The sequence below is a fragment of the Triticum aestivum genome, chromosome 1A (genome assembly GCF_018294505.1).
Source record: "Triticum aestivum cultivar Chinese Spring chromosome 1A, IWGSC CS RefSeq v2.1, whole genome shotgun sequence".
In the NCBI taxonomy this organism is placed as follows: Eukaryota; Viridiplantae; Streptophyta; class Magnoliopsida; order Poales; family Poaceae; genus Triticum; species Triticum aestivum.
Genome location: NC_057794.1, coordinates 171,694,588 through 171,766,676, shown reverse-complemented (window position 1 = coordinate 171,766,676; position 72,089 = coordinate 171,694,588). Strand labels below are relative to the sequence as shown.

General features: G+C 45.5%; 1 protein-coding gene across 1 annotated transcript; it reads left to right on the top strand.

Moving 5' to 3' along the window:
- The first annotated feature begins 42,402 nt into the window (after positions 1–42,402).
- Positions 42,403–71,632, top strand: LOC123175214 (expansin-A31-like). The gene is made up of 3 exons (XM_044590275.1): positions 42,403–42,994; positions 57,512–57,992; positions 71,482–71,632. The coding sequence occupies exons 1-3, from the start codon at positions 42,403–42,405 to the stop codon at positions 71,630–71,632; spliced, it is 1,224 nt and encodes a 407-aa protein (XP_044446210.1).
- The last annotated feature ends 457 nt before the right edge of the window (positions 71,633–72,089 follow it).

Sequence of the window (72,089 nt, the reverse complement as noted above, 5' to 3'; positions counted from 1 at the left end):
TCCCCCCTTTACCCACCCTTTCCATCCACAAAATCCTCCGGATTTGACCTTTTTTGCCATCTCCACCTCGAACCCTAGTTGTTCATCCGTGCCCGAATTTTGCCCAGGCACCGGACGTCCGACCCGGCACGGACGTCCGACCGACCCTGACGAAACTGAATTTTTTTTATTATAGTCACCACCACCGCCCCACATTTCCGCATACGCACTCCTACCACCATTACACCATCACCACTTCCGCATACCACCACCATTTGGACCGTTTCGCACTCGGACACGTGTTTCCACTTCGAGCTTTGAGAATTTGAGTTGCGGTACCGTGTCCTATTTGTGTTTCGGCTATCTAGGTACGGTTCGACATCAACATCACCGCCTCTCATCTTCGCCACAGGCGCGTCATCAACAACAACCACCTCGACTACATATTGGTATTCGGTACACCATTTTGACAACATACCGTACGCAAGAACAATAACCTCGTCTTGGTATTGGACATATCACTGTTGCCATTACATTGATAGCCATCATAGCCTTACTCCTTTGCGTTGCTTACCCGTCGAGACTAGCCATTGAGTATTGCCGGCAATGAGACTTGTGCACATTAGTGATCATACTTCCCATAGCATACATACATTATTGTTGCATATATTGGTATCATCTCTTGTGTCACAAAGTTGTCATCGCATACACAATTGCTATCTTGGTTCGTCAAGCATCGCATAAGAAAAGAGCTCCAACATCAAAGAGCCAAACAAGCTTTTAAGCAAAGAGGAAAGATAAGCAAAGAGCTTTTAAGCAAGGACCATAGCATCATACAACATTAAGATTGTCATACTCGATCATCTTGGATCATATCATAGAAACACCTTGCATAAAGCATACTTGGGATAGAAGTCGTTGCATTTTTGCTAAGTAGGTTGTGCACAAGTTCTTGTATCCTCCTATTGTGCAATCGTGCTAGCGTCTCTCTAGTGTTGTGCAACAAGAGCATTTTTGTGGATTCCACATTTTGGCTCATCCTTGGTTGCCCAACCCCACTTATCTTTTTGCGTGTGCGTTTCCGTGTACCTTATATGCTTGGTCTACTTGTTACATTGCATCTTGCGAATCTTTTCCAACATTATTGAAGCTCACTTACAATTGCATGAAATTTTGTGCCACCATCCTAACCAAGCTCCACCAAAAGCTTTTACTTGTGTAGGTGTGAGAAACCGACAAGAGCTAGTACCAATTGTGCTATTTCCTTGTCCTACATTGGAGTGATCATCGATCCACTTTCAACTTCGGTCAAGGTACATTTGGGTTTCATTCTTCTCTTTCTACCACTCACATTGTTTATCTTGGAATGATGGATAGGCCAAGTACTTCTACCAACCCACTCTTCATTGAGCATGACGACATGAACTCCTATGTCACCAAGAGTCACCTCTTTGGTGCACAATGTGCTTTGCATCAAGAGCAACAAGCCATGAGTGAACGCATCGACAACCTCGCCACCGACTTGCGACTATCCGAGCAATGTACAAGGGACTACTTCGACCACAAGCTCGACGATCACAAGCAAGAGAATGACGCAAGGATGGACGAAATTCGTGCTTTGTTGCTCAACCGCTCTTCTTCCACTTCATCTTCATCAAGAAGGACTCGCTCAAGTTGACACTCCGACTTCACCCTCTCCGATTCATGTACACCGACATCGAACACTCTACGCCATGCCGCGCGCAATGATCATCAAGCAAGCCTCAATCCCCTATGCGACCCTAACTCTCAAGAGCGTCGACAACGTCAAACTCAAGAGTCTTTTGCACTAGCACACGAACGGCAACGACAATGCCAACATGAAGAGGAAGAGCGAGCGCGTTTACACCAAGTAGCACAAGATGCCGAAGCACAACGCCAAGAACAACAACTCCGTGAAGCTCAAGCACTTGAGGCACAACAAGCCCTCCAAGATTGAAGTCGAGCCATAGCCAACCGAGGACGACAAGCACGTGAACAAGAGGAAGCACTTCGAGAAGAACTTCACGAACAACGACATCAAGCTCACGTGCACCGTCACGTCCCTCAAGTTCCTCCTTGAGCTCGACAAGCCCCTCCACAAGTTCGCCAAGAACATCAAGTTCATCAAGAGCATGAAGAGAATGGACATCCTCCACGACAAGTCCAACATGAGGTTGACAACCCTCCTCACCAAGAGTGACATGAGCTTGACAATCATCTACAACACGGGCATCATCATCCCCGACCCCAACACAATGAAGAGCAACGCTACGGAAAGCTCAAGTTCACCATGCCCAAGTTCAATGGAAGCAACGATCCCGAAGAGTACCTTTCATGGGCATTGAAGGTCGACAAAATCTTCCGTTTGCACAACTATGACGAAGAGAAGAAGATCGCAATGGCATCCCTTGAGTTCCAAGACTATGTCCTCATTTGGTGGGAACAAGTCATAGAGCGCCGAGAGGCAAGAGGTGAACCACCCATCACTACTTGGGCGCAAATGGAGGATGTCATGAGAGCACGCTTCGTGCCCACCTACTACAACCGCAACCTCTTCAAGAAACTCCAACTACTCAAGCAAGGAACCAAGAGCGTTGAAGAGTACTACAAGGAGATGGAGATTGCCATGATAAGAGCCAATGTCACAGAAGATGATGAGCAAACAATGGCATGTTTCTTGAATGGACTCAACCATCCTATCAAGAAGATCGCCGACTTCCAACCATACTCGAACCTCATCGAGCTAGTGCATCAAGCTACCAAAGCGGAACGCCAAGTACAAGATGATTTCAAGTATGCCAAGTTCTCATCCAAGTCATACAGCTTCTCCAACAACCAAGCTTCAATGACTCCAACACCGACTACCAAGCCTTCTACTAGCACCATCGACAAGTCGAGTTCCAAGAAAGCTTCGTGTAACGCCCCGAGACCGATGTGCCATGTGTCTTCCCGTTATTCGCTGCTGTTGCCTTGTCATTGCTTGCGTGTCATGCATTGCATATCATGTCATCATGTGCATTTTATTTGCATACGTGTTTGTCTCATGCATCCGAGCTTTTTCCCCGTTGTCCGTTTTGCATTCCGGCGCTCCATTCTCCTCCGGTGGTCATTTCTACCTTCTTCTCGTGTGCGGGGATTAAACATTTCTGGATTGGACCGAGACTTGCCAAGCGGCCTTGGTTTACTACCGTTAGACCGCCTATCAAGTTTCGTACCATTTGAACTTCGTTTGATGCTCCAACGGTTAACCGAGGGACCGAGAAGGCCTCGTGTGTGTTGCAGCCCAACACCCCTCCAATTTGGCCCAAATCCCACCTAAACCCCTTCCATCCTCTCGGTCGTTCGATCACGATCGCATGGCCGAAAACCGAACCTCATTTGGACTCTCCTAGCTCCCTCTACATATATATATGTGCTCCCCTCCCGAAAATCGCGGATAAAACCCTAGCCTTCCTCTACCTCGCGCCCGGACAAACCCTACCCCCCCCCCCCCGCCGCCGCGTGCCCGAGGGTCCCTGCCGCCCTGCTCGCCGACCGCTGTCCTTGCTCCGCCGCCTCGTCGCCGGCGCCACCTCACCGGTGCACCGCTGCCGCACAGGCGCGCCCGACCCCGCCCGGCCTCCTTCCTCCTCGCGGGATCTACGCGCGCCGCCGCCGCGCCCTTTGCCGGCCATCGCCGGAGCTTCGCCGGCGCACGCCCGCCACCATCGCCGGCGCAGCTCGCCGTGCCGCCTCCTACACGGCTCGCCGCCGCCCCGCCTTGCTTGCTGACCCGCCGGCCCGCGCCACCCTTCGCCGGCGCGTCCCGCTCCTCCCGCCGGCCTCCTCGCCTTCTGGTGTTCGCCGGAGTCCACCCAGTCGCTGGATCCGGAGAAGATGGACGAGATCCATCCATCCTCGATCCAAATGGCCGCATCGCACCGCTCTGTCCCGATCCGCGAGATCCACTTTTCCCGGGGTAAGATATTTCACCAAGTCCCCGAGATTTCCATGTTTCATGTGCCCATTTTCATCATGTCGTAACTCCGCATCCCTAACTCCGACTTGGGCATATAGCATATCAAAATGTTCGCCTCAGAGAGCACATCATTTCATCTCATTGCATCATGTTCATTTGAGTTCATCTTGATGCCCGAAATGTTGTTAGAAGAGAGCTATTTGAGTTAATTGTCAGATCTGCTGCACCAAGTAGCTATTTGTCATTTTTGCCATGATTATTGTGTGCATGATATGCCCCTGAGCTCTTCATGAGTTTTGTTATATGCTTTGCCATCTTTCCAGAGGGGTAACCCGTGTATTTTTGTGATGTATGTGGTGACTAGCACAAGCTTGCAAAGTGGGGCATTCGTTAATGCTGATTTCAGGGACTTAGCATTTCTACTAAGTCCTTGATCTGTTTATCTCAATATGCCATATGTTCATGGTGTTTCCTAGTGATCCGTGCCTCTTTTGAGGATGATCATTAAGGATGTTTTGTTAATCTTGTAGTGCTCTATCCATCCATGCCTTTGTTTGCAATTATGGAGCACCCTAGCTTGAGTCAATCGAGCTCTACTTTTGCTATTTCGTGAATCTGGGCAGATTGTCTACTTGTTAGCGATTTTGCTGAGGATGTTGTAGTTGATCCGTGCATGCTATGTTTTTGTTCTTGCCATGTGTAGCTTGTATAATGTGTCTTCTTGATGGGTGTATGCTTAGATTGTCATGAATTTGTAGCGACCAGACCTCAAACAGTCTGATCTCTGTGCTCCGGTGTCATCCCTGGATCAGTAATGCTGACACCACACAGTACTCGGAGGATTTATAACAGAGTAGCAATCACAGACTTATTACATCCAGTGTCTCAAAAGAGAACTTATTACAATAAATATGGCTTAAGGCCATCTAATTACGATAACAGCGGAAGGCTTGGAAGATAAGTCAGTCCATCAACTCCAACGGCATCACTATGTATAGAACCACGACCTAAAAACTCCTTAATCATCGTCTGAAAAGTCTGCAACATTAACGTTGCAGCCCGAAAATGGGTCAGCACATGGAATATGCTGGCAAGGTAACACATAGAGAGTAATGGAATGCAACAGCTATACTATATGCATATTTGGCTGGTGGAAAGCTTTATGGTTACAGTTTTGCATAAAGCCAATTTCCCCTACTTCAAAGGAATAAATTTAATTACTATCATGGTGGTTGTTAAACATTGAGTATGGTTGACAGCATTCTCAATCCCAATTAAGCATCATCATTAACCCAACAACATTAATTTTAGAGTAACATGTTGAGATTCACATGATAATCCAGATACTAGATACTCAAGATGTCCATAACCGGGGACACGGCTAATCATGATTAGTTTGTTACACTCTGCAGAGGTTTGCACACTTTTCCCCACAAGACTCGATCGCCTCCGTTGGATTTCTCGCACTACATGGTGTTTGAGAAACGGATGACCGAGACACAGTCTTTCAGAAGCGCTAGCACCTTACGATGGATAGACCGGTACACCTACTTTCCCCTACATTTGCTAGTCTACCCTGTAAGAGTTCGCATGACTTAATCAACTATGCCAGAGCCCATAATGGCTTGTGGCTGCGCACGGAAGTTTCTAGTTTGAAAAATCTCATGATCCCTTTGAGCCTGGGTGGCGGTCCAAAAGAAAACAGGCAGGTCCTGGAATACCCAGGTGCCTCAATCCACCCAGATGTGTGTTTAAGTTGCCACCTTAGCTAAACCATTAATTATCAATCTCACATCTGTCATGGATTTCACTCACCCAATCCACGTCTACTAGCATAGCATGGCATAATAAGCAAACATAGAAGTAACTCCGAAAGGTTTGATAATAAACAGGTAAAAGGTACTACCTCATCTACTTCCCATCCCACAGTTTAATTAGATCCTAATCATGCAATGTGTGAAGATTGATCTAATGCAAAAAAACTGGGTTGTAGAAAAGGTATGATCAAAGTGTTACTTGCCTTGCTGATGATCCGCAAAACCTAACGATTCGAAGTAACAGGCGGCGCACTCCGGGTACTCTATCGCAGGCAAACAAACAAGCATACAATAAGTACTCATCTAATGCATAGGTAAAACTCAAATAAGAGATCTAACCAGAAGGTTCAACTTAAGAACTCCAGTTGGCAAAAGGAATCAAATCGAACGAAGCAAAGAAAGTCAAACGGCGAAAGAAAACAACTTCGTTCTAGTAATCTGAACCTAAGTCAGATTTTACAGTAGCAAAAACTTGTTTAAGTTGATTATTCGGATAGAGGGTTTCGAGACGAAACTCCAGGCGCTTGAATCGCCTGATTCCGATAAATGAGCGAAAAGTTAAACTAAAACGAAAATCGGATCAGAAATCGCGATCAGAAAATAACCGCAGAAAAATCCGACGAAAAAGAAAAACGATGAACGGAATTTTTTTTAAACGGCATGGATTTCGAGGTGCGGCGAACCTCGGGCGACGCGCGGCTCCGGCATATCGGCGGCGGGGCGGCGGCGGTGGCGGCGGCTGGCGGCGGCAGCTAGGGTTAGGGCGCGGCTAGGGTTTCGGGGCGGCTGGGCCTTCGGGCTGGCTTGCCCCGGCTTATAAAGGCCCCAGCCAGGCGGAGTCCTGGCCGAGTACGGCCCATAGTCGGTTCCATTTTTTTATAATTACGCTCAGAAGAGAAAAAAATAAAAAGAAATACTAAACGGACTCCAAAAATCCCGAAATAAATTTTCCCGGGCTTCTAAAATCAAGCGCGACAAAGTGAACATTTATTTGGGCCCTAAATGCAATTTTGAAAAACACGCATTTTTCCTAATTCAAATAAAAACAACAAAAAAACTCCGAAATAAAACTATTTGATTTTTTTTATTAAATCCTCAATATTTCTATATTTTGGGAAAGTCATTTTATTCCCCCTCTCATATTTTTGTAATAGAAATAATTGATGATAAAATAAATAAAATCAAATGATCCTATTCTCCAAATTTGAGAAAAACTCAAATATGAAAATAACGAAATCCCCAACTCTCTCTCTCTGTGGGTCCTTGAGTTGCTTAGAATTTTCTAGGATCAAAACCCAAAGCAAATAAAATATGATATGCATGATGATCTAATGTATAACATTCCAAATTGAAAATTTGGGATGTTACAGAATTGCTCTGTAGTGAGTGCATCGAGCTCGTAAACATGCCTACTTGATATCTGATTTGCATGCTCCAGTTTTTCACTAAGTCTGTAACCTGATTATGTTTTTGCCATGTTCACATGCTTGCAAATGTATTTTCTGATCCCTTTTGGCTCAAGGTCACTAAGGGACTTTTGTTAAGCTCTTTGAGTAGCTTCATTCCATGCTTTACTTTTCATGTTCAGGCCCTGTAGCATATAGTTTTCATGCTCCAAAGTGTGCTACCTGATCTGAAATTCCAGGCTTGTGTTAATTTCACTAAGTCTGAAATCTGTTTACCAATTGCACTTTTGCCATGCTTGTTTGAACCTGTTATTGGATGAATTAGTCGTAGCTCAACGTTCATCTTGTGTTAAGCATCATGAATGGATCCCTGCCATGTATTTTGTTGCCATGTTTGTGTGCTGTAGCATGTTCATCTTCATGCATTTAGATGGCTACTTGCTGTATATCGCAGACCGGTGCCATATTTGAATTGCTTGCCATTTCCAAACCGTAACTCCGATTCCGGTGATCTTTATATCGTTTTCAAGCGATTTCATCTCATATTTCAGTGGCACACTTGGATTTCCAAGTTGAGGCTAGGTTCATTCTTTCCTTGTCAAATCTTGCATATGCATCGCATACCGCATCCCGCATATCATACCATGTTCATGTGTTGGTTGTTTACTATGTTGTGTGCTTCTTTCCGGTGTTTGCTTCTTCGGGTTGGTTCCGGTAACATTGCGTTTTTGAGGACCCGTTCGTCTATGTCCGTTTGTCTTCTTCATGGACTCGTTCTTCTTCCTTGCGGGATCTCAGGCAAGATGACCATACCCTCGAAATCACTTCTATCTTTGCTTGCTAGTTGCTCCCTCTTTTGCTATGCCTATGCTGCGATACCTACCACTTGCTTATCATGCCTCCCATATTGTTGAACCAAGCCTCTAACCCACCTTGTCCTAGCAAACCGTTGTTTGTCTATGTTACCGCTTTGCTCAGCCCCTCTTATAGCGTTGTTAGTTGCAGGTGAAGATTGAAGTTTGTTCCCTGTTGGAACATGGAGAAGTTGTTCCTTGTTGGAACATGTTTACTTGTTGGGATATCACTATATATCTTATTTAATTAATGCATCTATATACTTGGTAAAGGGTGGAAGGCTCGGCTTATGCCTGGTGTTTTGTTCCACTCTTGCCTCCCTAGTTTCCGTCATATCGGTGTTATGTTCCCGAATTTTGCGTTCCTTACGCGGTTGGGTAATAATGGGAACCCCTTGACAGTTCGCCTTGAATAAAACTCTTCCAGCAATGCCCAACATTGGTTTTACCATTCGTCACCTAGCCTTTTCTTTCCCTTGGGGGTCGCGCGCCCAAGGGTCATCATTATTTTAAACCCCCGGGCCAGTGCTCCCCTGAGTGTTGGTCCAACTTGTCAGCCACCGATGGCCACTAGGGGCAACTCTGGGCTGGCCTACCGGAAGTTAAGACAATCCGGTGTGCCCTGAGAAAGAGATATGTGCAGCTCCTATCGGGATTTGTCGGCACATTTGAGCGGTGTTGTTGGTTTAGTTTTACCTTGTCGAAATGTCTTGTAACCGGGATTCCGAGTCTGATCGGGTCTTCCCGCTAGAAGGAATATCCTTCGTTGACCGTGAGAGCTTGTGATGGGCTAAGTTCGGACTCCCCTTCAGGGATTTGAACTTTCGAAAGCCGTGCCTGCGGTTATGGGCAGATGGGAATTTGTTAACGTCCGGTTGTAGAAAACCTGAAGTTCACCTTAATTAAAATACATCAACCGCATGTGTAACCGTGATGGTCTCTTTCCGGCGGAGTCTGGGAAGTTAACATGGTGTTGGAGTTATGATTGACGTAGGTTGTTCTAGGATCACTTCCTGATCATAGTTTCACGATCGTGCTTTGCCTTCTCTTCTCGCTCTCATTTGTGTATGTTAGCCACCATATATTCTAGTCGCTTGCTACAGCTTCACCTCATACCTCTACCTTACCCATAAGCTTAAATAGTCTTGATCACGAGGGTGCAAGATTGCTGAGTCCCTGTAGCTCACAGATACTTCCAAAACCAGCTTGCAGGTGCCGATGAGTCCGTGCAGATGACGCAACCAAGCTCAGGAGGAGCTCGATGAAGATCTTGTCCTTTGTGTTGTTTCGTTATAGTTGATCAGTAGTGGAGCCCAGTTGGGGTCGATCGGGGACCTTTGTCGCACTTGGGGTTCTTCTTTTATTTTGGTTCCGTAGTCGGACCATGACCGTATTTGGATGATGTAATTCTTTATTCATGTATTTGTGTGAAGTGGCGATTGTAAGCCAACTATGTATCTTTTCCCTTATGTATTACATGGGTTGAGTGAAGATTACCTCACTTGCGACATTGCTTTCAATGCGGTTATGCCTCTAAGTCATGCTTCGACACGTGGGAGATATAGCCGCATCGAGGGCGTTATAAGTTGGTATCAGAGCCTTCCCCGACCTTAGGAGCCACCATTGCTTGATCTTTTTAGCGGCCGAGTTGAGTCTAGAAAAATGTTTTGAGTCATTTAGGAATTATATATCGGAGAGTTTAGGAATTCTTTTTACTCCCCAGTCCCTTCATCGCTCTGGTAAGGCATCATGACGTAGAGTTTTGACTCTTCTCTTCTCAAATTTCACTAAAAAAATTTAGGATCACGCGGGTATCTTGGAATCGTTCCGATGGTTTTGTGACGAGCACATTGTTCTTGGTGCCTCCTGTCTTTAGGGGTTGTGGCAGTGTCCCGAGGAGTTGAGCTCCGAGGTGTTTTCGTCACAATTTTATCGTTGCAGTTCTGGAATACCTGAGTTTAGTACGCCGACATCGAAAATCTCTTTTATGCAGTTGTTGGTGAGATAACCTCGACGCCACCCAGTACTAGGGCGGGAGTTCGGGAGTATTGCCATAACTCGTATAACGGATGCCTTTCGAAGGTTGAGGTATATGATTTCCAAAGGTTTCTTCGTTATGTGTTGAAGGATGGATACAGCTGGATGTAGGATTTGCTAGTTTTGGGTGAGATATTATGCTTCCCCTGTATCCCCAACACTTGATTTCATAACCGGAAAGGTTCGGGAGTTTCATAGGTGGGAATTCAAGTAGCTCTTAGGATATCTTTCCGATAGATGTATGATATGAAATTGGGGTTCGACGTCTAGTGGTCCGCCTATTCACGGTCGTTTTTACAGTGGTCTCGTTGTGTCTTAAAGAGTCCTTGGCTATGCCGACTCGGGGACGCTTCGTATGTCATGTGCACTGCCTTGTACATGATGGTGTTGTACGATCGAGCCCGTGTAGGCCCCACCACGAAAACTTCGAACGAAATCTCTATCATATGTTTGTTCTGGCTTATTCTGCAAGCCAATCCTTGTTTTGTTTTGAGTTGTGGTATTCGAGTTGCTTCGAAGTCAAATGTTGATTCCATACCTTTCCCAAGTGGTGTTCTCATACTCCGATGTGGATACCAATCCTTCTTGATCATCAAGATTGTTTTCGTCAATCCTTTTTAACCGGCTTGCTTCTCTTCAAGTGGATCCGATCATTGCAACATCCGCTAGTTTCAATCTCAGCTTTCTCTACGGTGTTCGTTTCATCCATTCCAAATTGTCTTTGTTTTTCCCACCCTCCCTCTCTTTGTTTTTCTCCAAGGATTCAGATCTCTTAATCGAGTATCCATCTTATTGATGTGAAGCCTCTCCATTCTTTTCCTTCAATGTTCTTATCCGGTGATTCTCATGAAGATACTAATGGAGCTTCTAGTTCATCATTCTTCGTTTCTTTTATCTTCCCCGGTGGTTTCAAGTCAAGCTTTGTTGATCTTACCCTTTTCCTCATTTCAATGCATTCTCATACCGGTGCACCTCATAATAATTCACTTCTCGCTATTCATCTGTTCTGGCATGCTCAAGTTTTCTCAAAAGGCTCGTCTTGTCATTTAAGATCCTTTCAATCTCTTTCGAGATTGTTATCTCATTCATGTCATTTAATCAACCGGTGCAATCTCTCTTTTAACTCTTTTCAACGGTGTTCTTTTGAGTGGGCCCTAACCCACAGGTCTTTTCCCAGGATCTTACCTGACTCTTCTTATTCTCTCGGAGTTAGTCTCAAATTCATTTCACAGTTTGACGTAAGAATGATTTGTCATTAGTCAAATGTCCTTCTCCAAGATCTTTCAAATTCTTTTCATCGTTGACTCAATCTCTTCGCTTTTGATTCTTCCGGAGTGCCTAAACGATTCTTGATGGTGTTTCTCATCGTCATTCTCATATTTTGAAGACCGAAGAAGAGTTTTACCTCCATATTTTATCCGTTCTCTCAAAGATTCGTGATTCTAGCTTGTTGCCATCCTCTCATAATTATTTTCGATTGTGGGAATTCTTTTCACCCATCTAGTTCAATTCAGGAGTCTTTTCAGTTTGATTTTTCCGGAGGCCATCTTTTCAAATATTATTCATTGCAGCTCTTAGTTCTTTTTCTCCAATCTTACCGGTGCATTGTTCAAGTGATCTATAATCAGCTCATGATCTCTTCGTTCTCTTGTATCTAAATTCTCTCAAGCATCTTCGTTCATTTGCTAATTCTTCCCGGTGTTTCTTTATCTTTCTTCGTCCATTTCCAATTCTTACGGCGGTTCATTCAAGATTTCTCTTCCTTTGTTATCGTATCAATTCATTCGTGTTTTCAAATTGTACCGGGGTTTCGTTGAAGGTGTTCTCAAGTTATGCTATATCTATCTTAATCTTTTTTACGGGAATAAGTAGTGTGCCAAATCCATTGTTTATCATCAATTTAATTGATGAAGGATACGCATAACATAATTCTTATTCTTGTTTCATTCTAGTGATCTAATTTCCTGCTTTCCGGCGTGGTTAATCATATCACATTCTCGGTTTGAGATGCTTTATCTTTCTTTTCCGGAGTTCGAAGCTCTCGCAATTATGTTATCACGGAGATCTCTATCTAAATAATTGCGAGGCTTCAATCTTATTCCTTCCATCAGTCAATTATTTTGGATCATTCTTTTATTACCGGAGTTCTTCATGAAGGTTCTACATGATGGGTTCATCAAGGATTCAATTTTTTCTCGAAGTGCTCACTGAGATTCTTTTCAGAGAAGCTCAAGTTTTATTCATCTTTCTATCCGGAGTGCTATTCTTTCTTCCGTATCTTTGGAGGTGGTTTTACATCGTTCTTGATAATTTGAGTTAATGCCTCATGATTCACACATTGTTAAGAATGAGGTATTTTAAATCCATCAACCTATTCGTTAGAATTGTTTTGGGTTATATTTCACCTAAAGCCTTCCCTGAGGATTGTTGCTATCCATGGGCTGATAAAGGACCCAAGATCTTCTTATCCTCCCGGTGAAATAAGTTTCTCGTCTCCTTGTTCATATCAATCCAATTCTTTTCCCGTGAGTGGCAGGTGGTCACCTCATGATTTGAGATGTATTCCAAAAGACCATATCAAGCTTATTCTTTTCGTTGTTGGTGTTCCAACAACTCCGTTCGACCCTTCTCCTAAAGATGCCTTTTCAAACTCATTGTGAGAGAAGTTGGCATTTTCTTCTCTATTCTTTATTTTAATCATCTATCTTCTATTACTCTCTCCCGGAGGAATTGTGTTGCTACTCTCTTCAAACCATCTTCTTGTCCTTATCATGCTTATCCTCTTAACCGGAGTGTTGTGCCCCTTTGCTCAAGCTCTTTCATTTTATCAAGTCTTTCATCTCTTTTCATCCGAAGTGCTGTCCGAATTTGTAATTCCTTATTCCGCTTCCATACCGGAGTGCTTTCAACTTCATTTATCTCCGTTGTATTCTTTTCTCGAATTTTTTCAACCTCGCAAGGTTCGTTGGTTTCACTCATTTGTCAAAGGAGCAACTTAGTTTTACCTCTCCTCTTTTCTCTTCCGTTTGTTCCTCCGGTGCCATTCTAGATCTCGGGACGAGATCCTTTTGTAGTGGTGGAGTGTTGTAACGCCCCGACACCGATGTGCCACGTGTCTTCCCGTTATTCGCTGCTGTTGCCTTGTCATTGCTTGTGTGTCATGCATTGCATATCATGTCATCATGTGCATTTCATTTGCATATGTGTTCATCTCATGCATCCGAGATTTTTCCCCGTTGTCCGTTTTGCATTCCGGCGCTCCATTCTCCTCCGATGGTCATTTCTACCTTCTTCTCGTGTGCGGGGATTAAACATTTCCGGATTGGACCGAGACTTGCCAAGCAGCCTTGGTTTACTACCGTTAGACCGCCTGTCAAGTTTCGTACCATTTGGACTTCGTTTGATGCTCCAACGGTTAATCGAGGGACCGAGAAGGCCTCGTGTGTGTTGCAGCCCAACACCCCTCCAATTTGGCCCAAATCCCACCTAAACCCCTTCCATCCTCTCGGTCGTTCGATCACGATCGCGTGGCCGAAAACCGCACCTCATTTCGACTCACCTAGCTCCCTCTACCTATATATATGTGCTCCCCTCCTGAAAATCACGGATGAAACCCTAGCCTTCCTCTACCTCGCGCCCGGACCCCCCCCCCCCTCCAACCCCCGCGCGCCGCCGGACATGTCCGCGCCGCCGCGCCGGACCAATCCGGTCTCGCCACGTCAGCGCCGCCACTTTCTCTCTCCTCCGTGCCCGCCGCGGCCCGCCCCGGGCCAGATCAGGGCCGCCGCCGCGCGCCCGAGGGTCCCTACCGCCCTACTCGCCGGCCGCCGTCCTCGCTCCGCCGCCTCGTCGCCGGCGCCACCTCACCGGTGCACCGCCGCCGCACAGGCGCGCCCGACCCCGCCCGGCCTCCTTCCTCCTCGCAGGATCTGCGCGCGCCGCCGCCGCGCCCTTTGCCGGCCATCGCCGGAGCTTCGCCGGCGCACGCCCGCCACCATCGTCGGCGCAGCTCGCCGCGCCGCCTCCTACACGGCTCGTCGCCGCCCCGCCTTGCTCGCTGACCCGCCGGCCCGCGCCACCCTTCGCCGGCGCGTCCCTCTCCTCCCGCCGGCCTCCTCGCCTTCCGGTGTTCGCCGGAGTCCACCCAGTCGCCGGATCCGGAGAAGATGGACGAGATCCATCCATCCCCGATCCAAACGGCCGCATCGCACCGCTCCGTCCCGATCCGCGGGATCCACTTTTCCCGGGGTGAGATATTTCACTAAGTCCCCAAGATTTCCATGTTTCATGTGCCCATTTTCATCATGTCGTAACTCCGCATCCGTAACTCCAACTTGGGCATATAGCATATCAAAATGTTCGCCTCAGAGATCACATCATTTCATCTCATTGCATCATGTTCATTTGAGTTCATCTTGATGCCCGAAATGCTGTTAGAAGAGAGGTATTTGAGTTAATTGTCAGATCTGCTCCACCAAGTAGCTATTTGTCATTTTTGCCATGATTATTGTGTGCATGATATGCCCCTGAGCTCTTCATGAGTTTTGTTATATGCTTTGCCATCTTTCCAGAGGTGCAACCCATGTATTTTTGTGATGTGTGCGGTGACTAGCACAAGCTTGCAAAGTGGGGCATTCGTTAATGCTGATTTCAGGGACTTGGCATTTCCACTAAGTCCTTGATCTGTTTATCTCAATATGCCATATGTTCATGTTGTTTCCTAGTGATCCGTGCCTCTTTTGAGGATGATCAGTAAGGATGTTTTGTTAACCTTGTAGTGCTCTATCCATCCATGTCTTTGTTTTCAATTATGGAGCACCCTAGCTTGAGTCAATCGAGCTCTACTTTTGCTATTTCGTGAATCTGGGCAGATTGTCTACTTGTTAGCGATTTTGTCGAGGATGTTGTAGTTGACCGTGCATGCTATGTTTTTGTTCTTGTCATGTCTAGCTTGTATAATGTGTCTTCTTGATGGGTGTATGCTTAGATTGTCATGACTTGCTCTGTAGTGAGTGCATCGAGCTCGTAAAGATGCCTACTTGATATCTGATTTGCATGCTCCAGTTTTGTCTATAACCTGATTATGTTTTTGCCATGTTCACATGCTTGCAAATGTATTTTCTGATCCCTTTTGGCTCAAGATCACTAAGGGACTTTTGTTAAGCTCTTTGATTAGCTTCATGTCATGCTTTACTTTTCCATGTTGAGGCCCTGTAGCATATAGTTTTCATGCTCCAAAGTGTGCTACCTGATCTAAAATTCCAGGCTTGTGTTAATTTCACTAAGTCTGAAATCTGTTTACCAATTGCACTTTTGCCATGCTTGTTTGAACCTGTTATTGGATGAATTAGCTGTAGCTCAGTGTTCATCTTGTGTTAAGCATCATGAATGGATCCCTGCCATGTATTTTGTTGCCATGTTTGTGTGCTGTAGCATGTTCATCTTCATGCATTTAGATGGCTACTTGTTGTATATCGCAGACCGGTGCCATATTTGAATTGCTTGCCATTTCCAAACCGTAACTCCGATTCTGGTGATCTTTATATCGTTTTCAAGCGATTTCATCTCATATTTCCAGTGGCACACTTGGATTTCCAAGTTGAGGCCAGGTTCATTCTTTCCTTGTCAAATCTTGCATATCCATTGCATACCGCATCCCGCATATCATACCATGTTCATGTGTTGGTTATTTACTATGTTGTGTGCTTCTTTCCGGTGTTTGCTTCTTCGGGTTGGTTCCGGTAACATCACGTTTGTGAGGACCCGTTCGTCTACGTCCGTTTGTCTTCTTCATGGACTCGTTCTTCTTCCTTGCGGGATCTCAGGCAAGATGACCATACCCTCGAAATCACTTCTATCTTTGTTTGCTAGTTGCTCGCTCTTTTGCTATGCCTATGCTGCGATACCTACCACTTGCTTATCATGCCTCCCATATTGTTGAACCAAGCCTCTAACCCACCTTGTCCTAGCAAACCGTTGTTTGGCTATGTTACCGCTTTGCTCAGCTCCTCTTATAGCGTTGTTAGTTGCAGGTGAAGATTGAAGTTTGTTCCTTGTTGGAACATTGAGAAGTTGTTCCTTGTTGGAACATGTTTACTTGTTCGGATATCACTATATATCTTATTTAATTAGTGCATCTATATACTTGGTAAAGGGTGGAAGGCTCGGCCTTATGCCTGGTGTTTTGTTCCACTCTTGCCGCCCTAGTTTCCGTCATATCGGTGTTATGTTCCCGGATTTTGCGTTCCTTACGCGGTTGGGTAATAATGGGAACCCCATGACAGTTCACCTTGAATAAAACTCTTCCAGCAATGCCCAACATTGGTTTTACCATTCGTCACCTAGCCTTTTCTTTCCCTTGGGGGTCGCGCGCCCAAGGGTCATCATTATTTTAAACCCCCGGGCCAGTGCTCCCCTGAGTGTTGGTCCAACTTGTCAGCCACCGATGGCCACTAGGGGCAACTCTGGGCTGGCCTACCGGAAGTTAAGACAATCCGGTGTGCCCTGAGAAAGAGATATGTGCAGCTCCTATCGGGATTTGTCGGCACATTCGGGCGGTGTTGCTGGTTTAGTTTTACCTTGTCGAAATGTCTTGTAACCGGGATTCCGAGTCTGATCGGGTCTTCCCGCTAGAAGGAATATCCTTCGTTGACCGTGAGAGCTTGTGATGGGCTAAGTTGGGACTCCCCTGCAGGGATTTGAACTTTCAAAAGCCGTGCCCGCGGTTATGGGCAGATGGGAATTTGTTAACGTCTGGTTGTAGAAAACCTGAAGTTGACCTTAATTAAAATACATCAACCATGTGTGTAACCGTGATGGTCTCTTTCCGGCGGAGTCCGGGAAGTTAACACGGTGTTGGAGTTATGATTAACGTAGGTTGTTCTAGGATCACTTCCTGGTCATAGTTTCACGATCGTGCTTTGCCTTCTCTTCTCGCTCTCATTTGCGTATGTTAGCCACCATATATGCTAGTCGCTTGCTGCAGCTTCACCTCATACCTTCACCTTACCCATAAGCTTAAATAGTCTTGATCGCGAGGGTGCGAGATTGCTGAGTCCCTGTGGCTCACAGATACTTCCAAAACCAGCTTGCAGGTGCCGATGAGTCCGTGCAGATGACGCAACCAAGCTCAGGAGGAGCTCGATGAAGATCTTGTCCTTTGTGTTGTTTCATTCTAGTTGATCAGTAGTGGAGCCCAGTTGGGGTCGATCGGGGACCTTTATCGCACTTGGGGTTCTTCTTTTATTTTGGTTCCGTAGTCGGACCTTGACCGTATTTGGATGATGTAATTCTTTATTCATGTATTTGTGTGAAGTGGCGATTGTAAGCCAACTATGTATCTTTTCCCTTATGTATTACATGGGTTGTGTGAATATTACCTCACTTGCGACATTGCTTTCAATGCGGTTATGCCTCTAAGTCGTGCTTCGACACGTGGGAGATATAGCCGCATCGAGGGCGTTATACTTCATCTACTCCAAGTCATCCTCCTACTACGAGCAACTTCAAGCCGAGAGTTTCATCATCATCCACTCCAAACGATGAGACCGTCAAGCCGAGAGCTTCATCATCATCCACTCCAAACGTCCGACTGAAGACCACCCGAGCGGAATCTATGGACGTCCGACAGGCACCGGACATCCGGACCCTCGCGAGCCTCCAGACGACCAGTAACTCCCGGACGTCTGACGCCTGTGCACCGTTTCGTGTTGGGCCGAAGCCCATGTACCCCTTCACCCCCTCTTTTGCACTAAGACTATATATACTCCACCTCGTCCAACTTTCTAGGGTTAGCGTTGGTTTAGCTCATTTTGAGAGATAGAGCTACGCTCATCCACATCGGATCTACTCCTCGTGAGAGACCGCGGCCTCTTCGGAGAAGATCCCTTTGGATTCAAGACCCCTCTTTAGGGAAGAACATCAAGACCTCCTCACGGAGAAGATCGTTACCCTTGTATCGACCTTGGTTGATTGTGTACCGTGTGAACCCTATGTATTCGAGGATCTAGCGCATGTGTGACTTAATCTTGTTGGTTTAGTGTTTCTCTTGTGTTTTCTCCCGTGATTTCCCTCGTTTCCCTCCTCGTGTTCTTCGTGTTCATCACGGGATCCGCTCCTTTCGTGAAAGATCGGCCGATTAGGGTTCTACCCTACATCAGAAAGTCTTTTGTCATTTGAGAGGTGAATTGAACATCATTGATGCTTCAAACTTGGAGTAGGAACTCCATTTGGATACATGCAAGGCATGAATCTATGACTAATCCTTGATATTTCTCTTCTGATGATATTCATATGTCTTGGATATATTTGCACCCTTGCATGTTATCTAACCCTTGTAGGTACTTGGATGAATCTAAATCCATGAGATTGCAACTCACTCACATCTTGAGCAATCTCTACATCACCAAGTCTCTACTCCATGGTGGTTAAAGACAAGGAAGCATGAAATATCCTTTGACAAATTCTATATATCAAATTTCATTTGGTATCAAATTTCATGATTGTCATTTTGGATACACAAGTACTCTTCCTTGCAAAACTAACCCATGTAGGTAGATGAACTCAACTCCAAGTGGTGCTCCCAACCATTCTTGTGCTACATCAACCTTGAGCACCCCATGCAAGTTCAACTACATGATCAAGATCAACACCACCACCCAAGCTATGTCATTCCATCTTAGAGAAGCTTTACCTCAAGTCATAGGTCAAAGCAACTCAACATGATGTGAATACATCAAATGCTTAAACGAAAAATGGTAACCCCATTTTGAGCTTAAACAATGAGTATGACTTATGATCAAGTGTTCTCACTTGACTCCTTAGTCAATATACTCTAACATAGGTGACTTTGTCACCGCCCAATTCTAGATGAAGTTCTCTAGTGTTTCTTTGAGTTTTTGCATTTTGCCCTTTGCCTATTTATCCCCTTTCCTTTTTCATCTAGATTTTATTTTCTCTATTCAGTTCTGCATTCCCCGCATCCAATTCATTGCAAATCCTTCAGCTAGTTCCTTGCAAATCTTTGTGGGATCTTTTTTACCTAGTGAGCTGAGGTGACAAGTGTTCTCTCTATGTTAAACTCGGTCATACCGATCTGTTGCTTTCGGTCACACCGAACCAATTCGGCATCACCGAGGATTACAACTCGGTATCACTGATTTCACTGCAGAGACGACAATTTTCCACTTGTTCGTGCACTTTTGTTCCAGCTCCACTCAATGATTGTTGTCCTCTACCAGCATCACTTTCTATATCAAAGGGGGGAGAGATCTCAAGGACCAAACCTCTTGACTCACACTCCCGAAGATCCCTTCTTGGAAATTGATGTCAAAGGGGGAGAGAGATCACATCAAAGCTTATTCTCTTCAAAGGGGGAGAGTGAGAGAAAGGGAGAGATAGGTAATCTCATCAAAGGCCCTAGATGCTTGGTGGTCAAGAAGAGAGAAGTCACGTGTCTTTAAGAGGGGAAATACATGTCTATGTTATGTTTTTTGTTTATGATCTGTTTTTGCTCTGATTTTGGTTCCCTACGTTCTCCCATTATCCAGTATAAGATTCGGGGGGAGAAAGACTGCTAGGGAAGGAAATCTTTGAATTCATTGCATATCTTTACATTTTGGGGACATGTCCACATCAAATAGAGTACTCAGTACTCACTCTCTACATGTCATCCCAGTCTTGGTACTCTTGTGGTTTCTTTTGGTTGCTTTGGCTTGTAGATGTACCTGTGTTATCTAACCTTGTTTACTCAGGTTCATCTCCTTCTAAGCCAACTCAAGACCACAAGGTAAGTATATGCATCACACTCATGTGCATGAGGAATTCTTGTTGATGTACATATTGTTTGCAAGAAAGACTCGTGAGCATGTAGGTACATTTCCTATATTCACATCTTTTGCTCTGATGCATATAGCCAAGATACATGTAACACATTGCTTACTCTGTCATGCTTATGCATGCACATGCCCTTATATTCCATATTTACATGATTGCATACATATAGGGGGAGTCTATGCATGTTACATGTCTTTCCAAAGCTTTACTTGCTATTCTCTATATCTTTATCTAAAGCTTTGATGTATGTTGTCATCAATTACCAAAAAGAGGGGAGATTGAAAGCACAAGTGCTCCCTGGGTGATTTTGGTAATTAATGTCAACATATCTCTTGTTGGAATAATGCTTTCATCTAGTATGCTTCAGATAAGTTCAACAATGGAGTGGCATGGACTAGAGGGTGTGGAACCCTTTCAAGATGATAAGGACAAAGGGTTGGCTCAAGCTCAAAGCTCATGACTCTACATTTTTCATTTTAGTGATCCAAGATCACATTGAGTCCATAGGAAAGCCAATACTATAAAGAGGGGATGAGGTGTTGCTTAATGGCTTGCTTGCTCAAAGTGCTTAGTGATATGCTCCACAGCCCTCAACCACTTTCTCACATCCACATATGTCCCAAACCAAAAGTCAAACTCGGCCCCACCGAAATCTTCTATCCGGTGCCACCGAATTCTCTTGACATAGCCACTGCCAGAAACCCTAATCAATTCGGTCTCACCGATGGGATCTTGGTCTCACCAAGATGGGCCTGAAAACTCTCTGTTGCCTATTGCATTAATTTCGGTCCCACCGAAATATGAAATCGTTCCCATCGAGTTTGCTTGGCCAATTCTCTGTTTAGCTTATTACCAAAATCGGCCCCACTGAGTTTGTGTAATCGATCCAACCGAGATGAGGCTTTACCCTAACCCTAGCACATCGGTCCCACCGAGTTGATCAACTCGGTCCCACCAAAATGCCTAACTGTCACATTATGAACCAAATCGGTCCGACCGAGTTTTATAATTCGGTCTCACCGAGTTTGGAGATTTGTGTGTAACGGTTAGATTTTGTGTGGAGGCTATATATACCCCTGCACCCACTCTTCATTCATGGAGAGAGCCATCCGAACATTCCTACACTTCCAACATATATTTTCTAAGAGAGAACCACCTACACTTATGTTGAGGTCAAGATATTCCATTCCAACCACATAAATCTTGATCTCTAGCCTTCGTCATGTTGCTTTCCACTCAAATCATCTTTCTACCAAATCCAATCCCATGAGAGGATCTGAGTGTTGGGGAGACTATCATTTGATGCACAAGAGCAAGGAGTTCATCATCAACACACCATCTATTACCTTTTGGAGAGTGGTGTCTCCTAGATTGGTTAGGTGTCACTTGGAAGCCTCCGTCAAGATTGTGGAGTTGAACCAAGGAGTTTGTACGGGCAAGGAGATTGCCTACTGATACGTCTCCAACGTATCTATAATTTTTGATTGCTCCATGCTATATTATCTACTGTTTTGACTATTTATGGGTTTTATTATACACTTTTATATCATTTTTGGGACTAACCTATTAACCCAGAGTCTAGTGCCAGTTTCTGTTTTTACCCTGTTTTAGGGTTTTGAAGAAAAGGAAAATCAAACGGAGTCCAATTGACCTGAAACTTCACGGAACTCATTTTTGGAAGGAAAGAAGCCCAGAAGACTTGGAGTGCACGTCGGGGGATCTGCGAGGAGGCCACGAGGCAAGGGGGCGCGACCATCCCCCCTGGGCGCGCCCTCCACCCTCGTGGGCCCCTCGTGGCCCCCCTGACGTACTTCTTCCGCCTATATATCTCCATATACCCTAAAAACATCCGTGAGCACAATAGATCAAGAGTTCCGCCGCCAGAAGCCTCCGTAGCCACTGAAAACCAATCTAGACCCATTCCGGCACCCTGCCGGAGGGGGCAATCCTTCTCCGGTGGCCATCTTCATCATCCCGGTGCTCTCCATGACAAGGAGGGAGTAGTTCTCCCTCAGGGCTGAGGGTATGTACCAGTAGCTATGTGTTTGATCTCTCTCTCTCTCTCTCTCGTGTTCTTGATTTGGCACGATCTTGATGTATCGCGAGCTTTGCTATTATAGTTGGATCTTATGTTTCTCCTCCCCCTCTTCTCTCTTGTAATGAATTGAGTTTCCCCTTCGAAGTTATCTTATCGGATTGAGTCTTTAAAGATTTGAGAACACTTGATGTATGGCTTGCCGTGGGTATCTGTGGTGACAATGGGATATCACGTGATTCACTTGATGTATGTTTTGGTGATCAACTTGCGGGTTCCGCCAATGAACCTATGCATAGGGGTTGGCACACGTTTTTGTCGTGATTCTCCGGTAGAAACTTTGGGGCACTCTTTGAGGTTCTATGTGTTGGTTGAATAGATGAATCTGAGATTGTGTGATGCATATCGTATAATCATACCCACAGATACTTTGAGGTGGTTTCGTACCCTACCATAATCTCTTCGTTCGTTCTCTGCTATTAGTGACTTTGGAGTGACTCTTTGTTGCATGTTGAGGGATAGTTATGTGATCCAATTATGCTAGTACTGCTAAGGGAACTTACACTAGTGAAAGTATGAACCCTAGGCCTTGTTTCAACGCATTGCAATACTGTTTACGCTCACTTTTATCATTAGTTACCATGCTGTTTTTATAATTTCAGATTACAAATACCTTTATCTACCATCCATATACCACTTGTATCACCATCTCTTCGCCGAACTAGAGCACCTATACAATTTACCATTGTATTGGGTGTGTTGGGGACATAAGAGACTCTTTGTTATTTGGTTGCAGGGTTGCTTGAGAGAGACCATCTTCATCCTATGCCTCCTACGGATTGATAAACCTCAGGTCATCCACTTGAGGGAAATTTGCTACTGTCCTACAAACCTCTGCACTTGGAGGCCCAACAACGTCTACAAGAAGAAGGTTGTGTAGTAGACATCAAGCTCTTTTCTGGCGCCGTTGCCGGGGAGGTTAGCGCTTGAAGGTATATCTTTAGATCTTGTAATCGAGTCTTTTAGTTTCTTGTTTTATCACTAGTTTAGTTTATAAAAGAAAACTATAAAAAATGGAATTGAGTTTGTCTCATACGCTTCACCTTTTTAATATCTTTCGTGAGTATGATGGAAAGGATAATTGTGCTCAAGTGCTAGAAGAAGAAATCTATAAAATGTTTGGCACTAAATATTTGAATGATGAGCATGATTGCAATGTTGTTAGTATGAATTCCTTGAATATCCATGATGCTAATGATATGCAAAGCCACAAGCTTGGGGAAGCTATGTTTGATGAAGATGATATTTTTTGTCCCCCAAGTTTTGATGAGCAAATTTATTATGATGAAAGCATGCCTCCTATTTATGATGATTATATTTATGAAAGTGGAATTGGAGAGGTCATGACTTTATTTTGTGATGAATCCACTATTCCGGAAGAGGTTCCAATTGATTATGAGAACAAAGTTGCTATCTACGATGATTATTGTGATGACTTGTATGCTATAAAGAGTAATGATATCCATGAAACTTGTCATCATGATTTTAGTTTTCAATTGTATTATGCCTCACATGATAGTTATTTTGTTGAGTTTGCTCCCACTACTATTCATGAGAAGAATTTTGCTTGTGTGGAGAGTAGTAAATTTTCTATGCTTGTAGATCATGAAAAGAATGCTTTAGGTGCTGGTTATATTGTTGAATTCATTCATGATGCTACTGAAAATTATTATGAGGGAGGAACATATGCTTGTAGGAATTGCAATAATATCAAGTTTCCTCTCTATGTGCTTAAAGTTTTAAAGTTATGCTTGCTTTTCTTTCCTATGCTAGTTGATTGGTGTTCCCATAAATTGTTTGCTCACAAAATCCCTATGCATAGGAAGTGGGTTAGACTTAAATGTGCTAGTCATATTCTTCATGATGCTCTCTTTATGTTACAATTCTTATCCTTTATGTGAGCATCATTGAAATCAGCATGCCTAGCTAGGGGCGTTAAACGATAGCGCTTGTTGGGAGGCAACCCAACTTTATTTTAGTTCCTTGCTTTTTGCTCCTGTTTAGCAATAAATAATTCATCTAGCCTCTGTTTAGATGTGGTTTTATGCTTTTAATTAGTGTTTGTGCCAAGTAGAACCTTTGGGAAGACTTGGGGAAAGTCTTGTGTATGAAAGTGACAAAATAAGAGACTCTCTATCATGAAGGTCATGGTGCTACTTTGAAGCACAAGTGTGGAAAAAGGATAGTAACATTGTCCCTTCTCTCTTTTTCTCTCATTTTTTTGTTTGGGCCTTCTTTTCTCCTTTTTTATGGCCTCTTTTCTTTTTTTATTTTATTTTCCGTCCGGAGTCTCATCCCGACTTGTGGGGGAATCATAGTCTCCATCATCCTTTCCTCACATGGGACAATGCTCTAATGATGATCATCACACTTTATTTACTTACAACTCAAAAATTACAACTCGATACTTAGAACAAAATATGACTCTATGTGAATGCCTCCGGCGGTGTACCGAGATTGCGATGAATCAAGAGTGACATGTATGAAAAATTAAGCATGGTGGCTTTGCCACAAATACAATGTCAACTACATGATCGTGCAAAGCAATATGAAAATGATGATGCATGACATAATAAATGGAGCGGTGGAAAGTTGCATGGCAATATATCTCAGAATGGCTATGGAAATGCCATAATAGCTAGGTATGGTGGCTGTTTTGAGGAAGATATAAGGAGGCTTATGTGTGATAGAGCGTATCATATCACGGGGTTTGGATGCACCGGCGAAGTTTGCACCAACTCTCAAGGTGAGAAAGGGCAATGCACGGTACCGGAGAGGCTAGCAATGATGGAAGGGTGAGAGTGCGTATAATCCATGGACTCAACATTAGTCATAAAGAACTCACATACTTATTCCAAACATCTACAAGTCATCAAAACCAAGCACTACGCGCATGCTCCTAGGGGGATAGATTGGTAGGAAAAGACCATCGCTCGTCCCTGACCGCCACTCATAAGGAAAGCAATCCAAGAACACCCCATGCTTCAAATTTGTCACACAAAGTTTACCATACGTGAATGCTACAGGCTTAAACCCCTGGCAAAAATGGTCCACTCTCTTCTAGGACATTCTGGATTCTTTGAATTAAATCATAAGTATTTGAATTTGGGCATTTAAATGCTATAAAATATTTCAAATGCTCAAACAATTCTGGAAATAAGTGTGGGCTGTTGGAAATAATCTAAGCAGAGCCTATGATTATTTTCAGGATTTTTGTAAGTGCCTAAGTATTTTTAATAAAGCCACAAACTTACAAAAAAATAGAAAAACAGAAATAAAAGAGGAGCAGGAAACTTACCTGGCCGCAGCCCACCTGGCCGGCCCAGCACTGTGCTGGCCCGTGCCAGCCAGCTGCTTCTCCCTCGCCAGGCAGGCACAGAGGTGACGCCGGCGAGCACGAGCTCGCCACGGCGTCAGCTGCTTGCCACCCGCGAGGCCAGGACACCTGGGCGAGCTCCACGTCGCCGCCCCGACACCGTGGACATCTCATTCCTCCCCCCTACTCTCTCCCTCGCTCCCCCGAAGCCATGGACGACGCAGCCGCCGCCGTAGCCGTAGCCACCATCATCCCCGTGTCACCCCACCGTGCCCACGAGCTCCGCAACATCTCCCTCGACCTCCTCGACGAGCCACGAGGCCTCGGACGCGCTGCAATGCCGCCACCGCTGATGTTCCCCTCGTCCGTCACCGGAGATCGTCGCCGACGATTCGCCGCCTCCCAAGCTTCCCCGAGCCCGCTTCGACGCCCGCTGCACCCGTCGTGAGCTTCTCTCTCTTCTCCCCCTAGCCACGTCGCTCGAGCTGCCCTCTAACCCTGTTGGCCATCACGGCCGAGAGCTCGGCTCTGCCCGCCATGTCGCCGCCATGGCCACAGGCGCGTAAGCTCGATTCCGAGCGCGTCACCACACTCACCACGTTCCCAGGAGCCTAACGCACCACTCCCCGCGCCTCGTCGTGCCCCGTAGCTTCGGGTTCATCCTCGCCCAAACTCCGGGGACCGCCAAGGTCGTCGCCGGCATCGTTCCTGGCCTCCCTGAGCTCCACTTCCACCACCAAATGTTGCGGCTTGCTCCCAGCTACGTGTAGGACAAAACCGCAGTCGATTTGGCCGACTGTGGGCAAAACCCGAGCCCCTCCGCCGCGTCTGTCGTCGCCGGCGTCAAGCCGCCGGTGAGTTGACCACGTCTGACCCGTGTGGGCCCAAGTTGACTTCCCCCTGAGCCTATGACAGGTGGGGCCGACCTGTTAACTAGGTTAGGATTAGTGCTAACTAATTTTAGTTAGGTTAAGTCACTGACATGCGGGCCCAGGCCCCACTGACAGTTAGTTAGTATTAACTAAACTCTGTTAGTTAGCTGAGACACTGATAGATGGGGCCCACCAGTCAGGTTTGACCTGGGCTGGCGCCTTTGACTCGCTGACGTCACAGTGACGCAGTGCTAACGCAATTATTCATTTTCTGGATTAATTTTTATATAGGAAATTCCAAAAAATAGCCAAAACTTCTAAAAATCATAGAAAATCAACCATAGCTCCAAATCAAACAAATTATACATGAAAAATGATCAGAAAATTTCAATCTATCCATCTGTAATGGTTTCATGCATGACAAACCACTTTAACCTTGTTGTTTAGGTGAAACAAGCTAACACACTTATTGTGCATAAGAACTTTAACTTTCATTTGAATCTTTGGTTCAAATGGACCCATTTCAACTTGTTCCACATTGCATTAGGCAGGACACATCATTTTGCCATGTCATAGCATGCATCATATTGTTACATATTGTCATGTGTTGATTATGTTCTATGTGTCCTTCGTGGTAGGTTCTGCCTCCGAGGATATCTCCGAGTATCCAACTGAAGGGCAGTACCCTACTACCACTCCATCAGGCAAGCAGCCCCATTGATCATATCGATACAATCCCATGTTCTCGCCTCTAATCTCATTACTGCATTAAGACAACAATGTTTCAAATTGTTGTGTGTTGCGGTAGTTGAACTCCTATCCTCTGCATGACCTGTCATTGCCAAAGTAACTAGATGAAACCCACTAGCATGTGTAGGAGTTGATTAAGCCATGTATGTGTTTCCTACCTTGCTATGCCTACTATGCTTAGAGTTGTGTCAGGTCTGGTTCATCTGGGTGATCGGCTAGAGTGAAATGATTATGTCGGTAATGTGAGGGATGTGTTGAACATGAATTGGTAAAGGTATCGGTGAGAGGCCATGTAGGAGTACATGGTGGGTTGTTTCATTGAGGCCGTCCCTAAGAACTGAGATCTGTATGCGTGATTTTAAGAATCAGCTACTACCATGCATTGGGATCCTTAATTGACCCTCTTGGCTTCTTAATCACCCTAGTACTCTGTCCAGGAGTTGCAAATAGTTTCTGGTGTTTGTAGGTTATGTGTTGGCGGCCGTGCGTAGCGCTGACCCTAGGGGTGGGCTATGTTGCGGTAGATACACCGTGGCCGGGAATGCCGGGCGCCCGTTTGGCGTCTCGGGACCCTATTCACATTGTTCGGGGCCGTATGTGGAAACCTCAGCCGGACTCCCTACGGATGGAACCTGGATAGGCGATAAACCTGGACTAGAGACTTGAGTGTTTAGGTAGGCCATGGCCGACACCCTCGTTGGGCTTCCGCTTGAAGGTTACCGAGTACATGTCGTGTAAACGGCGGTAAGTGGTGAGAGCATGTATGAAGAAGTACACCCCTGGAGGGTTAACATCATCTATTCGAATAGCCGCGTCCGCGGTAAAGGACTACTTGGTTGCCTATACAGCTCATAGACAAGTTAATGGTTACTACTAAAAGACTCAAGATAAGTGTGAGTACCGAGGATGGCCCTCTCGTAGGGTGACAAGGGAGGATCCCCGGTGGAGTATTGTGTTGGTGATTAGTGGACTCCTTTGCGAAAAGTATTTTGCTAGTTGTGTCTCGTAGGATAGCTTAGCCAAGAGTCAAAGCTGGCTTGCTGCAATAACTCCACCACCTTCTTGAGAATGATCATGTATAGTAGGTTCTGATGTAAGACTTGCTGAGTACCTTTGTACTCATGTTTGCTTAATTACTGTTTTCAGACGACAACACCGCCCCCTCCGATGGGTTTTATGTAGATCTCGACGTCCATGAGTGACTTGCCACCCAGGTGGTGATCCTGGCCATGGAGGGCCCTATGTAGATAGACAGGCTTCGAGAAGCCTTCTTGCTTTCTAGTGACTGTACTCAAACTATTTGCTTCTGCATGTGCTTGTATGCTTGTATGACTTGAGTGTCGGGTCATGTGACCCCTACCTGTATGAACATGTTATGTATGGCTCTGGTGCCTTTAAATAAAGTACTTGAGTTGTAGAGTTTTGTTGTGATGCCATGTTGTATTTACACATATCGAGCATATTGTGTGTATGATTGAAATGCTTGGTATGTGTGGGATCTGACAATCTAGTTGTTTATCCTTGGCAGCCTTTCTTATGGGGAAATGTAGTCTGGTGCTCCTCGAGCCATAGTAGTCCGCTACAGCCTGGTTCACCAGAGTCCTGCTAGCCCAGCACTACTACTCGGGACACTTGACTGGTCGGCATGTGTTTCACTTCGTTCCTATGTCTGTCCCTTCGGGGAAATGTCACACGATGACTTCCGGAGTCCTGCCTAGCCTGCTACAGCCCGGGTTCCCCGGAGTCCTGTTAGCCCAGTGCTACAGCCCGGATTCACTCGCTGATGACCGACATGCTCGATGTGATTCTTGGATGCCTGTCTCCATAGGTCTGTGCCGCTTTGGGTTCACGACTAGCCATGTCGGCCCGGGTTCTCTATCATATGGATGCTAGCGACACTATCATATACGTGATCCAAAAGGCGCAAACGGTCCCGAGCCATGGTAAGGCGACACCCGTGGGGATACCGTGCGTGAGGCTGCAATGTGATATGAGGTGTTACCGGCTAGATCGATGTGACTTGGAATCGGGGTCCTGACATCTAGTGCATCCGTTGCATGGCAATCCCTACTCCTTGCATTAACATCAATCGATGGGCATATCCATAGCTCATTGATTAGCCTCGTTGATGTGAGACTTTATCCTTTTTGTCTTCTCCACATAACCCCCATCATATTCTATTCCACCCATAGTGCTATATCCATGGCTCGCGCTCATGTATTGCGTGAAGGTTTATGAGTTTGAGATTACTAAAGTATGAAACAATTGCTTGGCTTGTCATCGGGGTTGTGCATGATGAGAGCATTCTTGTGTGACGAAAATGGAGCATGACTAAACCATATGATTTTGTAGGGATGAACTTTCTTTGGCCAGGTTATTTTGAGAAGACATAATTGCTTAGTTAGTATGCTTAAAGTATTATCATTTTTATGTCAATATTAAACTTTTGTCTTGAATCTTATGGATCTGAATATTCATACCACAATTAAGAAGAATCGCATTGAAATTATGCCAAGTAGCACTCCGCATCAAAAATTTTGTTTTTATCACTTACCTACTCGAGGACGACCAGGAATTAAGCTGGGGGATGCTGATACGTCTCCAACGTATCTATAATATTTGATTGCTCCATGCTATATTATCTACTATTTTGACTGTTTATTGGCTTTATTATACACTTTTATATCATTTTTTGGGACTAACCTATTAACCCAGAGCCCGGTGCCAGTTTCTGTTTTTACCCTGTTTTAGGGTTTCGAAGAAAAGGAAAATCAAACGGAGTCCAATTGACCTGAAACTTCACGGTACTCATTTTTGGAAGGAAAGAAGCCCAGAAGACTTGGAGTGCACGTCGGGGGATCTGCGAGGAGGCCATGATGCAGGGGGGCGCGCCCACCCCCCTGGGCGCGCCCTCCACCCTCGTGGGCCCCTCGTGGCCCCCCTGACGTACTTCTTCCACCTATATATCTCCATATACCCTAAAAACATCTGTGAGCAAAATAGATCGGGAGTTCCGTCGCCAGAAGCCTCCGTAGCCACTAAAAACCAATCTAGACCCATTCCGGCACCCTACCGGAGGGGGCAATCCTTCTCTAGTGGCCATCTTCATCATCTCGGTGCTCTCCATGATGAGGAGGGAGTAGTTCTCCCTCGGGGCTGAGGGTATGTACCAGTAGCTATGTGTTTGATCTCTCTCTCTCGTGTTCTTGATTTGGCACGATCTTGATGTATCGCGAGCTTTGCTATTATAGTTGGATCTTATGTTTCTCCTCCCCCTCTTCTCTCTTGTAATGAATTGAGTTTCCCCTTTGAAGTTATCTTATCGGATTGAGTCTTTAAAGATTTGAGAACACTTGATGTATGTCTTGCCGTGGGTATCTGTGGTGACAATGGGATATCACGTGATTCACTTGATGTGTGTGTTGGTGATCAACTTGCGGGTTCCGCCCATGAACCTATGCATAGGGGTTGGCACACGTTTTCGTCGTGATTCTCCGGTAGAAACTTTGGGGCACTCTTTGAGGTTCTATGTGTTGGTTGAATAGATGAATCGGAGATTGTGTGATGCATATCGTATAATCATACCCACAGATACTTTGAATCTGAGGTTCTATGTGTTAGTATGCTTGAAGTATTATTATTTTCATGTCAATATTAAACTTTTGTCTTGAATCTTATGGATCTGAATATTCTTGCCACAATAAAGAAGATTACATTGATAAATATCTTAGGTAGCATTCCACATCAAAAATTCTGTTTTTATCATTACCTACTCGAGGACGAGAAGGAATTAAGCTTGGGGATGCTTGATACGTCTCAAACTTATCTATAATTTTTTATTGTTCCATGCTATTATATTATCAACCTAGGATGTTTTATATGCATTTATATGCTATTTTATATGATTTTTGGGACTAACCTATTAACCAAGAGCCCAGTGCTAGTTTATGTTTTTTCCTTGTTTTAGAGTATCGCAGAAAAGGAAAATCAAACGGAGTCCAATTGACCTGAAACTTCACGGAACTTATTTTTGGACTAGAAGAAGCCCACGGAGCATCGGAGATGGACCAGAAGAGTCCTGGGCTTCCCACGAGGGTGGGGGGCGCGCCCCCCTGCCTCGTGGACAGCCCAGAGACCCACATGCCTTGTTCCCGACTCCAACACCTCTTATATAACCAAAAACTTCCAGAAAGAAACCTAGATCGGGAGTTTCGCCGCGAGAAGCCTCTGTAGCCACCGAAAACCAATCTAGACCCGTTCCGGCACCGTGCCGGAGGGGGGAATCCCTCTCTGGTGGCCATCTTCATCGTCCCGACGCTCTCCATGATGAGGAGGGAGTAGTTCACCCTCGGGGCTGAGGGTATGTACCAGTAGCTATGTGTTTGATCTCTCTCTCTCGCGCGTTGTTGAGTCGGCACGATCTTGATGTATCACGTGATTTGCTATTATATTTGGATCTTATGATGTTTCTCCCCCTCTACTCTCTTGTGATGAATAGAGTTTTTCCTTTGAAGTTATCTTATCGGATTGAGTCTTTAAGGATTTGAGAACACTTGATGTATGTCTTGCATGTGCTTATCTGTGGTGACAATGGGATATCACGTGACCCACTTGATGTGTGTTTTGGTGATCAACTTGCGAGTTCCTCGTGAACTTATGCATAAGGTTTGGCACACGTTTTCGTCTTGACTCTCCGGTAGAAACTTTGGGGCACTCTTTGAAGTTCTTTGTGTTGGTTGAATAGATGAATCTGAGATTGTGTGATGCATATCGTATAATCATACCCACGGATACTTGAGGTGACATTGGAGTATCTAGGTGACATTAGGGTTTTGGTTGATTTGTGTCTTAAGGTGTTATTCTAGTACGAACTCTAGGGCTGTTTGTGACACTTATAGGAATAGCCCAACAGATTGATTGGAAAGAATAACTTTGAGGTGGTTTCGTACCCTACATCATCTCTTCGTTCGTTCTCCGCTATTAGTGACTTTGGAGTGACTCTTTGTTGCATGTTGAGGGATAGTTATGTGATCCAATTAAGTTAGTATTGTTGAGGGAACTTACACTAGCGAAAGTATGAACCCTAGGCCTTGTTTGAACGCATTGCAATACCGTTTACGCTCACTTTTATCATTAGTTACATTGCTGTTTTTATAATTTCAGATTACAAATACCTTTATCTACCATCCATTGTGACGCCCCCGATTTTACCGGACACTAATCATACACGCAAACGTGTACGATCAAGATCAGGGACTCACGGGAAGATATCACAACACAACTCTACAAATAAAATAAGTCATACAAGCATCATATTACAAGCCAGGGGCCTCGAAGGCTCGAATACAAGAGCTCGATCATAGACGAGTCAGCGGAAGCAACAAAGGCTGAGTACAGACATAAGTTAAACAAGTTTGCCTTAATAAGGCTAGCACAAACTGGGATACATATCGAAAGAGGCGCAGGCCTCCTGCCTGGGATCCTCCTAAACTACTCCTGGTCATCATCAGCAGGCTGCACGTAGTAGTAGGCACCTCCCGAGTAGTAGTAGTGGTCGTCGACGGTGGCGTCTGGCTCCTGGGCTCCAACGTCTAGTCGCAACAATTGAGTATAGAAAGGGGGAAAAGGGGGAGCAAAGCAACCGTGAGTACTCATCCAAAGTACTCGCAAGCAAGGAGCTACACTACATATGTATGCATTGGTATCAAATGGAATAAGGGTATCATATGTGGACTGAACTGCAGAAAGCCGGAATAAGAGGGGGATAGCTAGTCCTTTCGAAGACTACGCTTCTGGTAACCTCCATCTTGCAGCACGAGAAGAGAGTAGATGGCAAGTTCACCAAGTAGCATTGTGTAGCATAATCCTAACTGGTGATCCTCCCCTCGTCGCCCTGTGAGAGAGCGATCACCGGTTGTATCTGGCACTTGGAAGGGTGTGTTTTATTAAGTATCCGGTTCTAGTTGTCATAAGGTCAAGGTACAATTCCGGGTCGTCCTTTTACCGAGGGACACGGCTATTCGAATAGTTCAACTTCCCTGAAGGGGTGCACCACATTTCCCAACACGCTCGATCCCCTTTGTCCGGACACACTTTTCTGGGTCATGCCCAGCCTCGGAAGATCAACATCTCGCAACCCTACCTAGGCACAACAGAGAGGTCAGCACGCCGGTCTAAATCCTATGGCGCGGGGGTCTGGTCCCATCGCCCATTGCACACCTGCACGTTGCGTACGCGGCCGGAGAGCAGACCTAGCAACCTCCATTACAAAGGAAGTTGTGTTACGTGGTCCAACCAGGCGCGCGCCGCTCAGTCGCTGACGTCACGAAGGCTTCGGCTGATACCACGACGTCGAGTGCCCATAATTGTCCCCACGTAGATGCTTAGTGTGTATAGGCCAGTGGCCAGACTCAGATCAAATACCAAGATCTCGTTAAGCGTGTTATTTTGAAATAACCACGGACGCCGACCAGGGCCAGGCCCACCTCTCTCCTAGGTGGTCTCAACCTGCCCTATCGCTCCACCACAAAGTAACTGTCGGGGGCCGTCGGGAACTCAGGCCCACCACTACCGGGATGGAGCCACCTTCCCCTTCAGCCCCCATCTCCAAACAGTATCACCGGTAATGTAACAGTGTAAAGTATATAGTATATGCCCGTGATCACCTCCCGAAGTGATCACGACCCAGTAGTATAGCATGGCAGATGGACAAGGGTGTAGGGCCACTGATGGAACACTAGCATCCTATACTAAGCAGTAGGATAGCAGGTAAAGGTAACAACAGTAGTAGCAAGGACAGGCTATGCAACAGGATAGGATTAACAGAAAGCAGTAACATGTTACACTAATCTAATGCAAGCAGTAGAGAGTATAGTAGGCGATATCTGGTGATCAAGGGGGGGCTTGCCTGGTTGCTCTAGCAAGGAGGGGTTATTGACACCGTAGCCAAACTAGGGTCGCCGGCAGTCTCGGGGTCTACCGGAAAAGTCTAACGGAGGGGGAATACAATAAATAATAAAGCAATCAAAGTATCACAAAGCATAACAAGACAATACGCGGTGCTAGAGGTGACCTAATGCAGTACGAGATGATACCGGTGAAGGGGGAAAACATCCAGGAAAATATCCCCGGTGTTTTGCGTTTTCGGGCAAAGGAGCCGGAGGGGGAAAGTTGTGGGTTCGATAGGTTAGGGATGCGTGGCAGACGAACGGGCTGCGTATCCGGGTTCGTCTCGTCGTTCTGAGCAACTTTCATGTACAAAGTTTTTCCATCCGAGCTACGGTTTATTTTATATTAACTTTAAAAGATTTAAATCATTTTAGGATTTATTTAATTATATAAATTCAACATTATCCAGAACAGTGCACGCTGACGTCAGCATGATGTCAGCATGACATCAGCAGTTGACCGCTGACCCGGTCAACCTGATAGATGGGTCCCACCTGTCGGTGACACATTTTAATTAATCACTTTTAATTAACTTAATGAGGATTAATTAGGGGTGGGCCCCACTATCATACTCTGTTAGTTAATTAATAGTAGGTAATTAGGTTAATTAGTCATTAGATTAATTAATCTTAATTAGTTAAATTAATCAGAACCAATTAAGTTAATTAATTAATTAATTTTATTTATATTTATATTATTTTTTAAAAAACTTTTTTTATTATCGTTCTGGGGTGGGGCCACCTGTCATAGGCACTGGGGTCAACCGGGGCGGTTGCGGGGCGGTGTGATGCTGCGGGCGCCCGAACCCGGCAAGGCGCCGGAGCAGGTGAAGGCCGGTGGCCTGGGCCCGGTGGTGAGGGGTGAAGCGAGGGGGTGGCGCGGCCAGTGCGAGGCCGTGCCAGCGGCAGGGAAGCGGCCATGGCAGTGCGCGGGGGCGCGGAAGGCAAGCGGGCGATGTGAGCGCGGGCGCGAGGCGACGATTGCGGGGCCGGCGGCGAGTGGACGAGGCGTAGGAGGCGCGAGCACTCGCGCACGACAAAGGCTGGCGGAGGCGAGCGGCCGTCGGCGGCGGGAGCAGAGGATGACGCAGGCACGTCGGGCAAGGGGGCAGCGCGCGGTGGCGCGGCGAAGTGCGTGAAGTGTCGTGGCGGGTCGCGAGCTCCAGCGAGCTCGGGTGGCAGCCGGGGAGAGAGGATGAGAGGCCGGGCCTCACTTGCAGTGCAGGGAAGCGGCAGCGTGCTCGAGGAGGAGGACGAGGACGGGGCGTCCGACGAGGTGACCGCGAGGCGCCGGTGTCGGGGAAGTTCGTCGCCGACGTGCAGCTTGTCCGCGGCAGCAAGGTCGCCGAGCGACGTTGGGCAGCAGCTACGATGGAAGGCGGTGGTCAGTGCCGGCGCGGGAAAGGTGGGGTCGGCGGCTCAGTGCCCCCGATCCTGATTTGGATCGTAGAGGGGGGCAGAGGTAGGAGTGGGACGTGGGACGAGTGGGGGGAGGTGCGGGGCGACGAGGAGGGCCGCCGTCCAGATCCGGGAGTGAGAGGGGATCGGGGGGGAGTGGGTCGCTGCGCCTAGGGTTTGACCCCGGGGGGCCTTATGGGTGGGCGGCGCAGTGGACAGCTGGGCCTGGCCCAGTTAGGGCGGGGGGGTTGTTTTATTTTATTTTTGTTTTGTCTTTATTTAGTCTTTTAACTTCGGGTTTAAATGTTTTAATATCAAAACAGTTTTATCAAACTATAAAACCCATACCTAAATTAGTAAGGTAGCATAACCCACTGTAATAAAATGATCACACATTATTTTAACTAGCTTACAATTACCTATACACATAAAAGCATTTATTAAGTATTTCCAAATATTGTTTTAATTATTTTAGTGCACATAAATATTTTATAAAATTGTGGTTTCATCACCTACCACTACTTACGGATTAATCGACACACTCCGAGCATTTTAGTTTTAATGTTTGAAAACTTCATCGTTTGGTTTGATTTCGAATTTTGAATTCAATTGGGTTTGAATTAACGCGAGATTAACAATAGTGACCTCGGTGACGTAGCATCATTAGTAGAGGTTACTGTAGCATGATTACCCGGGTGTCACAATTCTCCTCCACTACAAGAAATCTCGTCCCGAGATTTAAGAGGGGAGTAAGGGGGAAAGGTCTGGTTACGAAATTCTAATGAATCTTCCCAGTCTTGGCTGCTCTTCTCGAAGAAGTTAATCCCTTTCGTTGATGTCTTTATTTCTCTGCTTCAGGTCATCATGATGAAGTCGGCATCCTTTCTTCGGGAACTCCGTCGTACTTACGAAGAATAAGGAGGTATACCGGAAGGATGGACCTCTGCAAGGTAGACTATCTGGTAGATATCATCGGGGAAGGTGGCAGAAAGTAACTCTCGAATTGAAACTTAAGAATATCGAGAGAAAAGTAAGGAGGTATCATGGGAAGTTTCGAGCAGGCAGGCAATCGATCGATGCCTGACGCAAGGCGAGAAAGGAGTTTAGAGCAACGAGAATAAATATTGCACCTGATACCAGAATATATTACTGGGAAAGTGACCCCGTGAATTACATACGAAGTCAAACACGAGGGATAACTTCAGAGATAGAGGTGTACAGGAGAGTTAGGATTCGATCCTGGGACCTTTGGGTTATGGGCCCACCATGTGAGTTAATGGTAGGAAGGACGGTGACGTCTTGCATGACCATGTAGGCAAGACATGTCAGCGGATAGCATCTCAGTTATGTTGGCAACAACATCGGTACCAAGGGCGAGGGACGAAGAGAACCATTTTCCTTCTCGTTGAACGAGGCGGACCAATAGGCAAAGTTCTCGTCCATCGAGGGTTACCAGGATGCCAACAACAATAGTAACAGGGTCTTACTGACAGAGTTGTACACTGAGGTGCTTATAAAAGCAGTGACGTATTACTGCTTAGATCATATAAACCTTAAGAAGGTTAAACAGAACAATGGAAAGGAAAATATGATTATCAGATTAAACAGAACAATGGAAAGGAAAAATGTGTTTAAACACATATTTCAAGGGTATATCCTTCCCAAGGACAAGCAGAGCATGATTTCCTTAACAGGATATAATGTAGAAAACCCTTTAGGTAAGGGGGGGATTTCATGACATTACCCATACAGTGATGTTTGGGTAATTGAGCAGGAAACATTTAGCATTGGGCTTCAAATGTTCTTTTTGAAATCGGAATACCACAGACATGCTTCGAGATAGCATTGACATGGTCTTTAATCAAAGGTCAGACTCTGGATACACGAAGGGATTCATCATTAAGCCAAGGAGAGGATGAGGAGGTGGCTGATGGACTCAGCAATAATTCAACGAGGTGTCCAAAAAGATGGATTTCCATAGTTGTGTGAACAAGGAGATAACATTTGTCGGATCAAATGATAAAATGATGTATGCTCAAGGAAAAACATACACAATTAAACATTAATTGAAAAGGGTGCCCAAAGTATGGCCTTAGGTAGCATGATCAAATGTTAGAATGGTGATTCAGTGATCAATAGTCTAAGAATGAACGTTCGACATTTAACTTCAAAGCAATAGGGTTGCTAAAACGGCAGAATCCAAACAACATCGTTCTCCTGTTGGTATCCCGGTTAGAACCAACACGGGGACCAAGAACGAAAGGTGATGGTGAGAAGTATTACCTGTATCAAGAATCCTTAAGAGGTGGTGAAATTCTCATGACTTTCTTGACATTAAAGATGTAATATTCCAAGGTAAAGAAGAACAAATGCTGGATAGCAAGGAACTCAAGGTATAACACAACACACGACAAGTTTGTGTTGGAGGGAAGTCAATAAAGTGGTCGATGATAATACAGATCATCGAGGGCAAGGATGGTATTTCTCATCATGAACTCAATTGACATCCTGGAAGAGCTCAGAATGCCGATGATGATCACGACACAATTGTTGAGAGATTTCATGAAGATGTAATCGGTAGGCGATGACATCAAGCCAAAGGAATGATGAAGCGAAAGGTTACTGAAACCAAGGGTATGACACAAACTCGAAACAAGCTCGTAGTTCAATGCGAAGTGTTATGATGAGGAAGATCGACGTGAGCTTAGCTCATCATCGAAAATTTTGCTCCGGGAAGAAGGACCAGGTAGCACAGTTAAATTTTTGCACGATAATGATATGGCCAATCAGGCTAGGGATGACTTGAAGGGTTATTAAACTCGTAAGCAATGAAAATTACTTAGGAGTTTATTGAATCGGAGTATAGACTCGATTCACTATTCGGTGTTCTCGGTTGATGACAACCCAGAACCCAAGAAAAATTGGATTCGGGGAAAAATAACATTTGATGAAGAACCCATAAGAAGTTATGCAGTACCATGACATTATCAAGATATCATAGTGTAATACTCGACAGTAGACCAAAGTAAAGGTTGGACAAGTGCAATGATCTGCACAAGACAAGTACTTCAACTTGTCCGAGAAATGGTATTAAGGAGAAAATATGGTCGGAACCATGATTGTAAAGGACCAAACATAGATACAGGACGAACTTATAACAAGGGGATTATTATCATTTACAAGAAGCTTCAAGGAAAAGTTCCACATCGGGTCCATGGGCATGAACGCAAGGCTCAAGGTCGACTCCCACTTCTTCAATGCATAACCTTTCATTTTACTTCTTGCTTTTGATGAGGTTGTAGTGTAGAAATTTTATCTGGCGGAGCAACAGAAGAGTATGACTCGCGAAAACTTTCAGGTTCATACCGTTTGGGGGAGGCATAGGTTCAACCCATCAGGGCATCTTAGGAGTATATACCATAAATTTCAAGAATAAATAACACAAGCTCAATAGTAGAGCATGCTTGAGAAAGCATAGGATACAATTTACCAAAGGCATTATGTATCCGAGGAAAGGCTCACAGACTTATTGAATATGAAGGACGCTGGCGGATAAAATCCAACAAAGGATCTAGTGGTCCTCAAGGGATCTGGTGTGAGCATCGGTACTCAACCAGAGGGAGAAACAATGCAAGGAGATCAGAATTTAGAAACAACTGACTAATTCATGGCTCAAATGCAAAGGAATTATCAATACCAAGACAAGGGATCAGAAGCAATGCTCTGATCAGGGATGGATAAGTTGAATAGCCTTAGGGGTACGATCGATGGTCAATTGATTGGTCGAGATCCAGCTCATGTTTAAACTGGCGTCTGAGCCGGAAGGATGAATTCTAGGATCCGACTGATGATTGCGTGCATTCGCACTCATGTTGAATCAATAGGATCAAAATGACGGTGGCAAAGAATGCCAATAAGATTACTATACTTATGGGATTAACCATAACGCAAGCAAGCAAAGAATTTCAAGAGCAATAGGATGTTGATGATTTTCAGGAGATCGAATGGTATTTCGAAGACCTTTGTGAAACACCTGAACAACTGGGGATGAGCGGATACTCGACAAGTGCGAGGAAATATCCGTATGGGTATTCATGTAACAAGGAACTGCAAGGCAGTAGGCACAAGGATTCTCGGAACAACGAGTATTTCGGGATAATAACAAGAGTAACTGGGGACTAAGGTTAGAATGGCAAGTGCATGTAGTTATCTATAGGGGTTGACAGTGGAAGGGAATTGCAAAAGCAATGAGCACAAGTTCTCGGGATAACATCGGAGAGTATCTTTTGAATCTTCTGGTGTAGCAGGCGTTCATCTGTAATAAGGGGCTCTCCGGGAGAAAGTAGTTACGAGAACCTAGAGTCAAATTTAGTAAAATCATTTAACCCGAATAGAACAGAGTTCAGAGTCCCAGAGTATGGACAAGGAGTAAAAGATCCTAATACCACCCAATGGCGACATGGGCCCGTAAGCCACACAGCCATGATAGTAAAAAATTAATAACTAGACTCAACTTCGGCCAAGGAGTGTAGAAGGGGGATTCCTACAGGTAGTCGGATCTGATACCAACTTGTGACGCCCCCGATTTGACCGTACACTAATCATACACGCAAACGTGTACGATCAAGATCAGGGACTCACGGGAAGATATCACAACACAACTCTATAAATAAAATAAGTCATACAAGCATCATATTACAAGCCAGGGGCCTCGAAGGCTCGAATACAAGAGCTCAATCATAGACGAGTCAGCGGAAGCAACAAAGTCTGAGTACAGACATAAGTTAAACAAGTTTGCCTTAAGAAGGCTAGCACAAACTGGGACAGATCGAAAGAGGCGCAGGCCTCCTGCCTGGGATCCTCCTAAACTACTCCTTGTCGTCGTCAGCAGGCTGCATGTAATAGTAGGCACCTCCCGAGTAGTAGTAGTCGTCGTTGATGATGGCGTCTGGCTCCTGGGCTCCAATGTCTGGTCGCAGCAATCGACTATAGAAAGGGGGAAAAGGGGGGCAAAGCAACCATGAGTACTCATCCAAAGTACTCGCAAGCAAGGAGCTACACTACATATGTATGCATTGGTATCAAATGGAATAAGGGTATCATATGTGGACTGAACTGCAGAAAGCCGGAATAAGAGGGGGATAACTAGTCCTTTCAAAGACTACGCTTCTAGTAACCTCCATCTTGCAGCACGAGAAGAGAGTAGATGGCAAGTTCACCAAGTAGCATCGTGTAGCATAATCCTAACTGATGGTCCTCCCCTCATCGCCGTATGAGAGAGCGATCATCGGTTGTATCTGGCACTTGGAAGGGTGTGTTTTATTAAGTATCCGGTTCTAGTTGTCATAAGGTCAAGGTACAACTCCAGGTCGTCCTTTTACCAAGGGACGCGGCTATTCGAATAGTTCAACTTCCCTACAGGGGTGCACCACATTTCCCAACACGCTCGATCCCCTTTGTCCGGACACACTTTTCTGGGTCATGCCCGGCCGCAGAAGATCAACACATCGCAGCCCTACCTAGGCACAACAGAGAGGTCAGCACGCCGGTCTAAATCCTATGGCGCAGGGGTCTGGGCCCATCGCCCATTGCACACCTCCATGTTGCGTACGCGGCCGGAGAGCAGACCTAGCAACCTCCATTACAAAGGAAGTTGCGTTACGCGGTCCAACCCGGCGCGCGCCGCTCAGTCGCTGAAGTCACGAAGGCTTTGGCTGATACCACGATTTCGAGTGCCCATAACTGTCCCCGCGTAGATGGTTAGTGCGTATAGGCCAGTGGCCAGACTCAGATCAAATACCAAGATCTCGTTAAGCGTGTTATTTTGAAATAACCACGGACACCGACCAGGGCCAGGCCCACCTCTCTCCTGGGTGGTCTCAACCTGCCCTGTCGCTCCGCCACAAAGTAACTGTCGGGGGCCGTCGGGAACTCAGGCCCACCACTACCTGGATGGAGCCACCTGCCCCTTCAGCCCCCATCTCCAAACAGTATCACCGGTAATGTAAAAGTGTAAAGTATATAGTATATGCCCGTGATCACCTCCCGAAGTGATCACGGCCCAGTAGTATAGCATGGCAGACGGACAAGGGTGTAGGGCCACTGATGGAACACTAGCATCCTATACTAAGCAGTAGGATAGCAGGTAAAGGTAACAACAGTAGTAGCAAGGACAGGCTATGCAACAGGATAGGATTAACGAAAAGCAGTAACATGTTACACTACTCTAATGCAAGCAGTAGAGAGTATAGTAGGCGATATCTGGTGATCAAGGGGGGGGGGGCTTGCCTGGTTGCTCTGGCAAGAAGGAGGGGTTATTGACATCGTAGCCGAACTAGGGTCGCCGGCAGTCTCGGGGTCTACCGGAAAAGTGTAACGGAGGGGGAATACAATAAATAATAAAGCAATCAAAGTATCACAAAGCATAACAAGACAACACGCGGTGCTAGAGGTGACCTAACGCGGTACGAGATGATACCGGTGAAGGGGGGAAACATCCAGGAAAATATCCCCGGTGTTTTGCGTTTTCGGGCAGAGGAGCCGGAGGGGGAAAGTTGTGGGTTCGATAGGTTAGGGATGTGTGGCAGACGAACTGGCTGCGTATCCAGGCTCGTCTCGTCGTTCTGAGCAACTTTCATGTACAAAGTTTTTCCATCCGAGCTACGGTTTATTTTATATTAATTTTAAAAGATTTAAATCATTTTAGGATTTATTTAATTATTTAAATTCAACATTATCGAGAACAGTGCATGCTGATGTCAGCATCATGTCAGCATGACATCAGCAGTTGAACGCTGACCCGGTCAACCTGACAGGTGGGTCCCACCTGTCGGTGACACATTTTAATTAATCATTTTTAATTAACTTAATCAGCATTAATTAGGGGTGGGCCCCACTGTCATACTCTGTTAGTTAATTAATAGTAGTTAATTAGGTTAATTGGTTATTAGATTAATTAATCTTAATTAGTTAAATTAATCAGAATTAATTAAGTTAATTAATTAATTAATTATATTTATATTTATATTATTTTTTTAAAACCTTTTTTTATTATCGTTCTGGGGTGGGGCCCCTGTCATAGGCCCTAGGGTCAACCGGGGCGGTTGCGCGACGGTGTGATGCTGCGGGCGCCCGAACCCGGCAAGGCGCCGGAGCAGGTGAAGGCCGGTGGCCTGGGGCCGGTGGTGAGGGGTGAAGCGAGGGGGGTGGCACGGCCAGTGCGGGTCCAGGCCAGCGGCAACGGCAGCGCGCGGGGGCGCGAAAGGCAAGCGGGCGCGAGGCGACGATTGCGGGGCCGGCGGCGAGTGGACGAGGCGTGGGAGGCGCGAGCACTCGTGCACGACAAAGGCCGGGGGAGGCGAGCGACTGGCGGCGGCGGGAGCAGAGGACGACGCAGGCACGTCGGGCAAGGGGGCAGCGCGCGGTGGCGCGGCGGAGTGCGTGCAGTGCCGTGGCGGGTCGCGAGCTCCAGCGAGCTCGGGCGGCAGCCGGGGAGAGAGGAGGAGAGGTCGGGCTTCACTTGCAGTGCAGGGAAGCGGCAGCATGCTCGAGGAGGAGGACGAGGACGGGGCGTCCGACGAGGTGACCGCGAGGCGCCGGTGTCGGGGAAGTTCGTCGCCGACGCGCAGCTTGTCCACGGCAGCAAGGTCGCCGGGAAACGCTGGGCAGCAGCTACGTTGGAAGGCGGTGGTCAGCGCCAGCACGGGAAAGGTGGGGTCGGCGGCTCGGTGCCCCCGATCCTTATTTGGATCGTAGAGGGGGCAGAGGGAGGAGTGGGATGTGGGAGGAGTGGGGGGAGGTGTGGGGCGACGAGGAGGGGCGTCATCCAGATCCGGGAGTGAGAGGGGATCGGGGGGAGTGGGTCGCCGCGCCTTGGGTTTGACCCCGGGGGAGCCTTATGGGTGGGTGGCTGGGCCGGTGGCCGGTCGCCGCAGTGGACAGCTAGGCCTGGCCCAGTTAGGGCGGGGGGTTGTTTTATTTTATTTTTGTTTTGTCTTTATTTAGTATTTTAACTTCAGGTTTAAATGTTTTAATATCAAAATAGTTTTATCAAACTATAAAACCCATACCTAAATTAGTAAGGTAGCATAACTCACTGTAATAAAATGTTCACACAATATTTTAACTAGCTTACAATTACCTATACACATAAAAGCATTTATTAAGTATTTCCAAATATTGTTTTAATTATTCTAGTGCACATAAATATTTTATAAAAGTGTGGTTTCATCACCTACCACTACTTACGGATTAATCGACACACGCCGAGCATTTTAGTTTTAATGTTTGAAAACTTCATCGTTTGGTTTGATTTTGAATTTTGAATTCGATCGGGTTTGATTTAACTCGAGATTAACAACAGTGACCTCGGTGACGTGGCATCATTAGTAGAGGTTACTGTAGCATGATTACCCGGGCGTCACATCCATATACCACTTGTATCACCATCTCTTCGTCGCACTAGTGCACCTATACAATTTACCATTGTATCGGGTGTGTTGGGGACACAAGAGACTCTTTGTTATTTGGTTGCAGGGTTGCTTGAGAGAGACCATATTCATCCTACGCCTCCTATGGATTGATAAACCTTAGGTCATCCACTTGAGGGAAATTTGCTACTGTCCTACAAACCTCTGCACTTGGAGGCCCAACAACGTCTACAAGAAGAAGGTTGTGTAGTAGACATCAAGCTCTTTTCTGGCGCCGTTGCCGGGGAGGTTAGCGCTTCAAGGTATATCTTTAGATTTTGCAATCGAGTCTTTTAGTTTCCTGTTTTATCACTAGTTTAGTTTATAAAAGAAAACTATAAAAAAATGGAATTGAGTTTGTCTCATACGCTTCACCTTTTTAATATCTTTCGTGAGTATGATGGAAAGGATAATTGTGCTCAAGTGCTAGAAGAAGAAATCTATAAAATGTTTGGCACTAAATATTTGAATGATGAGCATGATTGCAATGTTGTTAGTATGAATTCCTTGAATATCCATGATGCTAATGATATGCAAAGCCACAAGCTTAGGGAAGCTATGTTTGATGAAGATGATATTTTTTGTCCCCCAAGTTTTGATGAGCAAATTTATTATGATGAAAGCATGCCTCCTATTTATGATGATTATATTTATGAAAGTGGAATTGGAGAGGTCATGACTTTATTTTGTGATGAATCCACTATTCCGGAAGAGGTTCCAATTGATTATGAGAACAAAGTTGCTATCTATGATGATTATTGTGATGACTTGTATGCTATAAAGAGTAATGATATCCATGAAACTTGTCATCATGATTTTAGTTTTCAATTGGATTATGCCTCACATGATAGTTATTTTGTTGAGTTTGCTCCCACTACTATTCATGAGAAGAATTTTGCTTGTGTGGAGAGTAGTAAATTTTCTATGCTTGTAGATCATGAAAAGAATGCTTTAGGTGCTGGTTATATTGTTGAATTCATTCATGATGCTAGTGAAAATTATTATGAGGGAGGAACATATGCTTGTAGGAATTGCAATAATATCAAGTTTCCTCTCTATGTGCTTAAAGTTTTAAAGTTATGCTTGCTTTTCTTTCATATGCTAGTTGATTGGTGTTCCCATAAATTGTTTGCTCACAAAATCCCTATGCATAGGAAGTGGGTTAGACTTAAATGTTCTAGTCATATTCTTCATGATGCTCTCTTTATGTTACAATTCTTATCCTTTATGTGAGCATCATTGAAATCATCATGCCTAGCTAGGGGCGTTAAACGATAGCGCTTGTTGGGAGGCAACCCAACTTTATTTTAGTTCCTTGCTTTTTGCTCCTGTTTAGTAATAAATAATTCATCTAGCCTCTGTTTAGATGTGGTTTTATGCTTTTAATTAGTGTTTGTGCCAAGTAGAACCTTTGGTAAGACTTGGGGAAAGTCTTGTGTATGAAAGTGACAAAATAAGAGACTCTCTATCATGAAGATCATGGTGCTACTTTGAAGCACAAGTGTGGAAAAAGGATAGTAACATTGTCCCTTCTCTCTTTTTCTCTCATTTTTTTGTTTGGGCCTTCTTTTCTCCTTTTTTATGGCCTCTTTTCTTTTTTATTTTATTTTCCGTTCGGAGTCTCATCCCGACATGTGGGGGAATCATAGTCTCCATCATCCTTTCCTCACATGGGACAATGCTCTAATGATGATCATCACACTTTATTTACTTACAACTCAAAAATTACAACTCGATACTTAGAACAAAATATGACTCTATGTGAATGCCTCCGGCGGTGTACTGGGATTGCGATGAATCAAGAGTGACATGTATGAAAAATTAAGCATGGTGGCTTTGCCACAAATACAATGTCAACTACATGATCATGCAAAGCAATATGAAAATGATGATGCATGACATAATAAATGGAGCGGTGGAAAGTTGCATGGCAATATATCTCGGAATGGCTATGGAAATGCCATAATAGCTAGGTATGGTGGCTGTTTTGAGGAAGATATAAGGAGGCTTATGTGTGATAGAGCGTATCATATCACGGGGTTTGGATGCACCGACGAAGTTTGCACCAACTCTCAAGGTGAGAAAGGGCAATGCACGGTACCGGAGAGGCTAGCAATGATGGAAGGGTGAGAGTGCATATAATCCATGGACTCAACATTAGTCATAAAGAACTCACATACTTATTCCAAACATCTACAAGTCATCAAAACCAAACACTACGCGCATGCTCCTAGCGGGATAGATTGGTAGGAAAAGACCATTGCTCGTCCCCGACCACCACTCATAAGGAAAGCAATCCAAGAACACCCCATGCTTCAAATTTGTCACATAAAGTTTACCATACGTGAATGCTACGGGACTTGCCAACTCCAACACAAGTATTCATCAATTTCACAATTACTCAACTAGCACACCTCTAATATTACCACCTTTATATCTCAAAACAACTATCAAGCATCCAACTTCTCTTAGCATTTAAAATTTATAACCAAAGTGAATTACCATGCTGTTCTAAAATACTCTCAAAATGATATAAGTTAAGCATGAGAGATCAATTATTTCTATAAAATAGAACCACCGCCGTGCTCTAAAAGATATAAGCGAAGCACTAGAGCAAAAATTATCCAACTCAAAAGGTATAAGTGAGGCACATAGAGTATTATAATAAATTCCAATTCATGTGTGTCTCTCCCAAAAGGTGTGTACATCAAGGATTATTGTGGTAAACTAAAAAGGAAAGACTCAAATCATACAAGACGCTCCAAGCAAAACACATATCATGTGGCGAATAAAAATATAGCTCCAAGTAAAGTTACCGATGGACAAAGACGAAAGAGGGGATGCCTTCTGGGGCATCCCCAAGCTTAGGCTTTTGGTTGTCCTTGGATTTTACCTTGGGGTTCCTTGGGAATCCCCAAGCTTAGACTCTTGCCACTCCTTGTTCCATAATCCATCAAATCTTTACCGAAAACTTGAAAACTTCACAATACAAAACTTAAATGAAAATCTCGTGAGCTCCGTTAGTAAAAGAAAACAAACCACCACTTCAAGGTACTGTAATGAACTCATTCTTTATTTATATTGGTGTTAAACCTATTGTATTCCAACTTCTCTATGGTTCAAAAACTCTATTACTAGCCATAGATTCATGAAAATAAGCAAACAACACACAAAAAACAGAATCTGTCAAAAACTGAACAGTCTGTAGTAATCTGTAGGTTTCGAATACATCTGGAACCCCAAAAATTCTAAAATAAATTTCTGGACGTGAGTAATTTATCTATTAATAATCTTCAAAAAGAATTAACTAAATATCACTCTCCAGTAAAAATGGCAGCAAATCTCGTGAGCGCTAAAGTTTCTGTTTTTTACAGCAAGATCGCAAAGACTTTCCCCAAGTCTTCCCAAAGGTTCTACTTGGCACAAACACTAATTAAAAGCATAAAACCACATCTAAACAGAGGCTAGATGAATTATTTATTACTAAGCAGAATCAAAAATCAAGAAACAAAAATAAAATTGGGTTGCCTCCCAACAAGCGCTATCATTTAACGCCCCTAGCTAGTCATAAAAGCAAGGATAGATCTAGGTATTATCATCTTTGGTATGCAATCCATAAGTGGCTCTCATAATAGATTCATAAGTTAATTTAATTTTCTTTCTAGGAAAGTGTTCCATGCCCTTCCTTAATGGAAATTGGAATCTAATATTCCCTTCCTTCATATCAATAATTGCACCAATCGTTCTAAGGAAAGGTTTACCAAGAATAATAGGACATGTAGGATTGAAATCTATATCAAGGATAATGAAATCTATAGGCACATAATTCCTATTTGCAACAATAAGGACATCATTAATTCTTCCCACCGATTTCTTAATGGTGGAATCCGCAAGATGCAAGTTTAAAGAACAATCATCAAATCACACAAAGTTTTAGGAATCGTGGAAACACTAGCACCCAAATCACATAAAGCAAAGCATTCATGATCTTTAATCTTAACTTTAATAGTAGGTTCCCACTCATCATGAAGTTTTCTAGGGATAGAAACTTCCAATTCAAGATTTTCTTCATAAGATTGCATTAAAGCATCAACGATATGTTTAGTAAATGCTTTTATTTTGACTATAAGCATGCGGAGAATTTAGCACGGATTGCAACAAGGAAATACAATCTATTAAAGAACAATTATCATAATTAAATTCCTTGAAATCCAAGATAGTGGGTTCATTGATATTTAAAGTTTTGACCTCTCCAATCCCAAATTTATCAATTTTTGCATCAAGATCTAAAAACTCTGAATCATTGGGACGCCTTCTAACTAAAGTTGACTCATCTCCAGTCCCATCATTATCAAGATTCATATTTCAAAATAAAGATTTAATAGGGGACACATCAATAACTTTTATATCTTCATCTTTATTATCATGGAAACTAGAAGAACACGCTTTCACAAAGCAATCTTTTGTTCTTTCTTTGCACTCATCAATGGAAATTCTCATAGCTTTGAGAGACTCATTGATATCATGCTTAGGTGGAATAGATCTAAGTTTCAAAAAATCAACATCAAGAGAAATTCTATCGATGTTCCTAGCCAACTCATCAATCTTAGACAATTTTTCTTCAATCAAAGCATTGAAACTCTTTTGAGAACTAATAAATTTTTTAATATTAGATTCAAAATCAGAGGGCATCTTATTATAATTTCCATAAGAACTGTTGTAGAAATTACCATAATTATTAGAGGAATTACTAGGAAACGGCCTAGGATTAAAATTACCTCTATATGCGTTATTAACAAAATTGTTCCTACCAACAAAATTCACGTCCATAGGTTCATTGTTATTCTCAATCAAAGTAGACAAAGGCATATCATTAGGATCAGAAGGAACACTTTTATTAGCAAACAATTTCATAAGTTCATCCATCTTTCCACTCAAAACATTGATTTCTTCTATAGCATGCACCTTTTTATTAGTAGATCTTTCAGTATGCCATTGAGAATAATTAACCATAATACTATCTAGGAGTTTAGTAGCTTCTCCTAAAGTGATTTCTATAAAAGTGCCTCCCGCGGCCGAATCTAAAAGATTTCTAGAAGCAAAGTTCAATACGACATAAAACTTTTGTGTAATCATCCAAAGATTCAAATCATGTGTAGGGCAATTACGTATCATTAATTTCATCCTCTCCCAAGCTTGTGCAACATGTTCATGATCAACTTGCTTAAAATTCATAATATCGTTTCTAAGAGTGATGATCTTAGTGGGAGGAAAATACTTAGAGATAAAAGCATCTTTGCACTTATTCCATGAATCGATACTATTTTTAGGCAAAGACGAAAACCAAGTTTTAGCACGATCTCTAAGAGAAAACGGTAATAGCTTTAGTTTAACAATATCATTATCCACATCTTTCTTCTTTTGCATATCACACAAATGAACAAAGTTGTTTAGATGGGTAGCGGCATCCTCACTAGGAAGGCCGGAAAACGGATCTTTCATGACAAGATTCAGCAAGGCAGCATTAATTTCACAAGATTCAGTATCGGTAAGAGGAGCAATCAGAGTGCTAATAAAATCATTATTGTTGGTGTTGGAAAAGTCACACAATTTAGTATTATCTTGAGCCATCGTGACGAGCAAGCAATCCAACACACAAGCAAACAAGAAACAAGCAAAAAGAGGCAAACTTGAAAAGAGAAGGGGAACAGAAAAAGAGGGCGAATAAAACGGCAAGGTGAAGTGGGGAGAGGAAAATGAGAGCCAAATGGCAAATAATGTAATGCGAGGGATAAGATTTTGTGATGGGTACTTGGTATGTCCTGACTTGTGTGTAGACTCCCCGGCAATGGCGCCAGAAATCCTTCTTGCTACCTCTTGAACACTGCGTTGGTTTTCCCTTGAAGAGGAAAGGGTGATGCAGCAAAGTAGCATAAGTATTTCCCTCGGTTTTTGAGAACCAAGGTATCAATCCACTAGGAAGCCACACGCAAGTCCCTCGTACCTACACAAACAAATAAGAACCTCGCAACCAACGCGATAAAGGGGTTGTCAATCCCTTCACGGTCACTTACGAGAGTGAGATCTGATAGAGATAATAATGATAAGATAAATATTTTTTGGTATTTTTATGATATAGTTTGAAAGTAAAGATTTAAAAGTAAAAATAGATTGGAAACTTATGTGATGGAAAATAGAACCGGGGGGCATAGGTTTCACTAGTGGCTTCTCTCAAGATAGCATAAGTATTACGGTGGGTGAACGAATTACTGTCGAGCAATTGATAGAAAAGTGAATAATTATGATAATATCTAGGCATGATCAGGTATATAGGCATCACGTTCGTGACAAGTAGACCGACTCCTGCCTGCATCTGCTACTATTACTCCACACATCGACCACTATCCAGCATGCATCTAGAGTATTAAGTTCATAAGAACAGAGTAACGCATTAGGTAAGATGACATGATGTAGAGGGATAAACTTAAGCAATATGATATAAACCCCATCTTTTTATCCTCGATGGCAACAATACAATACGTGTCGTTTCCCTTTCTGTCACCAGGATTGAGCACCGCAAGATTGAACCCAAAGCTAAGCACTTCTCCCATTGCAAGAAAGATCAATCTAGTAGGCCAAACCAAACTGATAATTCGAAGAGACTTGCAAAGATAACCGATCATGCATAAAAGATTTCAGAGAAGAATCAAATATTGTTCATAGATAGACTTGATCATAAACCCACAATTCATCGGATCTCGAGAAACACACCGCAAAAACAGTTACATCGAATAGATCTCCAAGAAGAACGAGGAGAACTTTGTATTGAGATCCAAAGAGACAGAAGAAGCCATCTAGCTAATAACTATGGACCCGAAGGTCTGAACTAAACTACTCACACATCATCGGAGGGGCCATGGAGTTGATGTAGAGGCCATCCATGATCGGTGCCCCCTCCGGTGGAGCTCCGGAAAAGGCCCCAAGATGGGATCTCTTGGGTACAGAAGGTTGCGGCGGTGGAAATAGAGTTTCGTGGTGCTCCTGGATGTTTTCGGGGTATGTGAACATATATAGGAGGAAGAAGTAGGTCGGTTGAGCCATGAGGGGCCCACGAGGAGGGAGGGTGCGCCCAGGGGGTAGGAGCGCCCCCTGCCTTGTGGACACCTCGTTCGTTTCTTAACGTCCACTCCAAGTCCTCTAGATCACGTTTGTTCCAAAAATCACGCTCCCGAAGGTTTCATTCCGTTTGGACTCCGTTTGATATTCCTTTTCTGCGAAACACTAAAATAGGCAAAAAAACAACAATTTGCACTGGGCCTTGGGTTAATAGGTTAGTCCCAAAAATAATATAAAAGTGTAAAATAAAGCCCATTAACATCCAAAATAGGTAATATAATAGCATGGAACAATCAAAAATTATAGATACGTTGGAGACGTAACAAGCATCTCCAAGCTTAATTCCTGCTCGTCCTCGGGTAGGTAAATGATAAAAACAGAATTTTTGATGTGGAATGCTTTCTAGCATGTTCTTCAATGTATTTTTCTCTATTGTGGCATGAATGTTCAGATCCGAAAGATTCAAGATAAAAGTTTATTGTTGACATAAAAACAGTAACACTCCAAGTATGCTAATCAAGCAATTATGTCTTATCAAAATACCATAGCCAAAGAAAACTTATCCCTACAAAATCATATAGTTTGGCCATGCTTCATTTTCGTCACACAAAATGCTCCCATCATGCACAACCCCGATGACAAGCCAAGCAATTGTTTCATACTTAGCCTTTTCAAACTCTTTCAACTTTTACACAATATATGAGTGCGAGCCATGGACATAGCACTATGGGTGGAATAGAATATGATGATTGAGGTTGTGTGAGAGGACAAAAAGGGAGAAAGTCTCACATTGACGTGGCTAATCAATGGGCTATGGAGATGCCCACCGATTGATGTCAATGCAAGGAGTAGGGATTGCCATGCAACGGATGCACTAGAGCTATAAATATATGAAAGCTCGTCAAAGAAACTAAGTGGGTGTGCATCCAACTTGCTTGCTCACGAAGACCTAGGGCATTTGACGAAGCCCATCATAGGAATATACAAGCCAAGTTCTATAATGAAGAATTCCCACCAGTATATGAAAGTGACAAAATAAGAGACTCTCTATCATGAAGATCATGGTGCTACTTTGAAGGACAAGTGTGGAAAAAGGATAGTAAAATTATCCCTTCTTTCTTTTTCTCTCATTTTTTTGGGCCTTCTTTTCTCCTTTTTATGGCATCTTTTCTTTTATTTTTTATTTTATTTTCCGTCTGTAGTCTCATCCCGACTTGTGGGGGAATCATAGTCTCCATCATCCTTTCCTCACATGGGACAATGCTCTAATGATGATCATCACACTGTATTTACTTACAACTCAAAAATTACAACTCGATACTTAGAACAAAATATGACTCTATGTGAATGCCTCCGGCGGTGTACCAGGATTGCGATGAATCAAGAGTGACATGTATGAAAAATTAAGCATGGTGGCTTTGCCACAAATATGATGTCAACTACATGATCATGCGAAGCAATATGACAATGATGATGCATGTCATAATAAATGGCAAATAATGTAATGCGAGGGATAATGTAATGCAAATAATGTAATGCTGGGAACTGGTACTAGCAATCAACTTGGGACACGTCCCTGATCGAGGCAGACATCCATGGGAGTATAGTCAGACCAAGGTGACAATCTTGCTCGCGATTGCCTCCGCTGATGCACATGGAGCCGCATCGACAGACAACACAAATAACCAACCCTGTCACCCATGAAGAACAACGGGGACGACTACTTCTAGGCTCCTCTATAGTGCCACAATAATCATCATCGAGACGGGATTAAAGCCGAAGAACTTTTATTTGAGATGGCATCACCATCACCTAGAGTGACATCATCATGAGACAAAAACCTACTGCACAAAAGAAGAAAGACAATAATCCCCTCTCCTCGGCCCCGCAATGCTAGAATTTGTGGTGGCTAGGGTTTCTTTCTGGAGGGCTAACAATTAACAAACATAAGTTATCTTTTGACAATGTTAACAACACTCCCGCAGCGGGTTAGCCGCTCTCAGTTTAACACAAATTCATTAATTTACAACACATTCATGTAATATGTTACCATAGAATCTACATGCCACATAACGACTTGAAACTTGAAAGAAAATCTGTTACCATGACACATAAATTCACTGGGATCAAATTCCAAGCCCCTTGGTTTATTACAAAGACTTCCTGCAGTGGGGGTACCATAGCTAGTATCATGCGTGCCAACAATACAATTTTGTTGAGATGACATATTAGTTTTTTGTTTTACTTCCTGGGAGCAAGGTTAAGAATTAAGATTGTCGGCATTAATTTTGAACTCCATAAAGAACTGTACAAGTCATATTAGTAGTAAGAGTTGACATTAATTTCTAAAACCCATGGACATTCCACAAGGCATAACATATTCTGCTCTAAATAATAATAATAATAATAATAATAATAAAAAATCAATAGCTCCTTCGTTTCTAATTTGCAGACCAACATGGAGTTACAACTGGTACGTTAGCGTCGGCCGGCGTCTTCTGAATATGATGATCTATCCGGCCGGTTAATGAATTGTCTATCCACTATTAAGGGCAATCTTGAATAAAGTTCAACTAATCAGCAAAGGTCTTTCCAGTCTATTGGATTTTGAAGAAGAAGCTGGTGGCATAGAGGGAATAAGAGTGTGCAGAAATGCGCCATCAGTATCACACCTTTTATTTGCTGATGACTCTCTGATTCTCATGAACGCAAATGTTTTAAATGCAGCTTCCTTACAACATGTTCTGGATACCTACTGTCAGAGTTCGGGACAATTGGTGAGCCTATCAAAATCTAGTGTGTATTTCAGCCCTAACACCCCTATGGTAACAAAGACTGAGGTTTGTCAACTATTACATATTGATACTGAAGCTTTGTCTAACAAATATCTTGGGTTGCCTGCAATGGTAGGAGCAGCTAGGAGTGATTGTTTCAGACACTTCTGCGAAAGAATAAAAGAAAGATTGAAAGGATGGATGGAGAAGAAATTATCTATAGGTGGTAAGGAAATACTTATTAAATCTGTAGCTCAAGCAATCCCTGTTTTTTCCATGTCAGTATTCAGCCTACCGAAGGGGATTTGCAAGGATATCACTGGCTTGATAGCTCAATTTTGGTGGGGTGATGGCGAAGATCATAAAAGAATGCATTGGTACACTTGGTGGAAACTTTGTTATCCGAAGAATGAAGGAGGAATGGGCTTCAGGGATCTTTATTCTTTCAACTTGGCTATGCTCTCTAAGCAGTGTTGGCATCTCATTAACAATCCGGAGTCGTTATGTGCTCGGGTTCTGAAAGCAAAGTACTACCCGAATGGAAGCTTACTCGAAGCAACTCTAAAAAGTGGGGCCTCCTTCACTTGGCAGAGTATAATGAAGGGATTAGAGACTTTTAAATTGGGATATATTTGGCGAATTGGAATGGGTGAGAATGTGAAAATATGGACTGATCCCTGGGTACCATCGAGCCCTAACAGGAGGGTAATCTCTAGCAGGGGAAAGTCTATCCTCTCTACGGCTAGCGACCTAATTGACCCTTACACCGGTGCATGGGATGAACCGCTGATCCGCTCTATCTTCAACACAGTTGATGTCCGAAGGATCTTGCAAATTCCCCTGAATATTGCAGCTTTTGAGGACTTCATTGCCTGGAACCCTGATCGGAGAGGGGCCTTTTCAGTCCGATCAGCCAACCACACACAATGGTTTCAAATTTACTGGTAGCATGCAAATGTTTTGGCTCGTCCGTTTGGCTCAAGTTCACCGGAAATCTGGAGTAGAGTTTGGAAACTGCAAGTCCCACGTAAGGTGCAGATCTTCTGTTGGCGCGCTCTCCATGGAATAATCCCTTTGAAATCAATACTCACAAACAGACATGTAGGCTCTAATGGGTCTTGCCCGATCTATCACTAGGCTGCGGAAGATGTGTGCCACCTGTTTTTTGAATGTACACATGCTCATGAGCTATGGCAAAAACTGGGTATTCTGGATATCATTGAAGAAGCTATAACAGTTGACCGATCGGGATCTACCATATTTGAACATCTACTGTTGGCGGAGGACAGGGCACTATCTCTCAAACCCAATCTTGATGTGAAATAGGTTCTGGCTGTTGGAGTCTGATATTCATGGTGGGTTCGGCGTGAGTTAATGCATGGAGGAGCTCCACCTTCACTGATGAGATGGCCAATCTTTGTCCTAGCTATAGCTAATAACTACCACAAGATGAATCTTAGGAATCGGTCTGTACATGAGGACACATGGAGAAAACCAGAGCTAAATTTTGTGAAAGTCAATGTGGATGCGTCTTTCCATTTGGACGATGAAACTGGAGCTACAACGGCGGTCATCAGGGATCACAAAGGAAACTTTCTGGCTGCCCAATGTCGCCTTATTCATTTTGCAGTGGATGTGGTGACCACTAAAGCATTGGCTATGCGCGATGGACTGGTATTTGCTAATACATTGGGTTTTTCCCGAGTTGAAGCAGAGTCTGATTCCCTCATGGTGATTGATTCCTGCACTGGACAAATAAGATGGTGGGACACTGCAGCAGCAATTTTTGCGGAGTGTGTGGATGCGGCTATGTCTATTGGGAAGGTCACTTTTAATCATTGCTTTCGGTCATGTAATGATGCGGCGCATGTGCTAGCTAAACATAGTTTTTGTAATAAGATTTCTAGTAGTTGGACACACGAGCCCCCGGTTGTCTTGTCTCCAAACTTGTGGATGGTATTCTTCCTTTTTAAATTGCAATAAAGTTAGCCACGATGGTCTTTCCTAAAAAAACACACATTTTATAACAGAGTGATACTCTATATTCTTAAAAGAACACATCGAGAACATTACAGAATTAATCAATTGGTAATTGTTTCTGAGGATTCGGCTGCCCAAGCTTCCAAGTCATACACAACATGCAGTGGACAGATTTTTTTTTCATGCAGTGGACAGATTAATGTGTGAACCGGTGTGGAAACTGAGAGCTGATTGCAGTTCGTGGCCTTGAGAATCTTTCTAATCGAGTAATCATGCATATCACAAGGTCAGAATGGAAGGATATAACTACTTAACATAATTAACAATGGCCTGATCCATCAGTGGTGCGCGAGTAATTCCAAACGCCAAAGTCAATGACCCCAGAGAGCGTAATAATTAGCTAGCTAACTTTTGTGCCTGGGGTATGGCCGGAGGGGGGACGGCCCAGGGCCTAGGCCGGAGGGGGGCCCATGATGAAGTATAGGCACATTGTATATAGCCCAGCAAAAAACGCATACAGCATATAGCCAGCAAAAAATAGGCAAGGAAAAAAGGCCCATCATATAGCTAGTTGCGATTAGTGAAGCGTCAATGCATCACGCGACATGAAGAGACAGTGCCATGACCGCTCGTTTCGCCTGTGTGAAAGAAATCAATCCAAGAGTCTCATCGAGTCATCGTTTCCCTAATTCGCTGGTGCCTTCCTTGCTCGTCGGTTCGCCTTCGTCGTTCATCCTCTCCTCCTCTCCTTGATCGTCAGCATGTGGCTCGGCGCCTCGGCCGCCGCTGGTTGTCGCCGCTGCGCGCGCCGCCGGGCAGTCTGGCCATCCGGCATCCATCAAGGCGGCAATACGTTATAAGTATGTGAACCGTGAGCGCACCACCTTCCTGATCCCCCCCCCCCCCAAACCCCAATTTCACCGGTTTCTTTTATTCTTTAGTAAGTATTCAATTATTCAATTATTCATCCATGACTCATCCTCTAATTTCATTGTACACCAAGTTTCAAAATTTTAGTGTATAATTGTCTAGTTCAATCTTTCACAGTACGTATTCAACCATCCTAATTTTTTGTCATTCTGCGTTGTCTAGGGTTCAACCATCTGATATATACATTTCTAATTCTTTGTATCCTCTTTTCTTCATAATTTTAGGACATTAGCCTGCCATGTTTCCTAAGAAGCATTTGTCGGGTGCTGAAAATAGGAGAAAAAAGTAAAGAAAATGATCCAAAAATTCAGACACTGAATGGTTCTTCAAACTTTATTCTTATTTGAGGTAATCATGTCATGTTACTTTCATTTTGCTATCATTTTAGTATTTCTGTCGTATTATGGCAGTGTCCAACAATTATTATTGTCATAAAATCTCAAACTAAAGATGCGTGGTTGCAAGTTTATTTTTAATATTATGCAAATGAAGTATATATATGTTTATATATCATGCACACGCATACATATATATAGTCTTAGGACATAAGGGCCCATGTCGTCGAGTTCGCCTAGGGCCTCCCGAAACATAGGGCCGGCCCTGGATGTGGCAATCAATAAATGAAGAAAGAGAGGCATGTAGTAATATAGCTAGTTATTACTAGTATGATTAACATCACACATATCAAGGCAAGATAAGTCTATAGCATAATAAATGAAGTATTGCATGTTACCGCACATATGTTACTTCCCACTATAGAGGTACTAACATAGAGTGGTAACATTGGCATGTTACTGCTCTATGTTACTACCCAATGTTATTGCTCTATGTTACTAGCCCATGTTACTGCGCTATGTTACTACTCATTGTGACTAGTCTCATGCATGGCTCTGCCAATGCGTGTGTGGGTGTGCCCTCGCCCCACTGACAGTCCCCTTCTTTAATCGGTCAATCATCAGGTGGCGTTTGTGGGTACAGCAACCTGTATGACCAGGGGTACGGCATCGACAACGTGGCACTCAGCATGGAGCTCTTCGACGACGACGCGTCGTGCGGGCAGTGCTACCTCATCATTTGCAACACCAGCAAGACGTGGTGGTGCAAGCCCGGCACCGCCGTCACCGTCTCGGCCACCAACCTTTGCCCGCCCAACTGGGCCCTCCCCGGTCACAACGGCGGCTGGTGCAACACACCGCGGCAGCACTTTGACATGTCGCAGCCAGCCTGGGAGAAGATCTCCATCTACCGCGCCGGCATTGTGCCCGTGCTCTACCAGCGTGTCAAGTGTTGGCGCCAGGGCGGGTCCAGGTTCACCGTCGCCGGCTTCAACTACTTCCAGCTCGTGCTCATCACCAACGTCGCCGGCAGCGGCTCGGTGGCCATGGCGTCCATCAAGGGCTCCAACACAGGGTGGATCCAGATGTCCAGGAACTGGGGTGCCAACTTGTTAGGTACCAGGTCGATCTACTATTAGCTCTCGTTACAAGCCCGAATGCAAATTACAATCGAATCTCTCTGTGTGTTCTTGAGGAGGAAGAAAGGTAGGTAGGTGGGGAAAGAGGAGGAAGCCGCCATTCGTTCTGATCCAGCCTAGATGTTGATCCTCTCGTCGCCTGTGGTTAAGTAGCGAGCCGCCAGGCGAGTGGGCTCAACGGGCCCATTCTGGCCCGACGAATCTCCTGTTGGGCTACGCTATCCTCTTGGGCCGGCTGTTGACGCGCCTTGGTGTGAAGCCTTTGACCTCCTTGGCTGTACGTGCGCTGACATCCCCTCCTCCTTGAGAGCTAGCTTGCCCCCAAGCCAGTAGAGCTGGATAGCGCTCGCGTATGGACTTGGCGTCTTCCCAGGTGGCGTCGAGGATGGACGGATCAGACCAGCGCACGAGTACTTGCTCGCGCCGGCCTTGGGGGGTATTGCGCCAGCGGGTGTCGATGATCTCCACCGGCGACAGCGGTTCCTCCGGTGGGACGGGCAGCTTGTCTTCCACCGTCGTGTTGTTGGAGAGCGCTCGTCGCAGCTGAGAGACGTGGAAGACAGGGTAGACCTTGGCGCCGGCCGGAAGCTCCAGTTCGTACGCGACGGGGTTGATGACGCGGATGATCTTGAAAGGTTCGAAGTAGCGGAAGGAGAGCTTGTGGTTGGTGCGATGCGCCACCGTCGTTTGAACGTAGGGTTGGAGCTTGACGAAGACGACATCCCCGACGACGAAGGAGCGGTCAGTGCGTTTCTTGTCAGCCTGCGCCTTCATGATGTTGCGCGCTCGATGGAGGTACTCGGCCAGCACCTGCTGCATATGCTTGCGCTCATCGAGCCAGTCCTTGAGGGAGGGAATGGAACAAGTGGAGGCAGCTTCGATGCCCCAATGTCGTGGTTCATGGCCATACAATGCAACAAAAGGTGAGGTGCCCAATGAAGAATGAAAGGAAGAATTGTACCAGAATTCTGCGAGGGCGAGATACTGGTGCCATTTGCTTGGGCAGGCATGCGTGAAACACCGCAAGTATATCTCCAGGCACTGGTTGACGCGTTCCGACTACCCGTCAGTCTGCGGATGGTACGGCGTGCTCATGTTGAGTTCGGACCCGATGATCTTGAACATTTCTTGCCAGAACTTGCTTGTGAAAACCGGGTCTCTGTCCGATACGATCGCTTCCGGAAGCCCATGGAGTTTGTAAATGCTCTCCAGGTAGGCGTGCGCGACCTTGGCCGTCGTGAATGGGTGGCTCAGGGAGAGGAAATGGCTGTAGCGGGTGAACTTGTCGACAACGATGAGGATGCAGTTGTACTTGTGTGACGCCCCCGATTTGACCGTACACTAATCATGCACGCAAATGTGTACGATCAAGATCAGGGACTCACGGGAAGATATCACAACACAACTCTACAAATAAAATAAGTCATACAAGCATCATAATACAAGCCAGGGGCAAGTTGGTATCAGAGCCGACTGCCTGTAGGAATCCCCTTTCCAACTCCTCGGCCGAAGTTGAGTCTAGCCATTACAAAACTTTTACTAACTTGGCTGTGTGCCTTACGGGCCCACGTCGCCATTGGGTGGTAGTAGGATCTTTTACTCCTCGACCAATACTCTGGGACTCTGATCTCTCTACTATTCGGGTTAAATGAATTTGCTAACTCTAAGATTAGGATCTCGTGATCGCATCCACCCGGAGAGCCCCTTACTGCAGATGATCGCCTGCTACATCAGAAGGTTCCGAAGATACTCTCTGATGTTCTCTCGAGAATTTGTGCCCATCACTTTTGCTATTCCCGACCACCGATAAATTCGTATGGATAACTACTTACACTTGCCATTCATACGATCATCCCCCATTGATCTTGTTATTACAAGATACCCCGAAGTTTTCTCTAGTGTTCCGAAATACTTTGTGCCTACTGCCTAGCAGTTCTTTGCCATCTGAATACCCCTTCAAATAAATCCTTGCACTTGTCGAGTATCCGCTCATCCCCAGTTGTTCATGTGTTTCACAATGGTCTTCGAAATACTATTTGATCCTCCAAAAATCCTTAATAGCTTATTGCTCTGCAATACTTGTCTGCTTGCATTATGGATGCTTTCCATTGGCAATATTCGTTAGTATCCTTAGGCATCGTCATTTTGATCCTATTGATTCAGCATGTGTGCGAATACACGCAATCATCATTGATCCTTATAAATTACCTTTCCGGCTGAGCTTCCATTCTTTTAACTGGAATTGGTTCTCGACCAATCCAATTGTCTTCGATTGTACCCTAAGGCTATTCAACTTATCCACCCCTAATTAGAGCATTGCTTCTGATCCCTTGATTTGGAAATCATAATTCCTTTGCATTTGACAATTGAGTTAGTCAGTTGTTTCTATAATTTGCTTCCTCTAGTTGAGTACCGATGCTCACGTCAGATCCCTTGTGGACCACCAGATCCTTTGTTGGATTTTATCTGACAACGCCCTTCATATTCAATAACCTTGTGAGCCTTTCCTCGGATACATAATGCCTTTGGTAAATTGTATCGTCTGCTTTCTCAACCATGCTTTGCCTTTGAGCTTGAGTTATTTACTTCTAAAGATTCTGGTATATGATTCTAAGATGCCCAGATGGGTTGAACTTATGCCTTCTTTAATATGTGTGAACTCGAAAGTTTTCACGAGTCGTACTCTTCTGGCATTTTGCCAGATAAGATTTCAACGCTATAACTTTATCGAAAGCGAGAAGTGAATGAAAGGGTATGCATTGGAGAAGTGGGAGTCGACCTTGAACTTGTGTTCATGCCCATGGACGCGATATATATCCTATCATTAAAGCTTCTTTTAAATAAATTATTCCTTTGGTATAAGTTCATCTTATATCTAGGATCTGGCCTTTTGCAACCGTGGTTCCGACCATGATTGTTCTTCTTTGATCTCATTTCTCGGACAAGTTAAAACAATTGTCTTCTATGGATCAATACACCAGTCCACCTTTACTTTGATCTTGTGTCGAGTATTACCCCCCTGGTATCTCGAGATTATCATGGAACTGCATAACCTCTTATGAGCTCTTCATCAAGTACTACCTTCCCACTGATTCCAATTTTTCACGGGCTCTGAGTTATTAAACACTCAAAGACACCGATAAATGAACCGAGACCGCACTACGGTTCAACAACTCTTCAGTAAGCTTCTATAAGTACGAGTTTGTACCCGATCACGCCATTCCTAGCCTGTTTGGCTATATCATTGTCGTGACGATTCTAACGGTGCTACCTGGTCCTTATTCTCGGAGCACCAATTTTCGACGATGAACTAACCTTACGTCGATTTTCCTCGTCATATCCTTTCACCTTAACCAACAAGCTTGAGTTCGAGTTTGTGTCGTACCCTTGGTTCCTATAACCTTTCACTTCATCATTACTTTGACTTGATGTCGTCGCTGATCGATTACATCTTCATGAACTCTCGCGACAAAGGTGTCGTGATCATCAACATTCTGAGCTCATCCAGGATATCAATTGAATTCATGATGAGAAATAACATCCTTGCCCTCGATGAATTGTATTATCATCGACCACTTTATTGCCTTCCCACCAACACAAGCTTGTTCATGTTTGGTGTTATACCTTGAGTTCCTTGCTATCCAGCAATTGTTCTTCTTTACCTTGGAGTATTACCATCCTTTATGTCAAGAATGTTCTGAGATTTGTTCCACCTCTTGAGAATTCTTGGCATAGAAATACTTCTCACCATCACCATTCTTTATTGGTCCCCGTGTTAATTCCAACAAGTGAACGGTGTTGTTTGGATTCTTTCCTTCTAGCAACCCTATTTTTTTGAAGTTAATGGTCGAAAGTTCATTCTTAGACTATTGACTATTGAATCACCATTCTGACATTGGTCGTGCAACCCAACCCATATTTCGGGCGCACCTTTCAACCAATGTTTAATTGTGTATGTTTTCCTCGAGCATACTTCCTTATATCATTTGATCTGACCAATGTTATCTCCTTGTTCACTTAATTGTGGAGATCCATCTTTTGGATACCTCGTTGAATTATCGCTGAGTCCATCAGCCACCTCATCATCCTCTCCTTGGGTTAATGATGAACTCTTGTTAACGGAAATCACTTCTTAGTTCATTTCCCGAGAATCTTACAGTGTCATCCCGTCAATTTGTGTTGCACCTTTCTTCTCGGGCATCCTGAGCCTGAGGTATCCTGACACCCATCATATCTGAATCTCCATCAGATATGATGGTTGGAACATATTTTCAAGAGTTATAACATTGGTCCTTTGATGACCTGGTAACATGATGTCATGCCTAGCAACCCCCCTGGGTGGAGGACCTATTATTGTAGTATCCTTTTTAGCAAGTTTAGCCATTCTTCCCTGAGGAAATTGTAAGACTTATCCTACAAGTTGTTCCTAATGGATCCTTCCTATATCTAAAGTCTGACCTTTTGCTCGAAGACCATGTCAATGCTATCTCGAAGCATGTCTATGGTACTCCGATTTTCAACAAGAACATTTGAAGCCCAATGATAAATGTTTCCTGCTCAATTATCCAAACACCGCTGTATGGGTAATATCATGAAATTTCTCTCCCCTACCTAAGGAGTTTTCTACATAATATCCTGTCATGGATATCATGCTCTGCTTGTCCTTGGGAAGGATATACCCCTGATATACGTGTTTAAGCACATTTTCCTTCCCGTTGTTTTGTTCAAACTTACTTGTAAACTACTTAACCGAGCAGTGGTAATCCCCTGCTTAGGTAAACACCTCGGTGTACCTTCCTGTCTGGTGTAACCCTGTTTCTACTGTTGATAACTTCCGGTAACCGCCGATGGACGAGAACTTTGCCTATTGGTCCGCCTCGTTCAACGAGCAGGAAAATGGTTCTCTTCGTCCCTCGCCCTTGGTACCTATGTTGTTGCCGACATGACCCATAGACTCTCCTCTGACATGCCTTGCTTACATGATTGTGCAAGACGTCACCGCCTTTCCTACTTTTAACCCACATGGTGGGCCCATAACCCATAGTTCCACAGGATCGAAACCTGACTCTCTTGTACACCCTGTTGTCAAAGTTATCCCTCGTGCTTGACTTTCTATGTAATTCACGGGCCACCCGCCTGTTGATCTATTCTGTATCGGACACAATACTTATTCCTGTTGCCCTGAACCCCATTCACACTCTGTTCCAGGCAATGAACGATTGCCTATCCGCTTGAAAATTCTTATTGCACCGTCTTACTTTGCTCTCGATGTGTTTCGTTTGTTCAGCTCGAGAGATACTCATATGTTCATACTTGGGAAACCCCCAGAAGATTTTCCCTTATAAAATCCTATCGTTGTAGAAGCTGCACCTTACCTATTCATAAGTACGTTGGAGTTCCCAAAGAAAAGGATGCTGACTTCATCATGATGACATGAAGCAGAGAAATAAAGACATCAACGAAAGGGATCAACCTCTTCGAAAGGACATCCAAGACCGAGAAGACTCGTTAGGTTTTTCGCTACCAGCACCTTCCCCCCTTACTCCACCGCTTAAATCTCGGGACGAGATTTCTTGTAGTGGAGGAGAATTGTGACGCTCGGATAGTTAAGCTAGAGTGAACCTGTGCTAATGATGCCACGTCACCTCGATTACTGATGCTAATCTCGCGTTAGTTCGAAACCGATTCAAATTCAATTCAAAATCAAGCAAACAATAAAAGTTTTCAAATATTAAAACTAAAATGTTCGGGGTGAGCCAAATAATGCATAGGTAAGTATGGTGGAGAAACCACATTTTTAGAAAAGGTTTAATACTCTAAAAACATTTTAAACAATAGCAAAAACAATTAGTTAAATGCCTTTTACAATTGGTAAAATATTAAAATATTTCATTTTTGTCACCAAACTCTTTTGTGGCATTGGGGTATGTTGAAACACTAAAGTAGATGCTAATTATATATTTTTATACAAAATTAAAACAAATTGTAAATTAAAACAAAATAAATATAAAGAAAAGGGAATAACCAAAAACAAAACCTAAAAAAAAGGGAAAAGGCCTTCCCCAGCTGGGCCGACCCAGCTGGCCACCAGGCCAAGCCCAGCCGGCCTCCCCCACTGGCCCAGCCAGCCGCCCCCATTCCCCTTATCTCCCCCGAAACCCTAACCCACCCCCACGATCCCCACTCTCCCCCCCCCCCCCCCGTGCGATTTGGTTCGGGGGCGCCCCAACGCACGCCGTCCCGATCCCGTTGCCCCCGCCGCCTACCACCGCCGCCTGGAGCTCCGCGAGCCTCACCGGAGCCACCTCGTCGCCCCTTACCATCATCATCGCCTGGAGGACCACCTCGCCGGACGCCATCGCCCCCGTCCTCTTCGTCGTCGAACACCCCGACATCAACCCCGTCGCCGCCGTCCTGTCCGTCACCGGTGCCGCCTCGCCGGACCTCCCTGAGCCCACTGCCAGTACCCTACGGCGCCGCTGTGAGCACCTCCCTCCCCTCGCGCCTCCTCCGTTCGGCCGGGGCCTCCTTCCCCCTGCCGCGCCGGGCCGTCCCGCCCCCGACTCCTCCCCTCCTCTGTCTCACGCGCTCACCGCGGCCGGGTCGCGCCCTGGCCGCGCACCCCCGCTCCGTCCGGCCTCACGCGCCCCCACTGGCTGCACGTCGGCTCCCGCACCGCCACTCGCCGCCGCTGTGCGTGTGCACATCCGCGCTCGGCTGCGCCCTGGCTCGCCGGTGCGTGCCCACGCCCCACCGCACGCCCCGGCTCTCCTCCACCCCGCCCCAGGTGCCGCTCGCCGGCCCTGGCCGAGGCCCCCCTGCTCACGGGCGTGCCCAGCCGAGGCCACGGCCTCGCCCTCGGTGGGCGCCCGCACCCAGTGCCCAGCGGCCGCTTACCCGTGCGCCCGTTAGGCCCCCTGGGGCCACTGACATGGGGGCCCCAGCCCCAGAACGTTTTGTAAAAAAAAAAGAATTAAAAAAAATATATATTAAATAAATAAATAATAATTAAAATAATTAAAATAGTAATTAATTAATTAAATAATTAATTAAGTTAATTAATCCTGATTAGATTAACCTAATCACTAATTAAACTAATTAATCTGTTTTAGTTAATCTTAGTCAATGACAGTGGGACCCACATGTCAGGTTGACCAAGTCAACTCTGTTGACTGGTGATGTCAGCATGACATCATGCTGATGTCATAAAAGCATTTTCGAAATTAATTAAATAATTAATTAAATTCCTGAAATTAATAAAATCTTTTAAAAATCATATCTTTTAATCCGTAATCCGGATTAAAATATTTTCAACATGAAAGTTGCTCAGAACGACGAGACGACTCCGGATACGCAGTCTGTTCGTCCGCCACACCCCTCTAACCTATCGAACCCGCAACTTTCCCCCTCCGGCTCCTCTGCCCGAAAACACGAAACACCGGGAATACTTTCCCGGATGTTTTCCCCCTTCCACCGGTATCACCTATTACCGCGTTAGGGCACACCGAACACCGCGTATTGCCTTGTTATATTTTGTGATGCTTTGTTTGCTCTGTATTCATTATTTCTTCCCCCTCTTCTCTCCGGTAGACTACGAGACCGACGCTGCTGCTGCCCAGTTCGACTACGGAGTTGACGACCCCTCTCTCTCTTGCCAGAGCAACCAGGCAAGCCCCCTCCTTTGATCACCAGATATCGCCTATTCTCCTCTATACTGCTTGCATTAGAGTAGTGTAGCATGTTACTGCTTTCATTAATCCTATTCTGATGCATAGCCTGACATTGTTGCTACATCTGTTGATACCTTACTTGCAATCCTAAATACTTAGTATAGGATGCTAGTTTATCATCATTGGCCCTACATTCTTGTCAGTCTGCCTTGCTATACTATTGGGCCATGATCACTCGGGAGGTGATCACGGGTATATATTATACATACATACATACTATACAGATGGTGACTAAAGTCGGGTCAGCTCATTGAGTACCCGCAAGTGATTCTGACGAGGGGGCTGAAAGGACAGGTGGCTCCATCCCGGTAGAGGTGGGCCTGGGTTCCCGACGGCCCTCGACTGTTACTTTGTGGCGGAGCGACAGGGCAGGTTGAGACCACCTAGGAGACAGGTGGGCCTGGCCCTGTTCGGCATTCGCGGATACTTAACACGCTTAACGAGATCTTGGTATTTGATCTGAGTCTGGCTACGAGCCTATACGCACTAACCATCTACGTGGGAGTAGTTATGGGTATCCCGACGTCGTGGTATCAGCCGAAGCACTTCGTGACGTCAGCGACTGAGCGGCGCGCGCCGGGTTGGACTGCGTTAACGCAACTTCCTTTGTAATGGAGGTTGCTAGGTCTGCTCACCGGCCGCGTACGCAACGTGCAGGTGTGCTCAGGGCGATGGGCCCAGACCCCTGCGCGCTTAGGTTTAGACCGGCGTGCTGGCCTCTCTGTTGAGCCTAGGTGGGGCTGCGACGTGTTGATCTTCCGAGGCCGGGCATGACCCAGGAAAGTGTGTCCGGCCAAATGGGATTGAGCGTGTTGGGTTATGTGGTGCACCCCTGCAGGGAAGTTAATCTATTCGAATAGCCGTGATCTTCGGTAACAGGACGACTTGGAGTTGTACCTTGACCTTATGACAACTAGAACCGGATACTTAATAAAACACACCCTTCCAAGTTCCACAGACAACCCGGTGATCGCTTTTCCGCAGGGCGACGAGGAGAGGATCGCCGGGTAGGATTATGCTATGCGATGCGACTGGAGATGCACCTGGAGATGCTACCTGGAAATGCTACTTGGAGATGCTACTTGGAGGATTTCAATCTACTCTCTCTTCTACATGCTGCGAGACGGAGGCTGCCAGAAGCGTAGTCTTCGACAGGATTAGCTATCCCCCTCTTATTCTGGCATTTCTGCAGTTCAGTCCACCGATATGGCCCTTTACACATATACCCATGCATATGTAGTGTAGTTCCTTGCTTGCGAGTACTTTGGATGAGTACTCACGGTTGCTTTCTCCCCCCTTTTCCCCTTTCCTTTCTTTCTGGTTGTCGCAACCAGATGCTGGAGTCCAGGAGCCAGACGCCTCCGTCGACGACGACCCCCTACACCGGAGGTGCCTACTACTACGTGCTGCCCGCCGACGACGACCTGGAGTAGTTAGGAGGATCCCAGGCAGGAGGCCTGTGCCTCTTTCGATCTGTATCCCAGTTTGTGCTAGCCTTCTTAAGGCAAACTTGTTTAACTTATGTCTGTACTCAGATATTGTTGCTTCCGCTGACTCGTCTATGATCGAGCACTTGTATTCGAGCCCTCGAGGCCCCTGGCTTGTATTATGATGCTTGTATGACTTATTTTATTTGTAGAGTTGTGTTGTGATATCTTCCCGTGAGTCCCTGATCTTGATCGTACACATTTGCGTGCATGATTAGTGTACGGTCAAATCGGGGGCGTCACAACTTGCCTGAAGGAGGGAGGCCGTCGATGAAATCCATGGTGACCACCTTCCAGGCGCGGTCTGGCACCGGCAGAGGCTCGAGCAGTCCCGGGTAGCGGACGCGCTCTGGTTTTGCTTGCTAGCAAACTGAACAGGACTGGACGTACTGACGAGTGTGCTCTTTCATCTTGGGCCAGGCGAAAAGGCAACACAGGCGGCGATAAGTGACTGGCACGCCGGAGTGGCCGCCCATGGTGCTGTCATGGAAAGCACGGAGCATCCGTTCCTGTAGGGCGGGGGAGCTGCCCAGCCAGAGCCGATTACGGAAGTAGAGCAGGCCATCGCGCGTGGAAAAACGCCCTTTTGGGTCTGGTCGTTTGGATAAATCTTCCAAAATCTTCTGAACTTGTGGATTTGCGCTGTAGCTCGCCACGATGTCGTCCAGCCAAGCTGGGGTGCAGACAGACACAGCTGCGACGGACTCATCAGGGGTGCGGCGCGAGAGCGCATCCGCGGCGGTGTTTGAAGATCTAGAGCGCGCATCCCGAGCATCTTGGTGAAGGCCTTCTGCTGCCACGGGGTGGACAGGTGCTGATCATCGAGGTGCACGAGGCTTCTCTGATCTGTGCGGATGATGAATTCGTCGTTGTGCAGGTAAGGGCACCATTGCTCCACGGCCATGAGGATGGCCATGCATTCTTTTTCGTAAGTGGAGAGGCCGCGGTTCTTGGGGCCGAGCGGCTTGCTCATGTAGGCGAATCGGGTGACCGTCTTGTTGGAGGACAGCGCCGACGCCATAGGCGCATGCCTCGGTGTCGATCACGAACTTCTTACTGAAATCTGGAAGTTGTAGCACGGGTGCCGTTGTGAGCTTCAGTTTCAGAGTGTCGAACGCCTGTTGCGTGTCACTTGTCCAGACAAACTGGTGGTTCTTCTTGAGCAGGTTCAACAGAGGTCTTGCAATGATCCCAAAGTGCTGCACAAACTTCCGATAATATCCAGCAAGGCCGAGGAAACTGCGCACATCTTTGGCGCATTGAGGAACAGGCCACCGCTGGATCGTCTGGACCTTGCCAGGATCTGTAGAGACACCTCGTTCGTCGATCACATGCCCCAAGTAAGCGATCTAGCGCTATGCGAAGGAACACTTGGATTGCTTGACTTGCCAGTGGTCGTCTCCGAGCAGCTGGAGCACGCGCGCGATGTGTTGGATGTGCTCAGACAAGGTTTTGCTGAAGATGAGGATGTCATCGAAGAACGAAATGACACATTTGCGCATGACTGGGCGCAGGGTGGTGTGCATGCCTCCGTTGAATGTGGCCGGGCCTCCCGCTACTCCGAAGGGCATGACACGGTATTCCCAGTGCCCGGAGTGTGTTTGGAAGGACGTTTTGTACTCTTCGCCTTCTGCCATCCTTATCTGATGAAATCCGGCATGCAGGTCGAGCTTCGAGAACCATTTTGCACCGGCCAGTTCGTCAAGGAGCTCGTCAATGATTGGTACTGGAAACATGGCGACCACGGTCATGGAGTTGAGACGGCGGTAGTCAACGCACAAGCGCCATGTACCATCTTTTTTCTTGACTAACAGGGCTGGGGATGAAAAGGGGCTGGAACTTTTCTGAATGATCCCTGCGTCGAGCATTTCCTGAACCTGACGTTCGATCTCTGTCTTCAATTCAGGTTTGTATCTGTATGGTCTAGAATTGACAGGCTGCGCGCCGGCCATCAAAGGAATGCGATGATCGCAATCGCGGCGAGGCGACAAAGTCCATGGGTCCTCAAAAACATCTGCGAACTGTTCCAGTAGGCGCAAGATCTCGACAGGAATCGGCGCATCTGTAGTATTGGTGCCGTCAAGAGAGCTGAGATGCACTATGTGTGCCACTGATCCTTGCTTGCAAGCCTTGAGGAGCTCTGGTGCGGAGATCATAGAACATTGGGTTTGATCTGAAGCCGTGGCAGATAGCGTCACTTGGCCGGTTGGAGTTGTAACAGTTAAGACTTGCTCGATCCAGTCAATGTTCATGGGGCTGTGATGTCTTAACCAATCCATCCCGAGAATTGCATCGTACGATCCCAGTTTGAGGATCTTGAAATCTGTCCTGAAATCATGCCTCTGGGTTGTCCACTAACACACTGGAATGTAGGTGGTGCAGGGAATGGTGTTGCCATCGGCAACACGAACGCGGCATGGGCGCGGCAGTGGCTTGGCTCCGGTGAGTTTTGCTGCCAGGGAACTGTCTATGAAGGACGTAGAGCTACCGGAGTCGACAAGCAGCAGGATCTCCTGCCCTTGGAGCCAGGCATTCAGCTGCAGTACCCCTGGGTCTGACGAGCCATCTTCAGCCTGACGGGACAGAGTGCAGAGGTTCTCCTCGTCAGAAATCGGTGAAGCTGGTGGCGATTCTGACTGCACGTCGTCTTGGGGAAACATGGCGAGCAGCTCCTCCATGATGTGCATTTGCACCGTGGATGGGCATGTGTGATCCTTGCCCCACCGTTCGCCGCACTTGAACACCGTGGATGGGCGGCGACCTTGCTGGCTTCAGGGGTTGCGTGTGCTACGTCAGTACCGCGACGATCTTCAGAGACCGATGTTGGTGTAGCAGGTCGACTGAAGAAGGGCGGCGGCGTCAAACGGCTCGCGTAGTTGTGGGCGCGCGAGGAGTTGGCGAGGCGCCCGAACGAGTGCTCGTCGTCGGCCACTTCCTCCTGAAGTAGGGCCAACGAGCATGCCGTGTCCAAGTCCGGCGGTCGTTGAACGAGCACCACTGCTCGGATATCCGGCCGTAGTCCCTCCATAAAACGACTCAAGAAAAAATACGGGTGAGTGGACTCTGAGTAAGATATAAGATGATTCATCAAGGTTTCAAAACGCTCGATGAAATCTGCTACTGTGGTAGTTTGTTTGACAGCGTAAAACTGTCGAATGGGCATTTGATGTTTTGTCGCGCCCGAATCGGGTGCAGAGAAGGGAAGTAAAGGATTCCCAGTCCAGCCCGACCAATTTCTTCTACACTGATTGCAACCAGATGCCCGCAGGACCAGAGAAACTCAAGATGGCCATGGGAACACGGTAGGTGTCGTGGACAGTGAACATCTGAAAGTACTGTTCGCAAAGTGTTTTCCACAGCTGTGGGTTATCACCGGTGAACACCGGGAAGTTCATGGACGGTGGTTGACCCAAATTGGTCAGGATGGATGAGGACAGGGGAGGAATAGGGGCCGGGACAATCGGAAGGGAAGGCGTACCCGTGACCGGAGGTGCCGCCAGTGACTCGTGGGTCACTGACGATCCCCCTCCGGTGAAGTCGACGTCCCCGCGGCCATCGGGCCCGTGGAGATCTCCTCGCACTTGGGGCAGAGGAGGTAGGTGATGTGGGATCGCCGCTCCACTCGACGGTGGTGGTGTAGGCACGGTCGCGTGCAGCACAGCGACCGTGGACTCCAGCTTCGCGAAGCGGGCCTCGAGATCTGGCTTCCAGTGAAAGAGATCGTCGATCTGCGTGGATTGCGCCTGCAGCTGCTTGAGGGCGTGGGCGGAGTCGGCCTTGGTGTCCTGATGGAGCTTGTCGAGGTACTCCTTGAGTGCGGGATCCATGGCGGCGACGAACGCTTGCCGCGCTTGGGTTCGCCGGCGGGTGTCCAGGTTTAGACGCGGCGGAGGGAGTGGTGTTGGTCTCTGATACCAGGATGTTAGGTACCAGGTCGATCTACTATTAGCTCTCGTTACAAGCCCGAATTCAAATTACAATCGAATCTCTCTCTCTGTTCTTGAGGAAGAAAGGTAGGTAGGTGGGGAAAGAGGAGGAAGCCGTCGTTCGTTCTGATCCAGCCTAGATGCTGATCCTCTCGTCGCCTGTGGTTAAGTAGCGAGCCGCCGGGCGAGCGGGCTCAACGGGCCCATTCTGGCCCGACGAATCTCCTGTTGGGCTGCGCTATCCTCTTGGGCCGGCTGTTGACACGCCTTGGTGTGAAGCCTTCGACCTCCTTGGCTGTACGTGCACTGACACAACTGGCAGTGCCTCTCCGGGCTTGCCGGCCAGGCGCTGAGCTTCGCCGTCACGACCACCGGCGGGCAGTATCTGCTCTTTGAAAACGTTGTGCCGGCTTGGTGGAAGTTTGGCCAGACGTTCACCACCTACAAGCAGTTCGACTATTGAGACATCATCATACGTCCACCACACACGGTGCACTTCTTGGTGGCCGGATTAATGGGTGCTTCGTGCGTGCTCGCAATTTTGACGAAGCTGCATGGATACCAGACTTTTGTGGCCAAGATGGATATCTCCTAGCTAGGCGATGCTCCGACTGCAGGAGGTGCGCACGACGATGCGTAACTTCGCTTCCTCGTCGGTGTTTCTTCTTGTTGCTTAATTTAGTTATTTTCTACTGTAATTCACTCGGGCCGTCTATGTATGTATAAACCTTTTCTAGGGTTGATGAAAATTTGTCATTTTACAATGCTCCAAGCAAAAGAAGGAGAATATCACACAATGCATGCATGTTGTAGAATTTTCTCAAAATTTAAACACTCTTTGAATATTTTAGAAGAGTTGTACGCATGACTATAGGCCCCTGGTCTTTAACAGACTAAACAATCTCTCAGATCTGTATGAA

Coding starts and splice junctions, on each gene's coding strand:
- LOC123175214 (XM_044590275.1), top strand. CDS start 42,403: ATGCTGCGGGCGCCCGAACCCGGCAAGGCGCCGGAGCAGGTGAAGGCC. Junction 42,995..57,511: donor TCAGCGCCAGCACGGGAAAG/GTGGGGTCGGCG, acceptor GTCAATCATCAG/GTGGCGTTTGTGGGTACAGC. Junction 57,993..71,481: donor ATGTCCAGGAACTGGGGTGC/CAACTTGTTAGG, acceptor CGTGCACTGACA/CAACTGGCAGTGCCTCTCCG.